Source organism: Muntiacus reevesi, chromosome 1 (genome assembly GCF_963930625.1).
Source record: "Muntiacus reevesi chromosome 1, mMunRee1.1, whole genome shotgun sequence".
Taxonomy (NCBI): Eukaryota; Metazoa; Chordata; class Mammalia; order Artiodactyla; family Cervidae; genus Muntiacus; species Muntiacus reevesi.
This window is the reverse complement of record NC_089249.1, coordinates 158,503,540-158,564,651: the sequence shown is the minus strand read 5'-3', so window position 1 is coordinate 158,564,651 and position 61,112 is coordinate 158,503,540. Positions and strand designations below refer to the sequence as shown.

Sequence of the window (61,112 nt, the reverse complement as noted above, 5' to 3'; positions counted from 1 at the left end):
GCTTCTCAAGAAGGGAGGCATGTGCTTTTTTCCATGTCTGGTTTTCAAAAACTGGTTTGCCACCCATGAGATATTTTCTTCCACACTGTCTTGGATACAAACTTAGGGCATACAAGCTGACTCAATACTCATACTGATGTCCCCAGAGCCAAGTGAAAAATATGTAGCTCTCAGGATCAAAATAAAACATTTCTCTAATAAAATTGCTATTGCTATGGCTCATGTTTAGTCACATTATTTTACTCTATTTTATTTTTTAGCCCTTGCTATACGTCGGGCACTGTTCTAAACACTTTACTAAAGTGAACTCATTTAATTCTCAATAACCAATGAGGTAGTACAATACCTCCATTTTACAGATGAAGAAACTCAGGGGGCAGAATGGTGAAGAAACTTGCCTCCCAGTTTCAAATAAATTTAGGAGGGAGAAAGCATTTTGTGTATATTCGAAGGATGACATGGGTTAAAACAGGTTGAGGAAAACAGATGAAGGGTAAGACATGGTTGGTGTGTTTCTAGGTTAGCGACTAGGAACTTTTGATAACATTTTTGTTTTTGTTTTGACTGCATCGGCTCTTCATTGAGGTTCATAGGTTTTTCTAGTTGTGGCACATGGGCTTAGTTGCCTGTGGCATGTGGGATTTGAGTTCCCTGACCAGGGATTGAACTCTTGTCCCCTGCACTGAAAGGTGGTTTTTTAATCACTGGACCGCCAGGGAAGTCTGATAACAGCTCTAGAGTCTAGGTGTCTATATCCCTGTTTCAGAGGCAGCAGTGAGTCTCAAAGATCCAGTTTTGACTTGCAGTGGGCTCCCACTCACTATGGAGATTGAGCACGTCCCTGGTTGTCTGTGGAGCTCAGTTACTCATCTGGGCGATGGGGATTGGAAGGTAGATTAGTTAGCTATTGCTTTGTAATAAACCAACCCCCAAACTGGCAAGTTAAGCAACTGTTTATGATTCTGAATCTATTGGTTGGCTAGGCTCACTTACGTATCTGCATTCAAGTGGCTGGCTGTTCTCATTGTGGCTGGGACCTGTATAAGGGCCTGAGCAGGAATAACTGGGCTGAGCAACCTCTATGCTACATGGCCTTGTCTTCTGGAAGGCAAGCTTGGGCTGCTTCTCATGGCATTGGTAGGGTTCCAGGAGAGAGAAAGGAAATAGTTCTCTTGCAGCTGCTGGCCTGAAAAATTGCACAGTGTGAGAGTTGTGAGCTAAGTTTTCTTTGGGGCAAAACGAAGATTATAGCCCAGGAAACAGCATCTCAGATAGCTCTGAAAAACTGCTCCAGAGAGGCAGAGGGGGAAGGTCAGTATATATGTGATTTTAGTGAAGGGGGAGTATGTGCAATCAGGTACATATTTTTGCAGAAAGTTTCCGCTAGTCATGGGGAGCAGTCACCATGAAGAATTTTAGTGTTTTTCTACATATGAGAAGAAACTAAAGTGAAGAGGAACTAAAGAGCCTCTTGATGAGGGTGAAAGAGGAGAGTGAAAAAGCTGGCTTGGAACAACATTAAAGAAACTAAGAGGCCCGCCCGCCGCCCTCCCGCCTGCCGAGAGGGGTGCGCAGAAGGAGGCGGGGCGGGAAGGCGAGAGGTGTCTCCACCCGACCGGCGGGAGACCTGAGCAACCTCTGTGACAGCTCGTTGGCCGCCATGTCAGCGAGCGGGGCTGGAAACATTCGGCGCCCGGCGGTAGCCCTCCTTGCGTCTCCTGTTCCCAGACATTGAAGGACTTTAATGAAACTTAAATGGTTCAACAAAAGATGCTCTAATGGATGACAGCGAAACTCCTGCATGTAATCTGCAGATAGAACCACAAGATGGATGTCATCCTGGTGACGGCGTGGAAAGTATAGTAACATGCTTGCCTTCTGCATCAGATGAAAATGAAAATCAACTTGATGGGGATGGGCTTGAGCTTCTGACCAGCAGTGACAGTGCAATGGGCAAACCTGAAGTGTTTCAGCAGGACAGTCTGAACAATAATGAAAGCTGCACACCCAGCTGTGAGGTGGCTGCAAGTGAGAACTCGGAAAACATTTCTTGTGAAAGCCCCAAAGACAGGCAGCCCTTCTTGAGAAAGGACCACAAGATACCTGGAAGCAGAAGCTCAAGAAGCAAAAGAGGCACTGTAAGGAAGATACCACAAGGTATTTGTTTTTAATTATTATTTTTAACTAAGAATAAACAGTCTTCCCATCCCATACTGTGTGTATTGTCCTGCTTCTTGCTTTTCTTCTCTTAATATGTTCCAGAGCTAGTTCTGTGATAGCACATGCAAACCACAGCTGTGTGGCATGCCATGTATGTGACATGTGTCCCTATGGTGTTCACTGTATGGGTGTACCATGAAGTGCTTAACCACTTTATGGCTGTTCCCAGCATTCTACAATAAATGTGTTGAAGTTGGCATTTTTTTGTACATGTCTTCTCAACTAGATGCTTTTTATGTATATATATATAGCCTTTTCCTATATCTGTTAGACCATTTTCTACCAATATCAGCATTAAAAATTTCCTTCCGTTGTCACTTTGGCTTTGATTTCTAACCAGTGAGTTTATACAGATTTTTTTGGATCTTTACATCTTAGTTCATTGATGTATACTAATATACATCATATAACAATGTTGAGTAAGACATGTAGCTTTATATTACTTTGGTTACAGAGTATTTTTCATCTGGCATATAATTTGCCAGTTAAAATTTGGAGCTATGGACCTTTTTTTGCCTGAATGACAAGGCATCCATGGGAAAAGGCAGCCTCTGGTTACTTTTTGATCAGAACCATGTGGGGTCTAGAGAGTTCTGGACACCTTAGTCTGGGGCGTCTTAGTGTAGCACCACTTTACCTACACCTCCAGCCTGTGTGAGGCTCTGGAGGGCAAAATGGACTGTCTCATCTGCTCTCTTCTACTTCTTTGGCTGATTGAGAAATATGGTCAGTCTGTCCATGTCCTGTTTTTTATTTGTATCTGTTTATTTGGAGTAAAATATGAAACATTTCAGTTTCTACAAATCCTTGGTTATCCAGTAGGGCAATTTGACAACTTTTTACTGTAACTCATCATTTGGCTTTCCAATTAACGGATCCCTTTTTCTTTGCTTTTTCTTAGTAAACTTAACACAAAAAAAATTTTGATGAGAGATTTGAAAGCATTTTCTTAAAAGACCTAAGTGTAAACAGATGATATATACAGTGTTATTTGTGTGTAAATTTATTTATTCTGTAAACATAAGTCAAGAGTTATTTGTTCCTCTCTAATGTGACCTTGTGATGCTTTTAAGAACTGAGACCTAGCTGCATATGTGTAACAGTCAGTCATAGCTTCAAGAGTGATGGCTCCTTTTGTTTCTTCCATGATCTTATTCCAGTTATCCTAGGTGTGATTATATAATTTCAAGTTATTTAGTACTTATTATTCAGTGAGTAGACATGTGTAGAATTAGTATCCCTAATGCATTTGAAATATATGATTTATAAAACTTAGGGACACTTTTTATACAGATTATTTTTAAAATTATTTTATATACCTTTAATAAAATGAGTTTAAGAGTATAAAAAAACTGAATTATGAGTTGTAAAACCTAAGTTCAAATTTTATTACTTCTGGTTCTTGGTCACTTGGTCAGTCTTAACCATTCTGTATTTTAGTTTCCACATCTGTGTAATGATGATGTTCATCTACATATATCTATAAAATTCCTTTTTGAACTGTGAATTTCTCAGATTTCTGAATTGAGATGGTACAGTCTAAACTCAATTAAAATTTGGTAATTCCTCTCTAGTGTTAAAAAAAAAAAAAAAAAGAAAGAAAGAAACTAAGATCATGGCATCTGGTCCCATCTCTTCATGGCAAATAGAAGGGGAAAAAGTGGAAGCAGTGACATCTTTTATTTTCTTGGGCTCCAAAATCACTGCAGACAGTGACTGCAGCCATGAAATTAGAAGACACTTGCTCCTTGGAAGGAAAGCTATGAGAAACCTAGACAGCATATCAAAAAGCAGAGACATCACTTTGCCAACAAAGGTCCATATGGTCACAGCTATGGTTTTTCCAGCAGATGTGAAAGTTGGATCATAAAGACAACTGAGCACCAAAGGATTGATACTTTTGAATTGTGGTGATGGAGAAGACTCTTGAGAGTCCCTTGGATAGCAAGGAGATCAAACCAGTCAGTCATAAAGGAAATCATGCCTGAATATTCATTGGAAGGACTGATGCTGAAACTTTAGCTCCAATACTTTGGCCACCTGATGCGAAGAGTCGACTCACTGGAAAAGACTCTGATGCTGGGAAAGATTGAGGGCAGGAGATGAAGGGAGCGACAGAGGCTGAGATGATTGGATGACATCATCGACTCAAGCTTGGCATGCTGTTAATCCATGGGGTCGCAAAGAGTTGGACATGTGAGGAAATACAATAATTGGGCTCATAAAGGTGGCTCCTGAAAATATCTAACTATCTGAAGACCTGTTTTGCCAGTTTTCCCCAGAGCACCTCAGTTCTGCTGTCCACTCTGAATTCCTTTCAAGGGATGTTGAAAGTCTGCAGCTGCAGTGGCTCACTATTTAATCTTTGTAGAGACAGATGCAAGTGCCAAAGGCAAGTGCCAATTTGTAGCTGACATAGCCTAGGCTCAGAACTAGCACAACATCCTGTGCACTGCATTCTGTTTGTTAAAACAAGTCACAAAGTTCAGCTCAGATTTGCTGAGGGTGGGGACATAGCTCCCTTCTGAAGGGATGGAGGAGCTCTTTGCACAGAGCAAAGATATAGAAAGGTGTGGGATTGAAATCATTTACCAGAGAAGACAAAGTCTCTCCTACCTCTGAGGAGAGTATAATAGTATAATAGTACTACCTCTGAGGTGGTGAGGGGCTCAGGCAACTGAGGCCAAGACCTGGCAGTGCTTTAAAAATTATAAAGTGCCCCACAGGTAGTGCTTCTGAGTGTGGTAATCTTATGTCACCTGTGGACTTGTGAGTTCCTGGGAGCAAGGCCGTGCCCTACTTCTGCCAGCCCCTTCTGTATTGAGGAAAGGCTCACAGAGATGAAGGGAAACAAAGCAGAGCAGTTACTGAGAACCAGCCCACACTCCCTCTTCTCACCCTAGAACAAAGACAGGCTTCAAACCCTCTGGAATCTGAGAAGCTTCCTTCCCTTCTGCAAGCTCTCCCCCTCATCCTTTCTGCCCTGCCCCTACCTCCAACTGCACTTGGCAAGATACTCACCTGTCTTCCCACTCAACAGCTGAGGATACAGAAGGATGACTCACTCAAGGTCAACAGTGAGTGGGTGAAAACCCAGATCCTGCTCAGGAAACCCGTCAGGGCCTGCTTGACCGACTGTAAATATGCACACAGTCTGAGTGCAGGGACATGCTGTTTTGGCTCCTGGAATGGTGTGGTGTTGAGGTACAGATGCTTTTCTGATAATACAGGTGGAGCCCTGGAAACCTTTCCCTGCTGGGTTCTCAAGTCTCCCCGCTCTCCCATTCCACATCTCTGCCTCCAGCTTGCCTCTCCCAGTCCTCCATGTTGCCTTTCCAAAACACTTGCATCATGACTCTGCTTAAAATAACAATGAATCAACATTTATTGAGCCCTTACAAAGGACCAGGTACTGTTCTAAGCTCTTCCTTTGAATTAATTCATTTACTCTTCACAATTCTATGGAGTCATTATTATTAGCTCCCATTTTGCAGATAAGGAAACAGGCACAAGAGGTTAGAGTGACTTACTGAAAGTTCCACAGTAAGTGTCAAAGTTAGGATTTGAACTCAGATAGTCTGGTTCCTGAACTTGGGCTTCTCAGGCCAGAAAAACCATCTCTGTAGTTCTGTTTGTTGTTGTTCAGTTGCTAAGTAGTGTCCAACTCTTTGTGGGCCCCATAGACTCCAGCGCGCTGGACTCTATTCTAATAATAAAGAACAACAACAGTAATATAATAATGAATATTCATGGATTGCTTACTATAGGCTAGGCTCTGTTCTGGTCGCCATTTCAAGTATTAGCTCATTTGAGTCTTACAATAGTACTAGAGAATTGGCCAGTGGAGGGAGTATTATTATCCTCATTTTACAGGTAAGGAAACGGGGACAGTCATGCAACAAGGATGGGTTACCAGACACTCTAGCTCCAGAAGCAAACTTTAAACCACTGTGCTATCTGGCTTTTCCAAGGACTATTCAGTCCAAGGGCCCAGCATTTACTGCTCTTCGGATTCATGTCACATGATTTCTGCATTTCCACCAAAGCATGGCTTTTGTTTTTTCTATGCATGTTTTTTCCCTTCTCAACCAGACCTTGAGCTCCATGAGGCCAGACTGAAGATCTGGTACATCCTCAAGTTCCCCAGTTCACAGCCAGGATCTCATAGACTCCTCCTAACAATCTTAGATTATAGGCATTCCTCCTTTTCAAGGAAAAAACATGGATTCAGAGGTAAAGATAGAACTGGATGAACAGCAGTGTTTTGGCAGACAGCGTTTTCCAGTTACAAAGCACTCTTCCCCACATCCCATTCCACCCCACACAGCCTCACTTCCAGGGGCAGTCATGGTAGTACAGCTTGATGGTGAAGAGCAATGGTTTAGGATTAGACCTGAGTTTGAATCTCCACTCAGTCACCTGCATGACCCACAGAGGGGGTCATTTAATCCCTCTTGTCCTCAGTTACCTCACTGGTAAATGAGGATGATAAAAATGCTTTCCTCATCTCTCTGTTGGGAGGACAAATGAAATTAAGCACATAAAGACCTGTGAGAGAGGCCTAGACTGGAGAAGTAGTGTGTGTATATAGATAATCCGCTCCCCTCCCCCCACCTCCCTAAAGACACCGGGTCCCAGGACTGGGGAGGGGAGGGGGCAGCAGGTGGGCTCCCTGAGAGAAACATCCTGTGCCCCTCTCCTGCTGGCACCCCCAAGCCCCACGCAAGGGAGAGGCGAGTGCCCTGCGGTACACAGCCCAACACAAGCTTCTCCAGGAATGATACTGCTAAACTCTTTGCAGGGTTAATCAGGTCCGCGAGCACAGACTGTCGCTGCTCTCCATCCTCTTTCCCGAAGTGGCTCGAGCTGCACAGCATCTTCTGTGAGTTGAGGGTCTTGGGTGCACCGGGCTGAGGCCAGGCCAGACGCGGGTGCCGAACTGCTGCTAGGCTCGAGGTTCCGAGGGCGCCCACCGGAAGCAGGTGCTCCTCCCTCTCGGCACCGCCCAGAGCCTTAGAACTCGGAGAGCCGTCCCAGCGGAACCGCGACGCTTCACCTTGACCGTTGCGCTCCACCTGTCTCCAGCCGGCTGCCAGGCAACAGCGCTTGGCCCGGCGACTCTACAGCCCCTGCCTTCCCTCCTGCGCAGGCGGGCGCTGGATCCCGGGCTGATCCAGGCCGGGTTTTGCGGCGGAGTCCGCGAGCGCAGATTCCTTATCGGTTGCAGCGGTCGGCGGCGGGAGATCATGGTGCTGGAAGAACCATGGGCCGGGCTGTCCGGCGTCTCCGGGGCCGCCCTGGCCTGCTGCTTCGTGGCGGCGGCCTTGGCCCTGCGCTGGTCCAGTCGCCGGACAGCGCGGGCCTCGGCGGTCCGGGCGCGACGGAGGCAGAAAGCGGCCCTGGGCACCATGGACAAGGCGGCGCAGCGCTTCCGGCTCCAGGTGACAGCCGGGGCTGGAATCGGTGTGGAGGCGGAGGGGGAGGGGCAGCAGCGCTCTGAGCCGCCCCGGCGCGCGGAGGGGCGGGCGGCCGGCAGCTCAGGTGTGTGGGCAGCGCAGGTTTGTAACTTTCTGACACCCCTCTCGCCATCATGCATTCCGTACACTTTTCTGAGCCAGATGGGGCCTAGAGGCAGAATGGAAACGAAAGGGACAGGGCAGGTCGTCGAAGGCTGTCGCCTCACTGGGTCAAAGAGGAGCTTTCTGTGTGCCAGATAATCTCAAGATCATGGACTTACTGGACGCTTAAACTGCAAGATGAGAACCAATAGGATGCTTGGGTTTAGGACTTTGGAATCATAAAGTGATGGCCAAGGGGCTTCTGAGAGCTTACAGTTCAAATTCATTGAGGCTGCTCAGAGGGAGCTGGGGAGGGACTTGCTCAAGTCCACAGGGTGTTACCCACTGAGGTGGACTCCTGTCACCTGGCTGTGGAGTCGGATGGGTTATAAGTTCCTTTCATGGATAGGTTTAGTTCCAGCCCTTCCCTGGGTGACCTGTCAACAAGCTTCTTTCCCTCTGGATCAGCTCAGTGTGTGTATGGGGATGAGAGAAGCGGCCTGGAAGAGGAGGCTTTCCTCTAGGTATGACACACTGGACTCAGTTACAAGTCAAAATACCAAACTCAGTTCCTTTGTGCTGTGAGAGAGAAGACTTGCCCCAAGAGGTGTTGGATGGAATTCAGATGTGATAAGGTGGGAAGGCATTCCAGATGATGGGACAGGATGAGGCAGGAGCTAGAACTAGAACCCAGATGATGCCTGGTGGAACCATCCAGCCTCATTCCAGTGGAGAGGAGCAGGGAATAAAGATTAGGAAGGGAGAACTTTGGATGCGGGGCCCTGGGTGTGGCCTTGATTGCTTTGAGGTTTTAGCTGGATGTACTGGTATGAATTTACACCATACCATTCCTGGACCAGGAAAATGTCTTATTTGTTTATTTACTGAAATAAAAACATATCTGGTTTTAGCCCTCACTCACTGACCTGGCACACAATCAGTGAAAGTACACTATCAGTTTGTTTTTAGGGACTCAATCCAAACTGGCCACTTGCCCTATCTACTTGCGCAAAGCTTCATCACTGTCTGATCCTTCTTTTCTGGTTGAGCTCCCTGGTGCTCTGCTTAGGGATCCTTGCAGTGATGCCAGGCCCAGCCTAGAGAACCTTGGTTTCTCCAGAGACTCCAAGTCCTGTGCAACTAGTTAGCTGAGTTCTGCGGGCTCCAAGGAATGTGTGGGGGCAGCTGCAGGAATCTACCCACAGTTCCTGCCCACATGACTCTCCTGGTTGCAAGGAACCCACCAGCTGGCAGGGGTGTGGGGTAGTAGAAGGGTGGGTCTTCCCTCACTTCAGCTCCAAGCATCAGCATCTGGATCCAAGCATCCAGTTTCCTTCTGGAGCAACAGCCTTTCCTTATTTTTAAGAACCAACTCTTCCATGGTAGATTTGTTAAAAGAAATCAACCCTGAATATTCATTGGAAGGACTGATGCTGAAGCTGAAGCTCTGGTACTTTGGTCACCTGATGCAAAGAGCTGACTCACTGGAAAAAACTTTGATGCTGGGAAAGATTGAAGACAAAAGGAGAATGGGGGTGGGGAGCAGAGGATGAGATGGTTAGATGGCATCACGGACTCAACGGATATGAATTTAAGCAAACTCCAGGAGATAGTGAAGGACACAGGAACCTGGCATGCTGCAGTCTATGAGGTTGCGAGGAGCAGAACATGACTTAGTGACTGAACAACAACACAACAATAACTTCCAGGGCAGGTTTTGGCCTTGAAATACCAAAAGTTATTTAAACATCCTCTGTGGGTCAGAGCCTGGCCTCAGAACACCAAAACTTGGCTCTCACAGATAAGTAGGGAAATTCCCTTTTGGTTTTCTAGTGACTGGCAGAAGAAAGGGAGAACTAGTTCAGCAGTCTTGTTCTGAGCAGTCAGCACAGGGGGTGAAGTCTTGAAGACAATAGTTTTGGGATCAGTAGGAGGTGGGCAGTTTGTGTGCTTCGTTGCTTAGTCGTGTCCGACTTTTTTGACCCATGGTCTGTGTACCCACCAGAATCCCCTGTCCTTGGATTCTCCAGGCAAGAACACTGGAGTGGGTTACCATTTCCTCCTCCAGGGCATCTTCCCAACCCAGGGATCGAACCCACACAAACCCACATCTCCTGTGTCTCCTGCACTGCAGGCAGATTCTTAACCCATTGAGCCATTGGAGAAGGTGGGTGGTTTAGCTGAGCTCACACATGACCTTAGGGAGAAGCCCCTCCTCTATCCCATCCCTAAGGCCCTTTCTGCTTGGCTCTGGAGTTGCTGGGCGTTTTGAGGCTGTTTCAGCAGCCTTTCTTCTGGGGCTTTCTCAGCCCAGCCCTATACTGAGAAGGGGGCCTTGAGGTCAGGGGGGCCCTGGGTGAATACAGCAGCCTGTGGTACAGATCCTGCCTGATAGACTGCAGAGAAGTGAGTTGGGACCCAGATACTTCTTGTGTCCCAAAGTGCTGCTGGAGGAGGGGAGGTCCCAAGCGCCTCCTGAACTTCACAAAATTGTTCATCTCTTTCAGAACTCTAGAGCAACTTTAGAGTGAAGCATGCTTTTCATACGCTCTGTTGACCATGAGGCTTAATTTGTAACATGCATTTGCCCATTTGCTTCTACCTTACTCCCTGAATGAATTGTTTTATTTTTGACTGTGCTGGGTTGTTGTTGCTGCACGGGCTTTTCTCTAGTTGTGTGAGCTGGGGCCACTCTCTCCTTTCCGCATGCGGGCTTCTCATTGTTGTGCCTTCTCTTGTTGACAAACATGAGCTCTAGGGTGCATGGACTTCTATAGTTATGGTTCCTGGGCTATAGAGCATAGGCTCAGTAGTTGTGGCACATGGGCTTAGTTGCTCCATGGCATGTGGGATCTTCCCAGACCAGGGATTGAACCCTTTTCTCCTGCACTGGCAGGTGGATTCTTTACCACTGAGCCACCTGGAAAGCCCCCTAAGTAAGTTTTAATATCCTTTCTAGACTGATGTGAGGGACTGCCATTGATAGACCATGATGACTGGGAGAGCCATCCCACTTGCCCACACTTCAGTGCCTCTGCACCTCTGGTTTTAACCTGAACGCCCTTGCCGCACAGACCTTACAAGCCCCTTTGTCAAAATCCCACTGGATTACAAATGTCTCTCCCTTCAACTGGATCTGACCTGTAGTTCCATCTCCTGGCATCTCCAAGACCAACCAGAAGCTGATTTTAAAGCAATTCAGTAAATGAATGGAAGAATAGTATGGTTTTTGTTTCAGTCAATGTCAGTGGTCACATGATCGAATGGAATGTATATCTTGAAATAGAACAGAAGTGATTTAAAAAAATAATAACAATCAACCATGAATAAAATTAAAAAAAAAAACAACAACTCGAAGGACCATCTAGGGTATCTGAAATTAAGACAGTAGGTGGTTCAGGAGAAAAACAGGTTGAGGAGGGGCAGTGATTCAATGATAGCTGTAATATCCTATTCTTGGAAAAAAAGGCATACAGATGGCCACATGCTTGGTGAGATCTTATTTGTATACTTCCCTGCATTCTCCATATGCATTTTAATTTCCTCCATTTTCTTAGATTGGCCTCCTGGACATTCAGACTTACTCTGGTGTCTTGTGAAAGAGAAAATGTCTCAGCTGCCTGATAACTAGTTGAAGACTTAAAAATAGCTGTTAGCAACAGTGTCATCAACTGTCAACACAGAAAAGCAGAGGAAGGAATGAACATTTGTGCTGAGAACTGAGAGGAGCTCACTGACAGCTTCTAGCTGAGATGCACAGGACCTCTGTGGACACCCTGGGTGAGGTTGGAAATGGTGGTGATCAGGCTCCTGGTGATCATTACCCCAGTGTGGTGGGCTCTCTGGTGATTTTTACCTTCTTCCACAAATTGGTAGGCCGTTTTTCGTTTTTTACAATGAGCACATATTTATATAATCGGAAAAAAATCTTGCTATTTTCATTGTGAGGGGAGAAATGCAAGGCATAGGATAGTATGATCCCTCTGTCCAAAAATAGAATATATATAAACAACTATATACATTGTGGGTTTTTCACAAACTTTTCTTCACCTATGAGGTTTCATCAGAAACTGTTAACTATGACTTCCTTTTCAGAAGAGGGACTTGTCAGTGTGGTCCTAGAGGTGGGGGGAGTGTTTCCTTTCCATTTTGCATATCTTAAAAAAAGAAAGTCATCAGGGGTTGTCTGGGCTTCCCTAATGCCTCAGATTGTAAAGAATCTGCCTGCAATGCAGAGACCCAGATTCAGTCCCTGGGTTGGGAAGATCCCCTAGAGAAGAGCATGACTACCCATTTCAGTATTCTTGCCTGAAGAATCTATGGACAGAGGAGCCCTGGCAGGCTACAGTCCATGGGGTCACAAACAGTCAGACTTGACTGAAGCGATTTAGCACGCAGGAGTTATCTAGTATGTTGGGGGTAGATCATGGATCCGTTTTTTCTCCTTGTCTCTCCTTATATCATTAAAAAAGGAAAAAAGAAAAGAAAAAAATCCCAAGTAAGTGTTGTATCTCTAACAAATTTGGGGAAAGGGTAGAATATTCCTGATATTGAGACTGGGTTTCAAAGGCTGTGTGGTGGGTGTGTGTGATGGGTGTTCAGCTTTGGGCGTGAGGTGGGAGTGAGTGGGACTGTGTCACACTGAGGGGGCGCAGGGGGGTCTGACAGGACCTCAGCCTAGAAGCATCTTCTGGACCTTGTGGTGGGAGGCAACCTGAAGGGGACAGGCAAGGCGAGCTCGTTGTTGTGCTGTGTGGTCTGATGACAAAGCTTGGGCACAGAAGCCAGCTAGGTGGCCCCTGTGTGACCCAGTAGAGAAAGGATCGGCAGTGGCAAGGGTCTCAGTAGAGGAGACAGAGAGGTGGCCATTTTCCAGAGCTGCTTAGGGGTGTGGTGACTGGTTAGATGTGGCTGGAAGGAGGCGGAGTTGAGGATAGATGGCAGCGTCCTTCCTTGGTGAAGAGGAGCTGGTGGAAAGGAGATAGGAGGTGAGCTCAGGGGAAGGACACAGGAACAGAGGGGACAAAGGGAATAGCCTAGCGAGCGGGTCTGAGCTCAGTTGGGTCAGGCGAGGGATGATTTGGAGGCTGAAGGACGATCTAGAGGCCGTGTGATAGGTGTAGGGGCCTGGAGCGGAAGCCAAGAGAAGGCATGACTTCTCCCAGCACCAGAGAGGAAAGAGCAGGTGCCCAGAGGAGCCTCCGGGAGCCTTTGCCTCTCCCTGTGTCTGTCTCCTTTCTTGTGCTTCAGGTCGTAGCTGAAACGATGTCTCCGCCTGCCCCGCACATCTGAGTCTGTCCGCTGTTCTTTCTGGCACAGACTCTGTTTACTTCCTTTCTCACACGTATTGTGATCTGTCAAAATCATTTGTTAACTTTCTTTTTTTTTTTAATTTAAAAATGTATTTTATTTTAAAAAACTTTGGGTCTCCATTGAGGCACGCCAGCTTTCTCTTGTTGCGGTGTGTGGGCTTCTCTTGTTGTGGAGCATAGGCTCTAGGGGAGGGGTCCCCAGCCCCTACCAACCAGTAGCAGTCCATGGTGGGTTGGGAACCAGCTGCACAGCAGGAGGTGTGCTCTGGGGTAGGTGACCGAAACTTCATGTGCCACTCCCCATTGCTCGCGTTACTGAGGAACCCCCCCCACCCCCATACCTCCTTCCCACCCCTCCTGCCTGTGGAAAAATTGTCTTCCATGAAACCGGTCCCCGTGCCAAAAAGTTTGGGGACTGCTACTCCAGCGCACGCAGGCTCAGTCGTTGCCCTGCAGCATGTGGGGTCTTAGTTCCCCAACCAGGGATTGAACCTACATCCCCTGCACTGGAAGGCGGATTCTTAACCACTGGACCACTAGGGATGTCCCTTGTGTTATTAAAGTTTCTTTTCTTCTTTTTCAAATTCTTTTCTCAATTAATTTGTTTTCTTGAAGGTAAGCTCTAAAAGCAGGGACTTGTCTGTCTTGGCCATCTCTAAATTCATAGCCCTAACGTAGTGCTCGATACAGAGTAGGTGCTCAGAACATGTGTGTTGACTGGCTGAATGAGTGGATGACAGAAACAGCGTAGAGGAGGGAGGGAATCCCAGGAATGGGGTATGCCTGTGCCCAGGAGGAGTCTGAAGTCAGCCCTGTGAACGCCTCCATGAGACTCAAAGCAGAATGAAGAGTCAAGTGTTTGCTGTATTGGGCAACGAGGAAGTCCCTGGTGACTTTGGCAAGAGCAGAGGAGGGTAGAGATGAGATGTGGTGGCTGAACTCAGATGCTCTCCTGATTAGCCCAAAGCCCTTGAGGGGGAAGCCAGTGGGAGTCTGCAGGCAGGGGCTGATCCCAGAGACTCTGGAGGCCTCCGAGGCCTGGCAGTGGGTGTCTGACCAACGTCCCTCCTTCGGAGAGCTCTTCCCTGACCACCCTCTCTACCTGTGTGCTGCCCACTCAGTACATCCATGTTATTTTCTTTATTTCTGACTATCTAAAATTCTTATTTGTTTACTTATAAATGATCTCTGTGTGTTAGTTGCTCAGTCGTGTCCAACTCTTTGTAACCCTTTGGACTGTATCCCCCCAGGCTCTGTCCATGGGATTCTCCAGACAAGAATACTGTAGTGGGTTCCCATTTTCTTCTCCAGGGGATCTTCCTGACCCAGGGATTGAACCCGGGTCTCCTGCATTGCAGGCAGATTCTTTATCACTGAGCCACCAAATTATTTCCTCACTCCCAACTCTGCACCTTGTTCAAACTCCCCAAAGCCTGGAGGTGACTTTCTTGTTCACTTCTGTATCCCTATGTCTAGCATGGTCCTTGGTACAGAGTAGATGCCTAATATGTATGTATGGGATGAATGGAAAAAAACCTCTCTCTTGGATGTGGCTCTAACTTCAACCCCAGCCACCTAGGACAGGGTTTTCTTCTTTCTGCCCTCCCCTGCCAAAGGGTTGAGTAGTTAGGTGCAGGTGGACAGCCAGTGGGCAGCTTGTGCTGAATGGACAGAGAACTATAGTTTATCTCTAAGTCCTAATCAAGGCACTTCCCCTCTGTGAACCTCAGTTTTTTTAAGCTGTGCAATGGGAATGGTGGTAACATTTAATCCAAACACAGAGCACATCAACAAGGTGTGTGGCCACACTCAGCAACCACTGTGCTAAACTACTTCAGTCATGTCCAACTCTCTGCAACACTATGGACTGTAGCCCGCCAGGCTCCTTTGTCCATGGGATTCCCCAGACAAGAATACTGGAGTGGGTTGCCATACCCTTCTCTAGAGGATCTTCCCCACCCAAGGGCTGAGCCCTTGTCTCATACATCTCCTGCATTGGCAGGCGGGTTCTTTACCACTAGCGCCACCTGGGAAATTTTTTCGTAATGGTCTGATACTCAGCCTGGATGTGGCCTCTCCCTGGGCCCCCCTCGAGTGAGCTTCTGGAAGAGATAGATATGTACTGTCCACAGGTGGCAAGGGCCTGCCCAGGCTGGAGCACATTTGTGATGTCAGCTGCGGGTGGGCATGTCTGTTATGGGCTGGTATGTGACAGTGAGCACGTGCTTGGTAGTTGTTGAGACTTGGGGGCATGGGCCATAGGTGTCTGCTGCAGGCACATGGGGCCTGGGGGGAGTAGGGGATTGATCCAAGGTGTCTCCCCAGAACCCTGACCTGGACTCAGAGGCGCTGCTGGCCCTGCCCCTGCCTCAACTGGTACAGAAGTTACAAAATGGGGACCTGTCTCCCGAGGCTGTGCTCTTCACCTACATGGGAAAGGTAAGGCCAGGGAGTGACCCTGCTCCTTCCTCCTCTCTCTCTGCAAGGCTGTGGGAAAACCTGGCTGGAGGGCCATGGTGGGATCACAGTGCCAAGGGCTGCCAGGGAGAGAGGGAGGGAGCCAGAGCTGTGTGTGTGTATGAGAGAGAAGGCTCAGTGTATGTGCATGTGCTGGGGACACTGAGTATGTTGTCCTAGCTAGAAACCTGGCTTTTAGCCCAGACTTCCCTCCCCATTCCGCCCCCACCCCATCAGTCACTGAGTCTGGTCTGTTCCCTGTTAGAGCTCCCTCTAGACCATCCCCTTGTCTCCCCCACTACCCTGGTCTTCCACCAGTCTCCCTCCAGGACCAAGCACCAGCCTCCTGGCCGGCTGCCAGCTCAGCATTCCAGCGTCCTCTCTGGTCAAGGATTCCGGGCCTTGGGGCATCGACAGCTCAGCTGCTGGAGTTACCTGGCCCCAGAGCCTGCTGTGCTCTGGGTTCCCTTTTCCTGCAAGGCTCTTCTCCCTGCTCTTGCCCTGCACAGTGCAACAGGCTCCCCTGATGAGTCTTCAGAGAGAAGTCACGTCTTCCAGGAAGCTTCCCATAACCCTCCTCCCCTCCCAGTCTGGGTTAGGGTTTCCTCTTCAGCGTTCACTTACTAATAGCACATTACTCATCACATTGTAGGGCTTGCCTTGTCTTTCTCTTTCCCAAGGCACATGTGTGGGCTTTTGGTGGACAGAGTCTTATTTGTCTTTGTACCTTAGGGCCTAACACTATGTCTTTTATATGTTGATAGTAAGTGCTCGAGAAATGTGTTTGAAACGAAAAGAAGGAAGAAATTGTGCTTTGTGAGAATGACTTGTATGTGATATGATCTCTTAGAAGAGAGTACGTGGCAGTGACTCTGACCCCTAAGCAGGTGGACATGAGTGCCAGGGATGTGAGAGTGGTGTGAGGGGGACAGAGAGGGACTGTGGAGAAAGGACTGGACACCCCTGGGCTAGGTGCATTGAAAGGACACATTCTCAACAGATGGGGCTGCTTGTTTTGAATCCATGTCTCTGAAAAAGCTCCAGCTCTTCAGAGGGAGCATCCACAGAGAGCATTCTGGCTACAGATTGGCCTCCTCTTTTCCTGCCCTGGACAGCAGACAGATTTCACATACCTGAGTTGGCAGTAGGGCCACACTCATGATCTTATCAGCTGGTAATAGCCAGCCATTCCTCAGATTCAGGTCTTCTTGGGGAGGGGTGGAGGTTTCACCTGGGCAGGTGTGGACCAGGCCTGGGGCAGAGGAGAGTGCTGGGTGCCAGGAAGCAGAAGCCTGGGTCTAGCCCTGCTCTGCATTGACTCCTGGTGCGACTCAACACGGGGATCTAGCCTCACTGGGCACCGGTGTAGCTTGAAGGAGGAGGTGGGTGGGGTGGTCAGAGACAGCCTGGATAAAGCTGGGCCTCGTGTCCCCAGTGGGGCCAGTACTGGGCCTACTTAACCCTCTGTGCTCCTGGCTCTGGGTCATGTTAATGGTTACCCTGTCACTGGTGGTAGATTTGAAAAGGCCAATCTTACGCTATGTTGATTATACCACAGTTGAAAAAACAAAAGAAGCCAGCCTCGTATGTCCTTTTCTCCCTCCCCCAGGCCTGGGAAGTCAACAAAGGGACTAACTGTGTGACCAGCTACCTGGCAGACTGTGAGACTCAGCTGTGCAAGGCCCCAAGACAGGGCCTGCTCTATGGTGTCCCCGTGAGCCTCAAGGAATGCTTCAGCTACAAGGTGTGCCCTGCCCCAGTCCCTGCCAGCCAGCTCTGGGTCCTGGGTCACCCTCAGAGGAAGTCCTAGGTCCAAAGGCCTTGAGAGGGCACCACAGGTGTGTCCTGGCTTGGCCTGTGGAGTGGTAGTGGGAGCAGACCCTGTGTGTTGAAACCCCCCTGGCTCATCAACCATGTCCCTCTCACCCATCCTTCCTTCTAGGGCCAGGACTCGACACTGGGCTTGAGCCTGAACCAGGGGGTGCCAGCGGAGGGTGACTGTGTGGTGGTGCAGGTGCTGAAGTTGCAGGGTGCCTTGCCCTTCGTGCACACCAATGTCCCCCAGTCCATGCTCAGGTTGGGTCCCAGGGGTGCAGCGTGGGGGGCAGGGGCACTGGTACCAACATGACAGGGGCTGACCCCTTCCCGCTTCCTCCAGCTTTGACTGCAGTAACCCCCTCTTTGGCCCGACCGTGAACCCATGGAATTCTTCCAAGAGCCCAGGTGGCTCCTCAGGAGGCGAGGGGGCCCTCATTGCTGCTGGGGGCTCCCCACTGGGCTTAGGCACCGACATTGGAGGCAGCATCCGCTTTCCCTCAGCCTTCTGTGGCATCTGCGGCCTCAAACCCACAGGGAACCGCCTCAGGTAGGATGTAGGTGGCAAGTGGAGGGAGCCTCTGAGTCCTGCTGTGTGACCTTGGCTTAGCTTTCCACCTCTCCGGGCTCCAGGCAGGGATTCCCTGACTGGGGTTTTGCTAAGAGGTAGTGTTACAGCACCACCAGCCCCTGGTTCCTAGTTGCCAAAGTGGTGAGAGAGTTGAGGGCTGCTGACTGGATGTGGGGTCGGGCAGGGGGTGGCCATTTCCCATTTCCAACCTCTTGTGTTTCTTATCCAGCAAGAGTGGCCTGAAGGGCAGTGTCTATGGACAGGTAGCAGGTGAGGTCTGTGGTTCCCTCTGCGCCCTGGAGGAGGGGGGTCTGCACCTCTGCCCCTGCCTCTCCTTGGGGGAAGTGTTGGGCCCCCAGGTCACTCTAGGTCTGCATTCCTACCTCCTGTCTGCTCACACTCCAGGGCCCTGGCCCACCGCTTGCTTGGACCCAGCCCCGGAACCCCTCGGGGCTGGGTGATCTCTCTCTCTTCCCCTCCCTGCCCCACAGTACAGCTCGCGGTCGGCCCCATGGCCCGGGATGTGGAGAGCCTGGCACTGTGCCTGCGAGCGCTGCTGTGTGAGGACATGTTCCGCTTGGACCCCACTGTGCCCCCCTTGCCCTTCAGGGAAGAGGTGAGCAGGGGTGGGGGTGGGCATGGGGTTGGATTCAGGGCTCACTGGTGCTTCTGAGCCCTTGCAGGCAGGCCTGGGAGGCCCTGTCTCCTGAAAACCAGCCCCCGGGGGTCTAAGGCCAGCACTAGCACCTCTGCTGGTGGCACCGGGGTAAAGAATCCGCCTGCCAATGCAGGAGATGCAGGAGGCGTGGGGTCAGTCCCTGGGTCGGGAAGATTCCCTGGAGAAGGAAATGGCAACCCACTCCAGTATCCTTGCCAGGATAATCCTATGGACAGAGGAGTCTAGTGGGCTACAGTCCATGGGATTGCAGAGTCCAACACGACCTAGTGACTGAGCGCAGTAGCACCTCTGCAAACAGCCACCAGATGGTGCCCTTTCCTGCGTTTGGCAATCCCGAGCCTTTCAAATTGGCTGGCTGAGAGCTAGAGCCTTGGGGCTGTCGCTGTGGAACAGGAGGGACCTTGAGGCTAAGAACAGCTTGAGGGAGAACTCCCGAACCTCTTCCACGTTTGACAAGACAGTGAACAGGAGCCTTTCTTACAGCATTCATTTCTCTATCTCCAGCCTCCAGCAGAATGCTTGGCAAGGAGGCTGAGTGAATTAAGAACAGTTAAAAGCGGAGCGATCTCTCTCCCAGAGAAAACTGGGATCTGTGGGCAGGGATCTGTCAGATACTGGCTCACCCAAAATTTCACCAAACAGCCTGTAGATCAGATAAGACTGAGTGTATTACTGTCTGTGGTGAGGGAGGGCGCTGCCCACACAGAGCCTTAGTGGCATGGGGGAGGAGCACAAAGTTAGAATATTGATGTTGGTTTGTCTGCGGATATGTCAATGATAGCTCAGTTGGTAAAGAATCCGCCTGCAATGGAGGAGACCACGGTTCGATTCCTGGGTTAGGAAGATCTGCTGGAGAAGGCATAGGCTACCCACTCCAGTGTTCTTGGGTTTTCCTTGTGGCTCAGCTGGTAAAGAATCCGCTCGCAATACGGGAGATTGGGTTCGATCCCTGTGTTGGGAAGATCCCCTGGAGAAGGGAAAGGCTACCCACTCCAGTATTCTGGCCTGGAGAATTCCATGGACTGTATAGTGTATGGGGTCACAAAGAGTCGGACACGACTGAGTCACTTTCACTTTCATGTCAGTGTAGGGGGTTGGTTAGGATTGGGTCATAATGTAATTGGTTAGGACTGGTGGGTGCAGCGAAGTGAGGATTCTGAGGAGAGCAGTTCAAGGAGTCTTGGAGGATAAACTGTCGTTTGGTGATCCTATTGAAGAGCTGACGGGTCTTTTAAGAATGACTAATAAAGTTATCTGTACTTTACGGGCAACAGATTTCAGGAGTAGTCAAGTTAGAGATGTGAGCAGTGGTAGAGTGTGTGCTTAGTCACTCAATCGTGTCCGACTCTGCAGCCCCATGGACTGTAGCTCTTGGTGGCTCCTCCGTCCATGGGGATTCTCCAGGCAAGAATACTGGAGTGGGTTGCCATGCCCTCCTCCAGGAGTGGTGTAGTAAAACCATGTTAATGTAGATTGTGTAAGCTGTGTGATGTAAGTGCCGTTTCTCAGCGGTCTGGTGTTACTCGCTACAGACCTCTTGCCTGGGAAATGATGAAGACCCCTGGGCAGCAGGAGATCTGGGCTGGGGCGAGGGAGGGCAAGCTCCCATTCCTCAACTGAGGAGATGTTCTAACTCTACCCAAGGGCCCCTTCCCGAGAGGGAGGAGAGGCAATGAGGCCCCTGTCCCAAGGTCTGGAGCAATCTATTATGGGAGCCAGGACTTGCATTCTCAAAACAGGCTGTGGACGCCTGGGTTTCTGCCCTGATGTTGCCACTCTGCCCTGACGAGTGGGAGGGCATTTCTCCCTCCTAGGAGATAGGCCTATCTCCCTGTCTAGACCTGAAGCCTGTGGAATCTTCCTTCTTGCTCTGTCCACCTGCGGAGTCACTGGGAAGGTGTTTTGTGAAGGGGTCAGACACAACAGGGGCTGGCCTCCCTGGCGGTCAGTTTTCGGGGGATCTAGGCAGCAGCCTCAAAGCTGTGTCTGGGGCTGAGTAGTGGCTCTGAACTCTGGGAGCCCTGCTTTGGGCCACCCTCTCCTGACCTAACTCTGACTCATGCGTGCTGCCCCCAGATCTACAGGAGCTCTCAGCCCCTGCGTATAGGGTATTATGAGACCGACAACTATACCATGCCCACGCCGGCCATGAAGCGGGCCCTGCTGGAGACCAAGCAGAGACTCGAGGTTGCTGGCCACACGGTATGCTAGGGGAGGGGGAAACCCACAGGTCCTGGCATTGCCTCTCCTTCAGGGAAGCCTTCTAGGTATCCATGGCTGCCACCCATCCCTGGCACCCTTGCTCCCTGATTGTTCTGAGAGTGGAGTCGCAAATTCGACCCCTGGGGGACCGGTTAAAAGGGGCTGATCAGAAGTATTGGGGTACATGCTTGATGGTGACCTCACCTCTGAGCTGGGATGTGGGAGCTGCATGGAGTGGTCCTTCCTCGTCAACGACAAAGAGTGGTGCACAGCTTACCAGGAGTTCTCAAGGCACTGAGATGGCAGGCTTGGGGCCACTCACCTGAGACAGCTTATATGTGGTTCCAGACTCCTCTCAGGATACACATCTTACGGGGAGTTATCATGGGCCAACAAGGGTGCCTTTGTGGCTCCAGTGAGGGCACCGTGAGGGTTGAGGGCTGCCTGGACAGTGTGTTTTGGGGGATGGGACCCAAGGGTTTCTAGGTCTGGAACCTTACATGCCTCCATCTCTGCAGCTGGTTCCCTTCCTGCCGAGCAACATACCCCAAGCTCTGGAGATCCTAGGCATTGGTGGGCTGTTCAGTGATGGTGGCACGACCTTCCTACAGAACTTGTGAGTGACTGGGTTTGGGGGTGGGTGGTGGGATCAGGACATGGGGAGATACAGGGAGAGCATCTGAGTGCTGTGTTCCTCCCTGGGACAGGCCACTGGGGAAGATGGAGGACAGGCCTCGGCAGAACCTGAAGATGGCCTGGAGCTTTCTGGGCAGGGACCTTACCACCCCTCCCGCTTCAAGCTGAGCCTAGAACTGCCTTGTCAGGGAGACTTTGGAAAGGTGCCAGTGTGCGGAGAGGCAGTATTGAGCAGCCCTGGCCTGGCCCTGGGCTGAGTTGTGCAGGAAGTCGCCTATCTATTGGGGAAGGATTGAGAAACAAGGGTGGAGTCAAGCAGGAGGGCAGAGGCATAGACCTGCCATTATTCCACACTCCTCGGATTCGTGCCACATCTTCCGCCTTTCAGCAGGATCTGTTTTCTTGTCTGAAAAGTCAGAAGATTGGACCACACCTGCTTTATGGGGCTTTGTAGAGCTCATATTTGAGAAGCTGGTCCCACGGGGATGTTTTCAGTTCTAAAGGCTGTTGGGGGCAGGGCAGGTCTTTGAAGTTGCCTCCTGGGGACATGCCCAAATTGAATGGACTTCTGCCAGTAGCCAAGTATGGTCTGGGAGGCTGCCCATACTCCTGCCTGCAATGCAGGAGACTCCGGTTCAATTTCTGGGTCAGGAAGATCCACTGTAGAAGGGATACCTCCTTCAGTATTCTTGGGCTTCTCTGGTGGCTCAACTGGTAAAGAATCCACCTGCAATGCTGGAGACCTGGGTTTGATCCCTGGGTTGAGAAGATCCCTTGGAGAACGGAACGGCTACCCACTCCAGTATTCTGGCTTGGAGAGTTCCATGGACTATTCCATGGGGTTACAAAGAGTTGGACATGACTGAGCAACTTTCACTTCAGTGGAAAGGGCCACCCCTCAGTTTGGCCCTAGGGGTGAGGCTCCAGGATCAGTTGCCTGAGACCTTTCCCTGAGATCGAGAGCAGAGATAGCTTCAGAGGCAAGGATTACTGCACCTACTCGGGATTACTGCACCTACTCGGGATTACACCACTCGTGCCTCCAGACTGGCATCAGCATCTGTGGGGAGATGCCCTAGGCAGTATCTTTTGGCCAGGGAGATGCTGCCCACAGTTCTTATTGCTTCAAGCTGAGTTTGCAATGGAAGGAGACAGGGAGCCCTGCCTTGGGGAGCTCCAGTGGATATGGGTGGAGCTCAAGCATCTCAAAGGGTCTGCAGACACATGTCACCTATTGGAAAGGAGAGGCTGGGATGAAGGGGCTGGAGGCTGCGGTTACTGGAGTCTGGTGAGGAGGGAGGTAGAGTTACTGAGTGGAGACTGGGGGATGCCGCAGGTGGGGGTGAGCCAGGAGGGACGCTTTGGGTGGATGCACCTGGACCGGACCCTTTGTCTCCCAGCAAAGGTGATTTCGTGGATCCCTGCTTGGGGGACTTGATCTCAATTCTGAGGCTGCCCGGATGGCTTAAAGGACTGCTGGCTTTCATGATGAAGCCTCTGGTGAGGACACAAGGAGTGGAAGGGTGGGCGCCAACTGGGCTCTTTCCCACTTCCCTTAGCCTCCTCTTCTTCTCAGCCCCCACCCTATCTCTTTTCCTCCCCTCATGCTCTTCCATCTTCAGCCAACCTGCGTGCTGAGAGGAGTGCTGACCTGGGGCCTGCGGGGAAGGACAGAGGGAGGAGGCCTAGGTAGCCTGAAGATTATTGCCACACCCGGCCTAAACAGTCACTGACACTGTCTGTTCTTTTGCAGCTCCCAAGGTTATCAGCCTCTCTCAACAGTATGAAGTCTCGGTAAGAGTTTTTCCCATGCCCAGATGCCTACATGCCTGTTCCCCTGACCTGGGTCCAAGTGCTCTCTAATGGGAAATGATGAGAGAAGTAGCTTCTGAGGCTGGAAGTGGTCTAGGCAGGGTGGCAACCTCAGTGGCCTTGGTTGGGGTGGGGGGCAATCTTGAAAATGTCTTAGGAAGATACAGGAGAGGCTGGAGAGTAAGGACCTGAGGGAGAGCAGGGTTGGGAGAGGATGAAGAGGAGGAGATTGCCCTGCCTGGATATGGGTGGAAAGGCACAGAAAGGAGCTAGTGGGTGGCAAGGAGCGGGGGATACTGGGGACCCATGAGAAGTGCTGGTCGTAGAGACCGAACTGCACTGTGCCTGCTCCTGCCTGCCCCTCGGGGCCTCAAGGCAGAAAAGATGGGAGTAAATTGCCTGATTCTCAGGCCCTTACAACTTGTGGACTTCCCTTCTTTTTTATGTGTGTGTGCTAAGTCGCTTCAATTGTGTCCAGCTCTTTGTGACTCAATGGACACTGGAGCCCGCCAGGCTCCTCTGTCCAAGGGATTCTCCAGGCAAGAATACTGGAGTGGGTTGCCATACCCTCCTCCAGGGGATCTTCCCCACCCAGCGACTGAACCTGTGTCTCCTGTGGCTCATGCATTGCAGGTGGCTTCTTTGCCGCTGAGCCACGGGGGAAGCCCATTCCTTTTCTCATCACCAGGCATTGAGGACCTCAGGCGGCTCTGTGTCCTAAGAGTAGCTGGGGGTCTGGCCTAAGTCCCTCTTGGGGACTCCATGGGATATGAATTTTAGGGTTTAGAACTTCTGCCCTGCACTGCTTTCCTCTCAGAGTGCCCTGGAATTGAGAAGGGTCTGAGGAGGAAGGAGATCTGGGAGGTTTTGAGAGTAGGGGCCTGATGTTGCTAATCCTCATGGCTGTGATCGTCATGGTCGGTGACTCCACTCCCTCTGTCCAGGTCAGCTGGAAAGCTCTGGGAACTGCATCATGAGATTGAGGTGAGGCCAGAGCCCCGGTCTAGAGTAGGGCGGGTGGGGGTGGGGTCAGACAGGGCATATGCCTTGGGGTCTCTTGGGCACTGGTCCCTCTGCTCCTCTGGAGTGGCCCATCATCCCCCGCTCCTACTCCCTGGATTGGGCCGTTTGGGGCCTGCTCTGTGACCCTCACTTGCCTGGAGGCCCGTACTAAGGGCCTGGGTCGGCCTGGGTGGGACTCCTGCCCTGAACACCTCTTCCCCACTCTGGTGCTGCCTGTAACCAGCACTCTGTGGCCCTGGCCTGGCAGGAAGAGCGGTCTCTGTGGTTCCGTGGAGCATTTGATGCCCCCTGAAAGCATCCCTGTCTGAATATCCTGAGGTCCTCCATCCTATCGTGGTTCAGTTGGATTTGGGGCAGGCATGGGGCCAGTCACCCCGCCTCAGTGCCTGTGCTGCAGAGTCCATGTAATGGGCTGGGTCTGAGGGCTTCGCTGGGTGTTCGGGTGTCCTCTGCAGGTATACCGGCACTCCGTGATGGCCCAGTGGAGAGCCCTGGAACTGGATGTGCTGCTCACCCCCATGGTGGGCCCTGCTCTAGACCTGAACAGCCCAGGCAAGGCCAAAGGTGAGGCTGGCAGCCCCATCACATCCCTCTCACCTGTCTCTTCTCTTCTGAGTTCCGCCCTGTGCCTGGTGGGGTTGCTGGAAAGTAGAAGGGGAGGAGCCCTGGGAGAGGACTCCACCCCCGATAGGCTCGCAGTCTGGTTGGCTGGAGAGATGGGAGTCAGGTGGTATGCCTTGGGAGGGAATGAGCTCCTCGTCCTCAGCGATATTCAAGTTGGAGGTCTTGTTACAGAGTCTATGGTTTTTGCGAGGTGGTGTTTGAAGTCCAGGTGGGATTTAGATAAACCAAGAAAACAGCAATGAAGCTGCAGGGGTAGAGGCATAGGGCGAGCATCAGCGGGCTCTCCAGCCTGCCCTGAATCCAGGTTCCTGGGCTTTGTCACTCAACTCAAGTCTCAGTCCTAGGAGAGAACCCCTCCCTGCTGGTGGAGGCCAGTGCTCTCTCTCAGGGTGGAAGATGGGGGCTCGGAGTGGACAGTCGTCACAGAAGGTTGGCTGACCTGCTTCAGCCCCTTGTGCTGTGTCTCAGGGGCCCTCAGCTATACTCTGCTCTACAACTGCCTGGACTTCCCTGCGGGGGTGATACCCGTCACCACGGTGACTGCCGAGGACGAGGCCCAGATGCAGCTTTACAAGGGCTACTTTGGCGATATCTGGGACAAGATACTGCAGAAGGTGAGTCCCTTCCCCTTGTCTCCCCACCGGGACCCCTTCCTCTAGTGGAGAGGACAGTATAAACAGGGGCAGGCCTTGTCGGCCTTTCTTAATGCAGGACCCCTAGAGACTGCGGGCGGTCCCTGCTGTGCTGCCCCTCCTTCCCAGCTGGGGTGCTTCCCGGGCCCAGGTGGGGCCCTGCCTGGACACCTCGGGTCCTAACCCCTGTGTCCCCTGCAGGCTATGAGGAAGAGCGTGGGGCTGCCCGTGGCTGTGCAGTGCGTGGCTCTGCCCTGGCAGGAAGAGCTATGTCTGCGGTTCATGCGGGAGGTGGAGCAACTGATGAACCCAGACAAGCAGCTATCCTGACTGCGGCCTACCCAGCCCTGGAGGACCTGAGACCTGCCTGGAGCTGCATCCAGCCTAGTCAGGGCACAGCTGCCGCCCCGCGAGGAATGTTCAGCCTGGGCTGAGGCTTCTGAGTCCCTCCCCTGTCGCCCTCTACAAGAAGCCCAGACCTACTGAATTTGGACCTCACTTCCTTCCCAGGTCTGCTCTCTGTCCTGACCACCCTCCTCACTGTGGCAGCCAGTGGGCATGACATGATGACTAACAGTCAAGAACTGGTGTCTGGCGTGTGTGCTTTCTGGCGGTCACTGTTAGGGCCCCCGGGGTTGGACACCCGCCCTTCTAGAACCTGACTTTAGCCACGTCTGTCTCCTGCTCCCAAACCTCCTCTAGTTCCCATCACTCACAGCATGGACACAGGTTTTTCGGGGTGGCTCTTGCAGCGCCAGCTCTTCACCCTCACCAACTGCCTCCCGTCTCCGCCTCCCAACCCTCAGACCAAGCCCTACTTCATTAGACATTGTCTTCTCTCTTCTCCCTCTGCTGAGGAGGCCCTTTCTGCTCCTCTACCATTAAATCCTTTGAGGCCCAGCTCAGATCCCTCTTTCTCCCTCTGAGCCCTGGAACAGGGGGGCTGTTTCTGTCCAGTCAGCCCTGGGTGGTGGGCATCTGCAGGTGGGTCGCCTCAGCACACGGGCTCTCCTTGATGAAGGGGCGCTGTTTCTACATCTTCGTCCTCAGCGGCCGGCACAGGGCTGGGCACAGGGCAGCAGGGAGTCTGGGATGCTGTGTGGGGAGCGAAGCCCACAGGCCTGGGGAGGCAAGCCTGAGGCAAGCCCAAGACAAGGCGATCTGGCAGAGAGTGCTTGCAGGACCAGTCAAGGACTGGATGTTCTGGGAAGGCTTCCCGAAGGAGGAGAACCTGTGTTGTGTAGAGACGGTTCCCAGAGGCTGAGGGAGGGGATGAGGACATCCCAGGGAGAGGGAAAAATATGCCTGAAAACTAGGACGAGTTTGGTATATGGAAGCATTGTGTGGGCCCAGGAGGAGCAGCAGAGAGGTGTAGGTGGGGGTCAGATGAAGGGAGTTTGGGGGATCAGTTCAGGAACTTGAATCCAGTCTCTAGGGCAATGAGGTGCTCTTGAAAGATCACCCAGGTGTGCTGAGGAGAGTAGACTGGAGTGGCAGAGCCTGGAGGGGGTAACCAGGCTGTTCCATGATCCTAGTGTGAGGAAGGGCCTGGGGCCTGAGCTAGGGTGGCGTTTTGGGGTGGAAGTGAGCTGTTTGGGCCTGTGTTGCTTGGTGGGCAGCAGGTAGCTCATCTGGGCCACTCTGGGGGCTGCTTGGGCCCACAAGCAGAGCTTCCTCGTGCCTCCCTGGCTCCAGCCCTAACTTGCCTTCTTGCTGTCAAAGATGTGTCTGGCCTGAGCCCTCGGGCAGGGTGGGCCCCTGGCTCCCACCTGACCCACATCAGATTCTTTCCAGGACAACTGCTTTCCCAAGGCTTCCTTCTCTGCCCAGATTTTCCTGCTTCTCCAGAGGTGTCTTCCCCTCCACATCATGTGCCCGGTGGCACCTGTCCTTTCTGTCAGTAGTAACCCGGCCTCGGTGGGGCAAGTCTCAGGGCAGACATGAGCCTCCCTGGGAGCTGACTAGAGGGCCTAATCCACAGAGACACCTAGGTTGGGATGACCAAGAAGCTGCTGCACTTTGCTCTGATTTCTCATAACTGCTATTGTCATTTTGGCTCATATGTTTCCATGGAATCACTCAGCATCTGCCTCAGCTTCCTGCCCCATTTCACTCTTTGGTTAAGATAGCCTTGTGCTTTCAGATCTCACTTCCATTCTTTCTAATCAATAATTCCAGTCAATAACTGGGTTAAGGATTCCCCGCTTTAATCCCAGCATGGCCATGCCCAGACCTGTTCTTAGTGGTGCTGAAGCTCCTCCAAGCCTGTCTGTCATCTCTGAGAGGCTCTGGGGTCTGTGTGGGTGGCAGATTTTGGCACAAGCATGTTGGCTCGATCATGATCAGGGATGAGGGAAAGGTTAGACGATGGGGCCAAGTGCTGCCAAGGGCAGGGGAGGTGGTCAGTGAGGAAACAAGTGCCCACTGCATTCCACTCCCACAGCTACACTCTGGTCCAAGCCTCCTGCCCCTCACCTGGACACCAATAACCAAACTGGGGTCCCTGCTTCCTTCCCCACCTGTCCAACCAGTCCGTTTTCCATACAGCAGCCAGAGTGATCACATAAAAGTGTATATCAGATTGAGTCACCTCTCTCCCTAAGACCTTGCAATGGCTTCCCAATCAAACGAGACAAAAATCTGGCCTCCTCAAATCCTTTGAGGTCCCACATGACATGGCCCTTGCCCACCTCCCTTGCCTCATCTTGGATGTCTCTTCCTCTCATTCCCTGTGCTCTAGTCACATGAGCACCTTATGGTCTCTCGATCATCTCAAGCTGGTCCCCACTCCAGAGCCTTTGTGTTAGCTGTCACTGCTTGGAACACTTGACATCAATATCACCCTCCCTGATCACCTACTTGGAAAACAGCTTTTTCTGACATCTCCTAACATGCCACCCCTTAGACTTAATACCATTGTCACTAGGATCATTTGGGGTTTTTTTTGTGTGTGTGTGTCTCCACTCAAATAAACTTCCTGAGAACTGTACTTTGTCATGCTCATCACAGTACTCAGCGTGTGGAATGGTGCCTATAAGGTGTTTAGTTAATTCAGTTAACACCAAGTGAGCATCTACTAGGGACCAGGAGCTGTATTGGATGCTGGGACTGCAGTGATAAATGCAGCAGACTAGGATTTTTTCTTCTCAGAGCTGCATTCTGGAGCATATTTGTTGAATGAAAGGAGGCAGGCAGGTGTGCTATTAAAGACCTACATCTTTAGTGTGCATGCTCAGTCTCTTCAGTCATATCTGACTCTTTGCGACCCTATGGACTGTAGCCTGCTAGACTCCTCTGTCCATTGGGATTCTCCAGGCAAGAATTCTGGAGTGGGTTGCTGTACTCTCCTCCACATCAGTTCAGTTCAGTTCAGTTGCTCAGACCCCATGAATCACAGCACACCAGGCCTCCCTGTCCATCACCAACTCCCGGAGTTTACTCAAACTCATGTCCATCAAGTCAGTGATGCCATCCAACCATCTCATCCTCTGTTGTCCCCTTCTCCTCCTGCCCCCAATCCCTCCCAGCATCAGGGTCTTTTCCAATGAGTCAACACTTCGCATGAGGTGGCCAAAGTATTGGAGTTTCAGTTTCAGCATCAGTCCTTCCAATGAACACCCTAGACTGATCTCCTTTAGGATGGACTGGTTGGATCTCCTTGCAGTCCAAGGGACTCTCAAGAGTCTTCTCCAACTTAATACTTGGAGCGATAAGATGATTTTAATCAGGGCAAGTGAGAAGAACATTCTGAATATGAGTCAACTAATATCTAGGCCCTTCATAGTCATCATGTCATTTTATCCTACTAACCTTGTTGTGTGTATTTGTGTTCTCACTGCAGAAAGGCCCCACAGCTAGAAGCACATAGTTTCTGTATGTAGGAAACCTGGAACGACCCACCAACGCTGGTTGGGACATTCAGGACTTGATGAGACTTGATTATGTGGCCATCTCTCATGCCCAGGTTTTCTGGTCAGGACAACCCCAGGGCTCTTTCCTTGGCTCTGATTTGACTAAGTACCTACTGGTGACTTGGATCAGGCCACATAATACAAGTCTCATCAAGCCCTGAACACCCCAACCTGCCTTTGTGGGTCCACCCAGTTTTCTACATATAGAAATGAGGTGGGGAATTAGAATCAATATTTGATTTGTTCTATACCTGATGTCCCAAGATGCGGAGGCCCAGAGGAGTGACAGCATAATCCAATCACGGCCTCTTCCTGTCTGACCACCAGTCTTGTGGCCTCAAGGCTCTCTAAGTCACGTGACTACTGCCTGGTCTCAGCCTTTCCTCTACTCCCTAGTCCACTGCAAGAGCTTCTTGCCTGGCCTCTCCACTCCAGACTGGTCATCTCCAACTCTCTCCAACTGGCATTTGAGTTGTTGTTATTGTTGTTCAGTTGGTCAGTCGTATCTGACTCTGTGACCCCATGGACTGTAGCACGTCAGACTGTCTTTCATTATCTCCCGGAGTTTGCTCAAACTCATGTCCATTGAGTTGATGATGCCATCCAACCATCTCCTCTTCTGTTGCTCCCTTCTCTTGCCCTCAATCCTTACCCATGTCAGAGTCTTTTCCAATGAGTTGGCTCTTCCCATCAGGTGACCAAAGGATTATAGCTTCAGCTTCAGCATCAGTCCTTTCAATGAGTATTCAGGGTTGATTTCCTTTAAGATTGACTGATTTGACCTCCTTGCTGTACAAGGGACCCTCAAGAGTCTTTGGCAACACCACACTTCTAAAGCATCAGTTCTTCAATGCACAACCTTCTTCTTCTTTTTTTTAATTTATTTTTTAATTTTTTTATTTTTCAGTGGGTTTTGTCATACATTAATATGAATCAGCCATAGAGTTACACGTATTCCCCATCCCGGTCCCCCATCCCACCTCCCTCTCCACCTGATTTCTCTGGGTCTTCCCAGACCACCAGGCCCGAGCACTTGACTCATGCCTCCCACCTGGGCTGGTGGTCTGTTTCACCATAGAAAATATACATGCTGTTCTTTCAAAACATCCCACCCTCACCTTCTCCCACAGAGTTCAAAAGTCTGTTCTGTACTTCTGCATCTCTTCTTCTGCCCTGCATATAGGGCCATCATTACTATCTTTCTAAATTCCGTATATATGTGTTAGTATACTGTAATGTTCTTTATCTTTCTGGCTTACTTCACTCTGTATAATGGGCTCCAGTTTCATCCATCTCATTAGAACTGATTCAAATGAATTCTTTTTAATGGCTGAGTAATATTCCATGGTGTATATGTACCACAGCTTCCTTATCCATTCATCTGCTGATGGGCATCTAGGTTGCTTCCATGTCCTGGCTATTATAAACAGTGCTGCGATGAACATTGGGGTGCACGTGTCTCTTTCAGATCTGGATTCCTCAGTGTGTATGCCCAGAAGTGGGATTGCTGGGTCATATGGCAGTTCTATTTCCAGTTTTTTAAGAAATCTCCACACTGTTCTCCATAGTGGCTGTACTAGTTTGCATTCCCACCAACAGTGTAAGAGGGTTCCCTTTTCTCCACACCCTCTCCAGCATTTATTGCTTGTAGACTTTTGGATAGCAGCCATCCTGACTGGCGTGTAATGGTACCTCATTGTGGTTTTGATTTGCATTTCTCTGATAATGAGTGATGAATGCTCAACCTTCTTTATAGTCCAATTCTCACATCCATATATGACTACTGGAAAAACCATAGCTTTGACTATATGGACCTTTGTTGGCAAAGTGATGTTTCTGCTTTTTAATATGCTGTCTAGGTTTGTCATAGCTTTTCTTTCAAGGAGCAAATGTCTTTTAATATCATGGCTGAAGTCACTGTCCAGTCATTTTGGAGCCCAAGAAAATAAAGTCTCTTACTGTTTCCATTTTTTGCCTATCTATTTACCGTGAAGTGATGGGACCAGATGCAATGATCTTAATTTTTTGAATGTTGAGTTTCAAGCCAGATTTTTCACTCTCCTCTTTCACTTTCATCAAGAGGTTCTTCAGTTCCTCTTCACTTTCTGCCATAAGGGTGGTGTCATCTGCCTGTCTGAGGTTGTTGATATTTTCCTCAACAATCCTGATTCCAGCTTGGGATTCATCCAGCCCAGCATTTTGTATGATGTACTCTGCATATAAGTTAAATAAGCAAGGTGACAATATAAAGCCTTGACATACTTCTTTCCCAATTTTGAACCAGTAAGTTGTTTCATGTCTGGTTCTAACTGTTGCTTATTGACCTGAATACAGGTTTCTCAGAGTGCAGGTAAGGTGGTCTTACCTATTCTCTTTAAGAATTTTCCACAGTTTGTTGTGATCCACACAGTCAAAGGCCTTAGTGTAGTCAATGAAGCAGAAGTAGATGTTTTTTTGGGAATTCTCTTGCTTTTTCTACGATCCATTGGATGTTGGCAATTTGATCTCTGGTTCCTCTTCCTTTTCTAAATCCAGCTTGTACATCTGGAAGTCCTTGGTTCACATACTGTTGAAGTCTAACTTGAAATATTTTGAACATTACCTTGCTAGCATGTGAAATGAGTGCAATTGTGTGGTAGTTTGACTCTTCTTTGGATTTGCCCTTCTTTGGGATTGGAATGAAAACTGACCTTTTCCAGTCCTCTAGCCAGGACTCGAATGGCAGTTGAGTGACCTTTCTAAAAGCAAATCTTATCATGCCTAAGAGCTTGTACTCAGTCCAGACTCCTGACTCTGACCCACAAGGCCATGCTTCACCTGACCGTGCAGCTGACCAATCTGGATTCCTCCCCTTCCTTGGGACCCTCAGGCAGTTCTTGGGATACTGTATACCTCCCATTTCCAAGCCCTTTGCTCACTGTACTTGCTCTGCCTGGAATTCATTTTTCTACCTAAGGAGCTCCTTGCCCCACCAATTCAAGGTAAGGGTGGCCATCCTCTTACAACTTTCAGGTTGTATTGAAAGGGCTTCCTGGTGCTTCTGTTCATGCCTAAAAGCATGAAAACAGGGTTCTGCATCTTAATAATAGAATTCAGCATCAATTAGGCTGTGGAGTTGATAATCCATTATCTCATCGGAAAAAATGGACACTATTGCTTCCATCTTGTAGATAAGAAAACTGCAATTCAGAAAGGGTTACTGACAGGGACTTCACTGACGACCCAATGGTTAAGATACAGTGCTTCCAAGGCAGGCTGCATGAGTTCAATCCTTGGTCAGAGCTAAGATCCCACACACTGGGTAGATCAGCCAGTTTGCTAAAGGTCAGAGACTTGAGCAGAGAAAACTTGAATCTACATACCCAACTCTAAACTTAGTGTACATGCTTTGTTTGCACAATCACCCCAAGAACATACAGTAAACCCTCTCTGAGAGCCAAGTTCTGTGCTAAGTGACCACAACCCTGGAGACAGAAGCCATGTCCGGGCACTGTGCTCCTCTGCTGGTATCTGGTAACAGGTGTTTACAGAAGGGTTTCAGTATTGTACCTCCCACTTGTCCCTAAGAGGCACCATCTTGTAGGGTTATCCCAGAACCCCAGCTCACTGAGAGCCTTTGGGATCCTGGCTCTGTTGTTCACACTTTCTGTTCAGCCTCCCAGCTTTGTCTATCCACAAATCTGAACACTGAACTTCTCCAACCTCATTCAAGTTACCAATAAATAATCAATCAGATTAGAGCCAAAGAAAGAACCTTTGTACCCCAGATAACCTGGGCATAAAAGACAGCCACATAATCAAGTCTCATCATGTCCTGAACGTCCTGTCCAGCCTTGGCGGGTCTTCCCAGTTTCCCCACATGTAGATTGGGAGTGGTGGTACTGTCTGTATGTGGCATCTGATGGCACAGGTGGCATCTGTTCCTGTGTATGGCAGCAGATGAGATGACCTGGGGTCAGGATTGTGTGGGGTTTGCCCTTGTAGGTCCAGCACCCAGCATGGTGCCTGGTACTCAGTGGGTACCCCAAAAAGGCTTGTTGAATGGAGGAGTGAATGACTTATTAGTGAACCCATCTGACACCTCCTGTTCCTTTTCTCATCCTAAACAGGAGTGTCCTGGTCAGCCCTGGCCGTCGGTCCTTTTCACATTTATCCTACTACAGCTGTGACCTTGATTTGTGCCCATAAGGACAAATAGCTCCCAGTCTATATTCACTCTGTGACTTTCTGCTAGTCTGCAAGTCCTCATCCATCCACTTCCCCATCTCTACGATACCCCCTTCATAACCATCCATCCAATAAATATATTGAACTCCTCCCCCAGGTATCACCTCTGGGTAACCAATCAGAAATTGTCCCTGCTGAAGGAAGCTTTTCCCACTTTTCTAGCAAACAGACCCCAAATGCACAATCACATAAAGACACTTGTTAGAAGTGCCATAAAGCTGAAGCACTATTTTGTTTTATGAAAGTAAATTAAATGGTACCTGATTTATCCTGGGGTGTGTGTGTGTGTGTCAGGGAACACTTCCTGAAGGAAGTGACATTTAAGCCAAGAGCTGCATAGTCACAAAAGCCAGGAAATGAATGTATTTTAAGAAGGGTGGAGGGATTTCCCTGGAGGTCCAGTGGTTGAGACTCCACCTTCCAAAGCATGAGAGCACAGTTTCAATCCCTTGTCAAGGAACTATGATCTCACATGCCGCATGGTGTAGCCAATAAGCAAATACAATTTAAAAAAAGAAAAAAGAGAAGGATGGAGTGATAACCCTGGTGTTCCGGTGGTTAAGAATCTGCCTGCCAATGCAGGGTACACTAGTTTGATCCTTGGTCTGGAAGGCCCCCACATGCTGCAGAGCAACTCAGTCTGTACACCACAACTAGTGAGCCCATGCTCTGCAACAAGAGAAGCCACTGGAGTAAGCCCATGCATCACAAGGAAGAGTAGCCCCACTCACTGCAACTAGAGAAAGCCCACATGTAGCAATGAAGACCCAGAGCAACCATAAATTAATTAAGGAAGAAGGTGGAGGCAAAGACTTCAAATACTGCTGAATTAACTTTGGGAAGGTTATCGGAATGACTTGGCATAAATCAGACTGGATTGGGTGGAGGAGTGAATGACAGGTGAGCAAATAAAGGCAGCAAGTGTAGATAACTGGAGAAGCTTGGCTGGGAGTAGAAGAAACATGTCAACGTGGTAGCTATGTAGGATATAGATCTAAGAAGGTCTTCAAGAATTTGTTTTTATTATTATTTTTTTAAGAATTGAGAGACATAAGGTGTTAAATGCTGCTAGAAAGGAGCCATAAAGGTAATAGAGGAGATCCATAGAGGTAAAGGCAAAAATAAAGGGCTCGACCCATTTGTTATTCCTCCATTTTAAGAAGAATCATTGAGCAACTGCCACGTGCCAGGCACTTGGCAAAAGATTGATGAGGTACTTGCTTTTAAGAAGCTTATTTTTCAGGGAGGGAGGCAAGAAATAAGTAACAATGATTTCAGTGAATGGTAAGTGTGATGCGGAGATGAAATGAGGTGATGAAATGGAGGAGTGCAGTTCTGGAAAGGGTGATGTAACAAGGCCCCGGTTGCAGCAGGGGTGTTTCTGCTAATCGATGCCTGGGGGACCTGAGCTGTCAGGGTAAGTCAGGGTTCAGTGACAGCACATGGGGGTGGGGAAAGGAACCGTGGGAGAACAGGAGGAAGTCACAGGGAGTTTGCAAATGTCAAGGAAGGCTAATTCCAGAGGCCTCTTGGAGATGGTGAAGAGTGGTAGAAGGTAGATGACCTCGGGGTTACCCTTTAGGACATGATCAGTAGGTCAACTGCTGACTCCAATCCAGCTCTGTGTGCTCAGACGCAACATTACGAACCACAGACCCATCTCTTTCCCACCAAATCTGCTTCTGACTTCCCAGGCTTGAGGGTAGAGCCACTATTTTCCAGGTTGCCAGTGACTAGCAGCCTCAGATGTTTCCAACTGCTCCCTTCTCCCTCTCTGATACAGAGGATCAGGCCCAAACAGATGGGCGCAGAAAGACGCCCAAATCAAGTCCTTCCTGCTCTGCCGCTGCACATCCTCTTGGTCTTTCCTGCAGGAAGTCACATCCACCTCCTCACCCTCCCCACCCCACCCCACTTCACCCTGAAGATGCCTGCTCTCTTTGGTGGTAGGAAGTCCCTAGTCCAGTGATAAAATGAGAGATGGGTCTGGAAGGGTGAAGCAGTAGACTAGGGAGGCTTCAGTCCCAGGGGCAGCAGTGGCCTTGCTTGGGGAATCAGGAACAAAAGTTCAGCTTGGCTGGCAGAGGAAGGAGCGAGGACTATGCCTGCCTGCCTTGGTTCTCACTTCCTGACATCATGTCTCCTGGGATGGATGCCTTCTGAACCTTGCCTGCATCCCCAGGTGTCCCTTCCTTTCTTCTCTGCCTGGGCCTCAGACACCCCCAGAGTGAGTTGCTGATTCTGGGCAGATGGGCTGTTCAGTCTACCTCCCTGTGGCCTGAGAGCCACGTTAAGGGGTTTGGTGATTATCCTGCAAACCACAGGAAACCATAGGAGCAGCCCCCTGAGAATTGGTGAGGGTCAGGTTGGGGTGCTGGTGGGGTGTCTGACGGGTGGGATGAGGGAGGAGAATGTGAAGGAAGTGAGATCAGAGCCTAGTCACCTGCCCACCTGGTGTCTTGGGCTCCTCTTCAGGCTAGTTTCTGCCACAGCCTCTTCATCTGCCTGGCCTGAGGAACAGAGGACTTTATTTGCATAAGGAAATGTCCAAATGGCTGTAAGAACTAGTTGGGATGAAGATAGGTTCTGTCAACACCTGGGGTCCTGCCCCTTTGTGAAACAGGTGTGGGAGGGTGGAGCTGGCAAATAAAAAGGCAGCCTTCCTGAGGAAGCAGTTGGTGCATCTACAAGGGTGCCACAATGCCTGGGATGATTTGGCTATCTCACCCGCTAGTGGTGTTACTCCTGGTGGCCCTGCTAGGGGCTGTCTCGCTGGGGGCCACTGTGCTCTTCTGGCGGCAGGCTCCAGCACGAAGCAAGATCCCCAGGGCGCAGAAGCGTAGGGAGGAGGCTCTGAGGCGGATGGCAGCCCTGGCAGAACGTCTCCGGCAGCAGGTGAGTGAACATTGACCCTCAATCCCAATAGTGGGTCCCACCTCAGGACAGAGCTCCTCCCATGACCTCATCTCCTTCAGAAGACAGGGAGCGGCCCCCTGCCAGCTCCCTAAGCTGGCTTCTTGTGTCCCTATCAGTTTCTCCTTCATCTGTGTCCTTTGAGCCCCTTGAGGTCAGGGGCAGTGTGTTTTCTTTTTCTTCCAGTGCCTGTCACAGGGATCGGCTGCATGGTGGGTATTTACCTGGGCTATTTGTTGAACTAAAACTGATGGAGGCAACTGGAGGTAGGAGGCCAGTCTTCTTTCAGCCCCTGAGCACCCTTACACCCCACCGGGACAGGACCCTGGTCTTCAAATTCTGCCTCCCGTCCCCTTCATACCCCACGTAGGGATTCTGCAAATGTTTGCTGAGCACATCACAAATGCAAAACACTGGGGATCACTGAAGGTGGGGTCTTCACAGGAAGCTATGTTTCTTTCCTTTAATTGTTAAGAGCACAGGCTCTGAAGTGAATCTGAGTTAATTAATTTTTTTGTCCTTTAAACTTCTAATTTTCTATTGGGGTATAGCTATGGTAGTTTCAGGTGGACTTCAGAGTGACTCAGCCATGTATATGCATGTCTCCGGGTATCCATTCTCTGCTAAACTCCCCTTCCATACAGGATGCTGTATAACATTGAACTGAGTTCCCTGCGCTATACAGTAGATCCTTGTTGGTTACCCGTTTAAAACACAGCAGTGTGTACATGTTGATCCCAAACTCCCTAACTATCCTTTCCCTGCATCCTTCCCCCTGGCAACCTTAAGTTCGTTTTCTAAATCTGTGAGTCTGCCAATTTGACTGGCAATGGTGGAAGACAACGAGGCACTCACTGTGGCTAGCAGTTGCGATGTGGGTCTGTCTGTCCAGAGCGGAGCCTGTCCATAGTGGCAGAGAGTGGGGAGGGAGAGGCATAGAGACAACTGTATATTACTACTGTGGTTTGTTGGGTAGCCTGCACGATGTGACCATCCTTTTTCTGGGCCTTGGATTCCCCATCTGCCCAAGGAGAGGTGGTTTGGTGATTGTGCTAGATTCCCTCTGGGAGTGGGGGTTGGGGTAGTGCCTGAGGTGCTGTCCCCATGCTCCAGAGTTCCTGAGTATCCTTTGCCATCTCCCTGGATGGTGATTGATGGCCCCGGTGGACAGTTCCTCTGCCCTAGCTGCTGCAGTTTCTGAGACTGTGTATTAATATTAATTGGGGCTAATTAGTTGGATAAATCAATCTGCCCCCAGAGAGCAGCTGCCCCTCCCTGGTTGGAGGAGGAAATCTGGGCTAATGGGGTTGCTGCAGCAATTCCGTGTGATAGAGAGGATTCCTGTGTGTGCGGGGAGGCCCCATCTGTGCAAAGTGGTGGGTTTAGGTTCCTACACTGCAAACACCAGGGTCTGCTACTGTGTCCCTCTTGTGTGCTGGCTGGGTGTGTGTCTGCTGTGAGCTGTTTGTGTTTGGTTATGTGCCTTCGTGTAGGCCTGGCTGAGTGTATATGTGTTATTCATTGGGGTATATTCATCTGGATATGTGTGGCTGGTTTGGGTCTGTATGTTTGGTTGAGTATGTACCCATGTGATTCTGCCTGGTGTGTGAGGATGTCTGGTTTTGGGTGTGTCTAGGCATCTGGTTGGTGTACATGTGGATATCTGGCATAGGTAGCTATTAGTCTGTACCTGGAAAGGGGTGTCTGGTTGGCTGGAAGACTGTAAAGGGTCTGGAGTGAGATCACCCATGGTGCCTCCAGCCTTCCCTCAAAGTCTCTTGGCTCTCAGGACATTATTCTCTTCCCAACAAAATTATACAGGTCTGTCCTGAGCACCTTTCCAATCAGATCACTCCTCTGCCAGGGTTACCCTCAAGGTCAGGTGAGCAGCTTTCTGACCTAGGCAGATGCGAGGCTGAAACATAGGTCAAACCCTCACAGGGTTCAAACAAATCCAATTCATCTCCACTTAGGAACATTTCACAAAAGATTCTCCCGGGTCTTGCCTCTGCTGGACCCTGAGGACAGATGCATTATTCAGATAATCTGACATTTGATGTCTGACCCAAGCTTGCCTTAAAGAGGCTCCCAGTCTGGGTGGGGTGTGATGGAGGCAGAGCTGCAAGAACCATGAAGGGAGGCAGGCAGTTCAGCTGGGGGTGGCAAAGGTCAGATGCCCTCAAAGCTGTGGGACTTGGCCGGAGAGGTGATCTGCTACCTGGAGAGGGTTGTGTGGAGAAGGCTTCACAGAGAAGTGGTTTTGGAACTAAGCCTTGAAAGATATGTAGGAGTTTTTTCAAAAGGAGGAGGGAACAAGAAAGGCAGTACCAGAGAGAGTACCTGAAGTAAGACACTGTTTCTATAAAATGGTGGGGAGGCGGGGGAGTGTCCCCAACCCCTGGAACCTCACAGCAGGAGGTGAGTGGCAGGTGAGTGAGCAAAGCCTCATCTGTATTTACAGCTTCTCCCCATTGCTTGCAACCCCCCCAACCATGAGAAAATTGTCTTCTATGAAACCAGTCCTTGGTGCCAAAAAGATTGGGGACTGCTGCTATAGAGCACTTAGAAAATAATATTTGTAGGGTCTACTGACTGACAGCTGTTGGCTAGGAGGCTCTGGTCACTTCAGGTAGAAACTGCCACCCTGAAGGTTGAGGGATTTTTTGATATTAAACATATGTAATGACCACTTTGGAAATATTAATAACCAATTTACTAAAACTTTGAAGTGCATTTTCTTTGATTTTCAAACCACACATGGAGGCAGCACTAGCTGAGTGTGCAAAAGGCCAGATGTCCTGGGAGCTGTGGGGCTTGGCTGGAGGGGGTGATTTGTTCTAAACTATATACTAAAATGGCTTAAAAGTGATATAAGTTGAAGTTCAATTCTTTCATCAAATTATTGTAATAATTTCCAAATAATTTGTTGAGTTTTTTTTGAAAATTTGTGGGGCTCTTCTGATATGGCTGTCATCTTTTGAAGATGTCCCTGTCTTTCAAGCTTTATTAAGAGCTTTATTAAGCTCTCTCAATAAGCTGAAACATTAGGTGACCTGCAGTCTCATTAAGTAGAGACTTTCAACACTAATGCATCATTCCTTAGGCTGAGTCTCGCTCAGTTTCTGCTGAACCAGTAGCAGTGACACTCGGAATTCCTGGCTCTTCTGATACCTTTTGAGATTTTATATAGTCTTCAGGGATCTCTGTTGTTAACAATAAACATTGTTATTAGAATGTCATATAAATTTCATTGAACCTAATCTTACAAGACTTTGGAAAAGTTTTGTAACACGCTGGTTAAGAGTGTGGTAGTTAAGACAGTGCTGGACTGCCTGTGTTCGAATCCTGACTCTAACGTTTACATTTTAAATAATTCTTCTGTGCCTTAACCTACTCACTTCTATGATGGAGTGACCATTATAATTATTGTCCACAAGTTAATAATTTTGACAGTGGTGCCTCGATATACAGCAAGCATTTTCCAAGTGATATTCTCATTTCAGCAATAATGTTGTCCTTGCTGAGTGGGATTCTAGTGAGTTTCAGTGAATTTGTTCTAGTAGACTTGTTCCATTCATCAGGGTTGGTAAAACGCTTTCTCGGACCCTTGAAAGCCCCCCACCCTAGGTCACTGGAGCACTAGCAGGGGGCAGTCCCAGCAGAGGCCTGCAGGGCCACCATTCACACCTCCCTGGCCTTCTCTCCCCATCTCTCCCCAGTTCCTACCAGGCTGTCATTTTCACCAGTGGCCACACAAGGACAGCTGCCAGGGAGCAATGGCTTCCAGGGTCAATATGGATGATGGGCACTTGTCCACATCGTGCCACCAGGGGAGCCCTCAGAATAAAGTTGCAACAACATTCTCTTTCTACAAGGGTCACCATAAACATCTAATGTGCTCACGTATAGATACACCAATATTCTCAGTTACCCGGTACTTACTGCACTAAGAACATGTCATGGGTTTTAAATAAGTAGTTACGCCTCAGGCGGTAAAGAACTTGCCTGCAATGCAAGAGACACAGTTTCGATCTCTGGGTCAGGAAGATCTCCTGGACAAAGAAATCGCTACCCACACCAGTATTCTTGAGCTTTCCCAATAGGTCAGCAGATAAAGAATCTGCCTGCCAAAGCAGGAGACACAAGAAATTCAAGTTCCACCCCTGGGTCGGGACAATCCCTGGAGGAGGAAATGGCAACTAACTCCAGTATTCTTGCCTGGAAAATTTCATGAATGGAAGAGCCTGGCGGGCTACAATCCAAAGGGTCACAAAGAGTCAGACATGACCGAGGGACTGAGGACAAGAACTACACATATTACTCTGGCCGTAGTAAAGAGGCTGAGTTGGAAGGGTAAAGACTAGAGGCAGGGAGGCCAGTGAGGAGGCTAGAAGAAAACTGAGAGACAGAGAAGGTTCTAGGCAGGAAGGAGTCTGAGAAGTCAGAAGTGGGAGATTTGAAAAAGGCAGAACCACCTGTCAGCACTGAGTGTGGATAAGAGAATGGTGGCTGGGACTGCACTTCCCAGTGAATCTAGATCCTTGGGTAAACAGCTTTCTGTGCCTCAGCATCTTCTTCTGCTGTAAACTGAGAAAATCACACAGCTTACCTCCTAGAGTTGTTGCAAGGAGTAATATAAACTATTATATGTAAAATTCTTGGAAGGTGGCCTGGTATATATTTAAGTGTTGTAACACATTTTATGTGTGATTGTGTTGGTATTTATCTAGCCATGATCAGAACTTGGGGTGAGGACCCAGGGGATGTGAGATTCACTGTGTTGATGACACAAGTGTCATCGGTTGGGAATCTCATGAAGAGGAACAGGTTTGACAGAAAAATGATGAGTCCTGGATGTCTGTGGGCCCATGGGTCTGTAAATGGGCCTGAGGCCTGACAGGAAGTGGGTCTGGACTGGAGAAATGGGGAGAAGTAGCCACTGAGTTCTCCAGAGAAGGTAGACAGGTAGGGAGAGAGATAGCCAACATTTACTAGAGGAAGAGGGTCAGAGGAGACTGCACAGGAATTGCTGGAAGGGAGAGGGAAGTCAGGGGAGTTGAGGGCATGGAGAGCTTCCAGAAGGAAAGTTTCTAACAGTCAGATGCTACGGAGGAGAATAAGATGAGGACTGGAAGAGTCCAAGAAGCCTCAAAGCCCTAACCTTTCAGGGAAAATCCCTCTGTCTCCCTACCTCCCCTCCAGAACCAAGAAAGGCCCACCCAACCCACATTCCAACTTGAAGGCATGGGGGGCTCAGCTGGGACCATGGAGGACAAAGATAGGCAACTTCATCTTCTTGAATGCCCACTGTGTGCTGGGTCCTTGATTAGGAGTCCTCAGGGTGGTTCAGGCTTTGCCTTACACCCCAGGGGCTGGGCTCAGGGCAGCTGGGGGGCTTGTCTATGCTCCGCTGCACGGCTGACTCATGACTGTATTCTGATACTTTCCTCTCTGAGGAAAGTCACAGGAGGGGAAGGGGTTCACCTGAGTTACCCCACTGACCAGGGCTGTGGTCAAGGCTGGCTCCCAACTCTCCTGCCACCCTGACCTTTCTCCAAGGTCAGATCAGCAGATATGGGAGGACCAGAGAAGAAGGAAAGGTGGGATGCTGGGGGGGGTGACTCCTGAAGGCAAACCTCACAGAACTGAGCCTCACTTTTCATAAGCCCTGCATCCCAAGATGTTCATGTAGAGTCCCTCCTATTCCTCGGGTGACCCTGCTGGATAGCTGCATGAGGAAGGGCCTGGCCTTCTCTGCACTGGGCCCTGGGGTTGGACTCTGGGGAGGCCGACACAGAGGAGGACATTTGTGCCTCTGGAGGGCTCTTATGCCAACCTGGAGACTGATTGGGAGATGTCTTTAAAGCTAAGGATGGGCCCAGGAACATGTGATGAGTACTCTGTGTCCATCTGGGCATGATGTTGATGGTGGGGGGGCCCTGAGTGGAGCAGTGTGATATCTGTCTGCCCCCCTGTCTCTGCAGGAACCAGAACTGGACCCCAAGCCCATTCTGGAGCTGCCGTTGGAGAAGCTGGTTCAGAAGCTGCTTGCTGATGAACTGAGTTTGGAGAGTGTCCTCTGCAGCTACCTAGAGGAGGTACAGTCCCAGTCAGAGCCCAGTCCTGGGGCTCTGGGTGGAATAGTTGGGGGACAGGTGTAACCCTGTGGCACTGCAGCCAGCTTGGGAGGGAGCTTGTGCCACAATCATTCATCACTTCTGCTCTGAGTCAGGATGGGCAGAGGGGCTGAGGTGACTCAGTGTCCTGCGCCTGGTCACGCCCTGAGCCCCTCTCTGGTTTCCCTCAATGATGCTCAGGCACTGAAGGTACACCAGGAGGTGAATTGCCTGACGGATTTCCTAGATGAATGTGAGGATCAATTGCATGCATTGAAGAAACTCAAGAAGAGTGAGCGAGGACTCCTCTATGGGGTCCCCATCAGTCTCAAGGACACCTATGACTGCATGGTAAGCCTTGGGAATACGCATGTATGTGTACATGTGAGCATCTGAGTGTGTGACATTGGGCAAGTTACTTGCCCAGTCTAGGCCCCATGGTTAGAAAGTGGCCAGCTGGAAACCAAACCAGCAGTCAGGCTCCCAAACCCAATCTCTTCACCATTGATCTCTCCTGTCATGAATCCTAAGGGTGTAGCGCCTGCATCTCAGCAGGTGAGAGAATGCCTGTGAGCAGGAGTGGTGCACAAGAGAGAGTCTGTTCGGTGGCTGGTTCCACTCTGACCCCCAGGGGCTGGAGCTTGTGTCACTTCCCTGCAGGGTCATGACTCTTCGTGTGGCCTGGCCCAGTTCCTGGAGAAGCCGGCAGCCAAGGACGGAGTCATTGTGAAAGTGTTAAAGGCTCAGGGAGCTATTCCCTTTGTTAAGACCAACATCTCCCAGACGCTGCACAGGTCTCTGCAACAGGCAGGCCAACCCGGGCTGGGGCAGGGGCCAGAGCCGGGACCGGGGCTGGGACCAAGGATGGGCCCAGGATGAAGCTGCCACTGAAGGGCTGAGGGTGAGGTGGGGCTGGTCATGTAGACCTTGGCACGGAGGTTCTTGGGCAAGTCTTTTCTGCCCTCTGAGCCTCAGTGTCCTCATCTGACAACACTTGGGTGGACTCCATGGTCTTTAAGGGCCCTCAGGCCCAGAGGTACTGAGAAGTTACATCTCTGTTTCTACTCCAGCTCTCTAATTGTTCTCATTCTCTATTCTCCTCCCACCCCACTCAGCCGTTAGTGCATCTATTTCTGTTTCTGTAACTTGTTCCCCACTATCCAGCAGAGCCGTGGGCTCCTTGATTCTCATTTTAGGAGTCCCGATTGGTCTCTCCTGTAGCAGCAGCCTCTCGCCTCAACTGAAGGGACACCAGGAAGTTCCTGGCCCACGAGGGGAGCTCACCGGTCCTGGGGCTGACTCCAAGGGAGGTTGGCCTCTCTTTGGGCAGAGCAGTCTTCTCCAGTTATATCTTCCCCTCCCAGCCCCATTTCTTCTGCTTCCCTCAGCATTGATTGCAGCAACCCCATCTATGGACAGACTCTGAACCCTCAGAACTTAAAGAAGACACCTGGGGGCTCCTCAGGGGGTGAAGGAGCTCTCCTGGCAGATGGGGGTTCCATCTTGGGCATGGGTACCGACACTGGAGGCAGTATCCGTGTTCCAGCCAGCTTTTGTGGTGTCTGTAGTATCCGGGTCACAGGATACCGTCTCAGGTACTTGGTGGTGGGGGGTCTGGGTAGGCTCAGCCCAGCCTGGAGGAACTAGGGGTCTTGTCCATATAACGATTCTCATTAGCCCAGTACTAGGGGAAATGGACAAGGTAGGAGGGCTTCCAGTAACTCCTGCCTCAGCCCTGCAGCTAAACACACCGTTTGGTACAGGAGGGAGTGGGTAGACTGTCCACTCATTCATTATTTCATTAATTCATTCATCCGTCCATCTGTTCATCTACTCCTCCCACTTTTCCTTCCTCATACATCAATCCATCCATTTATCCATCAATTTCAATTTCTCATCCATTCATGCATCCTTGCAGTCGCCGTCCCAGTTTCTATCCATCAAACAATTTCACCATTCATCTGCCATTTAATTTATTTGACAAACGTTTATTGAGTGTTTACTCTGTGCCAGACACTGAACTAGGTACTTGGGATGCATCAGTGAACAAAATGGACAATTACCCAAGCCTTTGAAGAATTTACACACATCCTTCCTTCCATTCATTTATTTGTTCATTCGGACATTTATCTCTCAATCCTCTACTCAACTAGCCATCCATTAATCCACGTTTGCCTCCATTCATCCATCCACCCACCAATTCATCCATATTTCCATTAACTTTTCCATCTGTTTTGCACTCACTCATATATCTATCCACCCATTCACCCATATTTCAACCCCACTCTGACTACCTACACTGTGTAGCCCTAAATAGGGACACAGAACACTCTCAGACCGAGCCCTCAGCCCTGTTGTGTTCTTTAACATCCAACTGGCTTATACCTGCTGCAAAGAGCTGACTCATTTGAAAAGACCCTGATGCTGGGCAAGATTGAAGGCAGGAGGAGAAAGGGATGACACAGGATGAGACGGTTGTATGGCATCACCAATTCAATGGACATGAGTTTGGGTAGACTCTGGGAGTTGGTGATAGACAGGGAGGCCTGGCATGCTGCGGTCCATGGGGTCACAAAGAGTCGGACACGACTGAGCAACTGAACTGAACTAAATCCAGGCTTAAGAGAGGGTCAAAGAGAGGGATGAAGTTGACATTTTCTTCAAAAGAATTTATTAAAGGCCAAGTTTTACAAGCAGGTCAAGGGCAGGGAAAGCTTCCTGGAGGAGGCAGCATTTGAGCTTGGTTTTGAAGGATGAACATGCTGAGTTGGAGAAGCATCTTCAGTTCAGTTCAGTTCAGTCACTCAGCTGTGTCCGACTCTTTGCAACCCCATGGACTGCAGCATGCTTGGCTTCCCTGTTCATCACCAACTCCTGGAGCTTGCTCAAACTCATGTCCACCTAGTAGCATCTAGAAGGCTGTAATTCTATAAGCAGCCTGTTTTGCCTGGAGCAATGTGTGAGTATGTGTGGAAGGGCTAGAAAAGGAAGTTATGGAAAGAGTTGATAATTTAGAGCCCTGAAGGGCAGTAAAAGGGCTGAGATTTATGCCGTGGACAGTAAAGAGTCACGGGAGGGTTGAGGCAGCTCTTATTCTTGTGTGCTGGGCCCTGGGGGAATGCACTGGCTGGGTGTTCAAGCCTCTTTGGCACCTCAGTCCTTCCTTTCAGGTGCTGAGCTGGGCTCTGGGTGGGTGGGTTTTGCAGCTACTCTGGAATTGCCTCTGCTGTCAAGGGAAGGAAAGAAGGTAAGCTCTTGTCTGTGTTGGCCACATCCATTCAAAGGCAACGTGCTTGCCTTTCTCCCAAGGACATTTCACTGTATCTGAGACAGACCAGCACCACCAGCGGCCAGGGAGTATGGGGGAAGGTTCTGCTTGGCTTTCTAGTCCAGTGACCCTTGCCCCTTGGAGAGGTGCTTCCTGTTCTTTAGCTTTCACCTCGCTTGCTGGTCTCCTAGTTCTCCTAGTGTTCTGCCCCAGAGGAGACTCTCCCTTAAGGCCAGAAGTTTGTTTGAGCTAGTCTGCCAACTCTACTCATTCTCAATCCCTGACCCAAGATGGCCCCAGGTCCTCTTCTCTTTGCCCTGATCATGGCCTTGGGTCCCACCCTCTGAGGCCAGGCAGTGTGGGTCCCCAGAGCAGAAGGGATGCGCATGTCTGCCTCTTTCCACTCCCTCTGTTCAGGGATCACAGTGGCTGGCCCCTTGGCCAGGGATGTGGAGAGCCTGGCACTGTGCCTGCGAGCGCTGCTGAGTGAACACATGCACCAACTGGATCCCACCACACCCTTCCTGCCCTTCAGGGAGCAGGTGAGCTGGGTAGGGAGCAGGCCTGGAGGGCTCCCTCTCCTCTCCCTTCAGTCCTCAACAACTAGCTACTAGGACCATTCCCTGGGAAACCTTCCTTTCCCAGCCCAAGGTACAGCGAGTGGGAAGCCCACATGCTCAGTCAGTTCATTCCCCAACCTGACCAGATGCCAGCTGCTTTGGCTTCTGTGCCACCTGGAGCCATAGATGATATTACTCCAGAGAGGAACTCCATCATCATTTACCCAACACACAGGGGCAGTAAACTCAGCAAGTGTGGTGTAGAAAGCCTGGTATCAAGGGAAGCTGGGTTGTTACGCCTCTACGTGACCCTGGCCAAGTCAAATCTCTTCTCTAGGCCTCAGCCTCCACATTGATACAATGAAGATGTTGAACCAGAACTTTTCTCCAGACCCTTCTAGCTCTGACTCTTCATTTTTGCATGAACTCACTCAGGAACACTTATTGGTACCTACTATGTGGTGGCTCTCTGTAGTTCGTTCTAACACTCACTCTATAGAATGGGTGTCACTCCTCCCACTGACAAGTGAGGAAACTGAAGGGAAGTGAAATGACTTTCTGATGATCACATAGTGACTTGGAACCCAGCCCTCTCTGACTCCAGGATCTGCTGCGTAGGGAGAGTCTTTGTCTACCATTCAGCCAGTGTCTATTCATCTGATTCCCTACACATATTGTAGTACAATCAGCCTGTGGTCAGTCTGTTATCTATTATTCGCCTCTATTGGTCTCTTCATCCTTTTCCTCTCCTGACCCTTCTTTGGCTTTAAGGTATTTGTGTCTATTCATGTACTTACTTGCCTGCCTGCCCACTCACCTCCATCCATTCATTTATCCACCCACCCATTTATCTGTTTAACCCTTGCCCACTCACCCATTTACCATCTCATATACCCACCCATTCATTCATGAATCTGTTTAACTATCCACTCCAGCTATCCAATCAGTCATGTCCCCATCCATTTCTTCCTCTTCTGGAGGGTTCTTCAGAGGACCTAAACCCTGGAGAGTATATAGGGAGGCTTCAAGGGGCCCTTGAAATGAGGCCACCTTGTCTTCTGGCCAATCTCCCCTCAGAGCCCTACCCAGCCCCTCTTTCCCCAAGGTGTACTCCAGTAACCGTCCCCTTCGAATTGGCTACTATGAATCAGATGGCTTCACCCAGCCATCACCTAGCATGGCAAGGGCTGTGAAGCTCACATCCAGGCTGCTCCAGGATGCAGGACACCAGGTAGGTTTACTTAGCCTTTGGGAGGGAGGCCAGATCAGTGAGGATGCTGGGCTGGCCCATTCTTGGAGAGAAAGGTTACTTCTGAGTTTGTGCTAGGGAGATCATTGTGTTTCCCCTAGGCTTCCTGGAGACTGACGGAGTGGAGGTGGGGGCAGAATGGGTCCCACCCCTGAGGAAGGCATCCCCCTTCAGTAGCGGGAACTCTGAGACTCAGTCCTGTAATTCCTAGAGCCTGGGTTTCTGTTGTCTCCATCAAATGACTGTAAGGAGCCTCTTGTCCTCAGAGTGCCCCCCTTCTTCCCCTACTTCCCATGCCCCAGGGGCTTGTCCCTGCCCCACCACCCCTTTGAGAATTGCTGAGCCAGTCTCTTCATCTCTATGAGCCTCAGGTTGCTACCGCACTGGGTGGCTATGATGATTGAATGAGCTCCCAATAAAGCACTTGGCAAGGGGCTGTATCACTGTTAAGCAAGCAGCTCAAATTCTGCCTCATCTCTGTGTGGGGGTAAGGGAGTGGGCAGAGCACAAATGCTACCCAAGCTTGCTGAGGAGCTGATGTGGTATTCTCTCTTTAATTCCTGAGGGATGCAGAGAGAACATGGGGCAGAGCAGGAGGAGCTCCAGGCCCTGACTCGGCCTCTCTCTCCCCAGGTCATCCCCTTCTCTGTCCCCCGAACAGAGTACGCCTTCTTTCACCTGTACCTAGGGAATCTGTTTGCTGATGGAGGGGCCACCCTTCTGGAGAAACTGTATGTCTGCTGGGACTCAGATGTGGGGTGTGGTGGAAATGGGGTTGAGGAAGGGGCTGGTGGCAGCAGAGCCCTAGGTGGGGAGCTGCAGGCCTGGGCTGCTTTGGTGCCTCTGGCTCATTGTGTGACCAACCCTAAGCAGCAAGTCACCCAACGAAGCTCTGCCTTTAGGATGCACATGTTCTGGGGTGGTGCTGCTGGGAACAGAGTATTTCTTTGGGTCAAACCTCTCTCTGCAGCTTATCTACAGCGGGGAAGCTGATGGCTGGGTGATGGCCAGCTGAAAGCCATAACTGACCAGCTGTGTGTCTGTGGTTCCTCAGTCAGGGGGACATTGTGGACCCCTCCATGAAGGGCATAGTCAACTTTCTCAGGTTGCCAGACTCACTCAAATGTTTCTTGGCCTGGATCTGGAAGTATATCGTGAGTGTGGGGTTTTTTTTTGGGGGGGGGGAAGGGGCCCAGAGAGGACAAGGGGCTCAGAAAGGGGAAGGGGCTCCCTTGGAGGTGAGGAGTGGGGTGGGGGTGGGGGTCAGGTCAGAGAGGAAGATGAGGCCCAGAGAATGTGGTGGTTCAGAGAAAGACTCAATGGGAGAGGAACTGAAAGAAGGGAGACGGGGGTCAAAAGAGAGCAGTGCTGTCTGAGAGGGGAGGGGGCTTCAGAGAAGCTCAGAGAGATGGGGCTTCAGCGAGAGGGAAGGGGATTTAGAGAGGAGGATCAGGGTTTGGTGCTGTGGTCAGGGGCTTGGGGGGGAGCGGGGCAGAGTTTCCCTTCCTAGACCCCTGTCCCGGGCTGGTGACATCGCCCTATGGTTTCTGAAAGTGCCCTCCCCCTCTCTCCCCACCTCCAGGAGCCCCGGGTTAGCCAGACTTTTGAAACGTTTTGTGGAGTAGGGTAAGTGATCAAGGCTCCTCAGGTCCAGTTCACAAGGGGTTTCCTTGGGAACTAGGTGAGGGTCATGTGGCTGGAGGCCTTGTCCACTGTGAGCAGGGCTGTTTAAGGCTTTGGGATCTAATAAGGGCTTTAGAATCATGCCCGGCATGGGGTTAAATTTAGACTTTTGGGTAGGACTGGGGTTTACTTTGGAGTTGAACTCTGAGTACACACTAGAATTGACTTAGGTTGGAACAAAAGTCGGGCCTGAGTTGAAGTTAGGTTTGGGTCAGAGTTGGGGTTAAGATTGGAGTTGGGGTGGGGATGTGGTTGGGAGAGGATTCTGGTTTGGGTTTGCTGTTGGGCTTGGCCTGGTGGGCTTGGAATTGAGGTGCTAGTTGGAACTGGGGCTGGAGCAGCCTGAGGGTTGACCTGGGGCCTCATAGTTTAGGGGAAGGGACCTGGGGTTTCAAGGGACCCTGTAGGTTCCTGTCACAGGTGGTGGGGCTTTGACCAGGGGATGGGTCCCCTTGGGAACATTGGAGAGGTAATGGGTCTTGGCCAGGGGACAAGATACAGGGTGATTCCCAGCCCATCAGCTGATTTGCAGCCTGCATAGAGTCCAGAACTTGCCTCCTGGGTGTCATGCCTCATTTGTATAAAAAGCAGTCCTCCCATGCTGACCTTTGGACTTCTTCTTCCTCATTCCCCAGGACACCCAAGAAACTGTGGGAGCTGCACAAAGCAGTGGAGGTAATACCTGCCTGTGGAGACCTCGAGAGATGGCCAGAACTGGGGCAGCAGACCCCTGGGTGGTGACAGAAGTAGCCCAGCAGATGGTAGATCTCTGCCTTGGCTCTCAGGGGAAGCTCAGCTGCACCCGGATGATGAGCAGGAAGTTAATGTAGTCTGTCTCCCTGGGGCCAGGATGATACATTGTCTCCAGATTACTGTAGCTTGAGACTATCCTTCCCATCCTTCCTCCTTGACCCCTGGGAAGACCCTGACTTCCCCCCGCCCCACCCCCATCTCAGTCTGCACCTCACAGCCTGGGAATTCTTCCTGGTGTTTAACCTGACTCAGTCTGGCGGCATTTGATTTTGTTCTGCAAACAGTGACCTCTGCCAGTCTCACCTTTCCTGCCTGCCACTATTCCTGCAGGAATATCAGCAAGAGTTCATAGCCAAGTGGAGGTCCCTGGACCTGGATGTGCTGCTGTGTCCAGCTCTGGACCCCGCCTTCTATATTGGCTATCCTGCCAAGTCAAACAGTGAGAGAATATTGGGTCCTTGGCAGGGGGTGGGGTTGGGGTGGGGGTGTGGTGTCCAGGACTTCTGAGTCCTCCCACAGCCTCTGGCCTTTACCTCTGATGTTAGTTACTATTTTAAAAAATTTTCTTAAATGGAGATAAAATTCAGATAACATAAATTCACCATTTAAAGCCTACAACTCAGTGGTTTTGAGTATATTCAGAATGTCATGCAACCACCACCACTATCTGGTTCCAGAACATTTTAATTATCCTGAAAAGAAACCTCGTACCCGTTATCAGTCCCTACCAATTTTCATTCCCTTTGTTTGTTTGTTCGTTTGTTTTGGCTTTATTGTGAAGTTTCTGGGATCTTAGTTCCCTGACCAGGGATCGCACCTGTGGCCCCCTACAATGGAAGCACGGAGTCCTAAGCACGGGACGACCAGGGGATTTCCTCCATTCACTTAAAATTTTTTTTTAATTTATTTCACTGCAGTGGATCTTAGTCGCATCAGGCAGGATCTAGTTTCCTGACCAGGGATTGAACCTGGGCCTCTTACCCTGGAATCATAGAGTCTTAGCCACTGGACCACCAGGGAAGTCCCTCCATTCACTTTTTAAATGAACTTTATTTAAGTATAATTTACATGAGATAAAATTCACCAGTTTTAAGAAACGTGGTGAATTTTAACATATGTATGTATACATGTATCAGTTCAGTTCAGTTGCTCAATCATGTCCAACTCTGCAACCCCATGGACTGCAGCACGCCAGGCTTCCCTGTCCATCATCAACTCCCAGAGTTTGTTCAAACTCATGTCCATTAAGTTGGTGATGCCATCCAACAGTCTCATCGTCTGTCTTCCTCTTCTCCTCCACCACCTAATCACAATAGAGACTATTTCCATCATTAGCTAAATTTCCTTCATGTTCTGTTGCGTTTCATACCACCACTGGTCTGCTTTCTATCACTATAGTTTTGCCTCATCTAGGATTTCATATAAGTGAAATCAAAAGGTATGAGGTGCAGGGTTCTGACTTCTTTCTCTTAGCATACCCATTCACTCTTAACATGCTTTCTGCAGCCTCACTTCCAGAGGTGGCCTTAGCCCAGCAGCCCACCTGCAGATGCAAGCAAGCCTCAACATAGAGCAGCCACCCATGTGTAGCGCAGGTGCAGGTCTCAGATGCAATGCCATGCAGAATGCAAATCCCCTTCAAGCCTGGGCTCCTTTCCTCTGGGTCCCCCTACAGTGGTTGCCCAGGGCATATCCCACACATGGCTCTGCTCTAGTGTCTTCTGTCCACCTCCCTGACACTCTGATGCTTACTCCCTGCACACAGGTGGCTCCTGGGAGGAGCTACATTTTCAACTCAGGATTGCACTCCAGCCCTCTTGGAGCCCTGAGTACTGGAGGGCATAGCTGCATCCTCTGCCAGCCACTACTTGTGTATCTGTCTGCCTTCTTGGTTTCCCATTTGTATACAGGGAATAGTAATCCTCATCTCACAGAGGAGGGGAGGAGTCAAGGACTCAGCAGTGTAGAGAGGGGAGTGCAGTGCCTGGCACTGAATAAGGCTTTGCAGTGTGGATTCTTTTTATATATAAACAAAATTATTGGCATATAGTGATTTACAATGTTGTCTTAGTTCCAGGTGTATAGTAAAGTGAATTAGTTACACACACACACACACACACACACACATACCCCATGAGCCACAACTGATACAGTCAAATTAAAAAAAAAAACAACAATGTAATGAGGCCAGGGTGGCTTCCCTGGTGGCACAGATGGTAAAGAATCTGCCTTCGATGCAAGAGACCCAGGTTTGATCCCTGGAGAAGAGTGGCAACCCACTCCAGTATACTTGCCTGGAGAATCCCATGGACAGAGGAGCCTTGCAGGCTACAGTCCATGGGGTTGCAAAGATATGGACACATCCGAGCAACTAACACACATGCATATACCCACTATTTTTTTTTTTAGATCCTTTTCCCACATAGGCCATTACAGAGTACTGAGTAGAGTTTCCCTGTGCTATGCAGCTGGTTCTTATTAGTTATATATTTTATATATAGTAGTGTGTATCAGTTAAGTCGTGTCTGACTCTTTGTGACCCCATGGACTGCAGCATGCCAGGCTTCCCTGTCCATCATCAACTCCTGGAGCTTGCTCAAACTCATGTCCATAGAGTCGGTGACGCCATCCAACCTTCTTGTCTTCTGTCATCCCCTTCTCCTCCTGCCTTCAATCTTTCTTAGCATCAGGGTCTTTTCCAGTGAGCCAGTTCTTTGCATCAGGTGGCCAAAGTATTGGAACTTCAGCTTCAGCATCAGTCCTTCTCATGAATATTCAGGCCTGATTTCCTTTACAATTGACTGGCTTGATCTTCTTGCAGTCCAAGGGACTCTCAAAAGTTTTCTCCAATACCACAGTTCAAAAGCATCAATTCTTTGGCACTCAGCTTTCTTTATAGTCCAACTCTCACATCCATACATGACTATTGGAAAAACCATAGCTTTGACTAGATGGACCTTTGTTGGCAAAGTAAAGCCTCTGCTTTTTAATATGCTGTCTAGGTTTGTCATAGCTTTTCCTCTAAGGAGCAAGCATCTTTTAATTCATGACTGCAGTCACCATCTGCAGTGATTTTGGAGCCCAAGAAAATAAAGTCCATCACTGTTTCTATTGTTTCCCCATCTATTTGCCTTAAAGTGATGGGACCAGATGCCATGACCTTAGTTTTTTGAATGTTGAGCTTTAAGCCAGCTTTTTCACTCTCCTCTTTCACGTTCATCAAGAAGCTCTTTAGTTCCTCTTCACTCTCTGCCATAAAGGTGGTGTCATCTGCATATCTGAGGTTATTGATATTTCTTCCGGCAGTCTTGATTCCAGCTTGTGCTTCATCCGGCCCAGTATTTCACATGATGTACTCTGTATATAAGTTAATAAGCAGGGTGACAATATACAGCCTTGATGTACTCCTTTCCCAATTTGTAATCATATATTTGTTCCATGACTGGTTCTAACTGTTGCTTTTTGACCTGCATAGATGTCTCAGGAGGCAGGTAAGGTGGTCTGGTATTCCCATCTCTTTAAGAATTTTCCACAGTCAAAGGCTTTGGTGTAGTCAATGAAGCAGACTTTTTTTGGAATTCTCTTGCTTTTTCTGTGATCCAATGGATATTGGCAATTTGATCTCTGGCTTTTCTGCCTTTTCTAAATTCAGCTTGAACATCTGGAGCTTCTCAGTTCACATACTACTGAAGCCTTGCTTGGAGAATTTTGAGCATTACTTTGCTAGCATGTGAGATGAGTGTAATTTTGTGGTACTTTGAGCATTTTTTGGCATTGCCTTTCTTTGGGATTGGGATGAAAACTGACCTTTTCCAGTTCTTGGCCACTGATGAATTTTCCAAATTTGCTGGCATATTGAGTGCAACACTTTAACAGCATCATCTTTCAAGATTTGAACTCAGCTGGAATTCCATCACCTCCACTAACTTTGTTCGTAGTGATGCTTTCTAAGGCCCACTTAACTTCATACTCCAAGATGTCTGACTCTAGATGAGTGATCACACCATCGTGGTTATCTGGATCATTAAGATCTTTTTTGTATAGTTCTTCTGTGTATTCTTGCTACCTCTTCTTAAAATCTTCTGCTTCTGTTAGGTCCATATCACTTCTTTCCTTTATTTTGCGCATCTTTGCATGAAATGTTCCCTTGGTATCTCTAATTTTCTTGAAGAAATCTCTAGTCTTTCCCATTCTATTGTTTTCTTCTATTTCTTTGAATTGATACCTGAGGAAGGTTTTCTTATCTCTCCTTGCTATTCTTGGGAAATATGCATTCACATGGATCTATCTTTCCTTTTCTCCTTTTCCTTTCGCTTCTCTTCTTTTCTCAGCTATTTGTAAGGCCTCCTCAGACAACCATTTTGCCTTTTTGCATTTCTTTTTCTTGGGGATGGCTTGATCACTGCCTCAGATCTAATCCCGTGAATCTATGTGTCACTTCCACTGTATATGTCAATCCAAATCTGCCAATTTATCCCTCCGCCACCCTTCTGATGACCATAAGTTTGTTTCCTATATTCATGACTCCATTTCTGTTTCATAAGTAAGTTCTTTTGTATTATTTGCTTTAGAATCCACATAAACAGTATCATATGGTGTTTGTCCTTCTGTGTCTGACTTACTTCACTCAGTATGATGATCTCTAGGTCCATCCGTGTAGCAAATGACATAATTTTGTTCTTTTTATGGCTAAGTAATATTCCATTGTGTGTACATACCACATCTTTAGCCATTCCTCCGTCAATAGGCATTTAGACTTCATCCATATCTTGGCTACTATAAACAGTGCTGTGATGAACACTGAGGTGCATGTATCTTTTTGAATTATGGATTTCTCTGCATATATGCCCAGGAGTGGGATTGCTAGATCATAGAATAGCTCTATTTTAACTTTTTTTTTAACAGTAAGGAACCTTCACACTGGTCTCCATACTGGTTGCACTGATTTACATTCTTGTGAATGTAAGTGTAGATAGGAGGGTCCCTTTATCTCCACATCCTCTCCAGCATTTATTTTTTGTAGAGTTTTTGATGATGGCCATTCTGACCTGTGTGTGGTGATACCTCATTGTAGTTTTGACTTGCCTTTCCGTAGTAATTAGTGATGTTGAGCATCTTTTCATGTGCTTTTTGGCCATCTGCACAGAGCAGATTGCGACTCTCTCCTTCCCTCCACTGTGGGGAGCAGTAGGCAGCTGTCTGACTCCCTGCACTGAAACGGCTATTGCAAGCAGAAGGCTGCAGTTCCAGGAAAGATCCCAAGGGGGCACCCACCCACACTCTGTCCCACCTGTCTTTTTCTTTTTTAAAAAATTAATCTCTTATTTATTTGGCTGCCTCCAGTCTTGATTGCAGCACTTGGAGTTCTCATTGTGTCATGCGGGATCTTTTGTTGCAGCATGCAGACTCTCTAGTTGTGCTGCTTGGGCTTAGTTGCTCCAAGGGATGGGGGCTCTTAGTTCTCTGACCAGGGATCGAACCCACACCCCCTGCATTGCAAGGAGGATTCTTAACTACTGGGCCATTAGGGAAGTCCCCTGAGTTTTCTGAGCTGATCATTTTCCTGAGCTAACCTGGATCTTCCTACAGCAAGCAGCTCCTACTTGACCCTTTACAACCTCCTGAACTTCCCTGCTGGCGTGGTGCCCGTCACCACTGTGACGCCACAGGATGAGAAGGAACTGGCCTTCTATAAAGGCTACTACAGAGATAGCTACGACAAAAATTTCCCGGAGGTCAGTTTCCCTCTCTGCCTCTTCTGCTGTTGGGGTGGGGTGGGGCCAGTCCCTCTTAGTGTTTGCTCTTTACCACCTCAGCTACAGTTTCACCCCATCACTGAAGACACACTATTTTGACCTCCAAGTCAGCCTTTGCCCTTGTCAGGGGAGACTACTGTGCAAAAGCAGTGGTTTCCTTGACACTTCTGTGGGGAAGGTCGGTCCCAGAGACAGGGCTGGTGAAGCAAGGTGAAGGCTAGGAGGTTACTGTGAAGATTACAAGGCGAAGGGACTGGTTAGCAGGTCACTATGTAACTGAACTGGACACAGTTTTTTCTCTAGTAAGACAGGATTTGGGCTTCTCTTGTGGCTCAGTTTGTAAAGAATCCACCTGCAATGCAGGAGACCTGGGTTCAATCCCTGGGTTGGGAAGATCCCCTGGAGAAGGGAAAGGCTACCCACTCCAGTATTCTGGCCTGGAGAATTCCATGGACTCTATATACAGTCCATGGGGTCGCAAAGAGTCTGACACGACTGAGCGATTTTCACTTTCACTTTTTGTTCTACTTTCACTTTGTGGGGTTGTGCTAAAGGTTAAATCGAAAAAGACTGAAGCAATTAGCTTAATGCCCAGTATGTAGGAACTGTTGAAAAAATGCTATTATTAATTCAGAGAGGGCTTCACAAAGGAAATATTTCTATGGACCTATTGAATTCATGGTTTAAAATAACAGCTCTGACTTGGGTGAGACAGAGGAAGAGAGAGAGGGAAAGAGAAACTGGCTCTGAAAAGTATGCATGTGTCTGAGTCAGACATTAAGTAACTTATTTTTCCTGGAAATTGATTTTAGTGCTAGAGTTACCCAGTGGAACTGCTGACCTGAATTCTGTGAAAATAACAATAATGATACTATCTAATGTGTCTTGAGCACTTACTCTGTTCCAAGAGCTGTTTAAAAGTGCTGTATATATATTAAATCATTAAATCCCATAACTGTCCCATGAGGTTTTGCAAACGAGGAAATGAAAGAACAGGCAGGTTAAGGGACTTGACGAAAGCCACATAGCCAGTTGAAGTGAAGGAGCCAGGACTCGAAGCCATGGGACCTGGCTCCAGAGGCAAAAGCAAGTAAGGGCTTATATGGTATCTTAAAGCAATGAAAACATGTTTGAATGCCTACAAGTATGTTTGATATTCATGGCAGGGACTCAGGCTCAACCCCCATGTTCCTTGAGCTGTGTTTGGGGGTCAAGACACCCCTTTCCTTGCAGAAGTGTAATCAGGCCCTGGGTCAGGGATTTGCACATTCTCTTTTCCTTTGCTGAGAACATGGGGTAGATACTCAGTTTTATATTTCATCCTTAAAGTCAGCTGTCTACACAGGGAGCAAGTTTTCCATCCTAACTCCGGAGAATTGTAGCCAAAGCAGAACAGTTTTTCCAGGTTTTGCTGAGAGCTGAGGAAGCTTGGAACTCTGAGATCCAGGGCATGTCTACTTTAATAAAGACTGGGGGTGAGATATTTGGATTAATACACACCTATGGGTGGTGAGGATGGCTGGGCAAGTGGCCTGTGAGCAGGACGCAGGCTCTGAGTCCATAGACCCTCTCTCCCTGCAGGCGGTGAGAGGATCTGTGGGGCTTTCGGTGTCTGTGCAGTGTATCGCTTTGCCATGGGAAGAGGAACTGTGTCTCCGGTTTATGAAGGAGGTGGAGACCTTGGTCAAGAACCAGATGGAACCCAAGTGACAAGACACTCCTTCTCCTGGGGGTCTTTCTACATCCTCATCCAAGTCTGCTCTCAATGTTCCTTCCTTCTCAAGAATACCAGATCCGCCTCATTTCTCCTCCTCCTGGAAGCCCACCAGAAGTTTTCTTTGTTGTCCCTCTGTGTGGCTGCTCAGTACACAGACTTCCCAGCTGATCCCAGCATGGGGAGCAGGGTGAAGGGTTCAATAAACATTTTGACTGGCTGGCTTCATGATCTCTGGTCTAGATGGGGAGGCAGGGCTGTAGACTTCCTGTGGCCTTCTACTTCCAACTGCTCTCCTCCAGTTCAGCTTCTGAGATGCTATCCCAGACTGCAGTAGAGGGGAGAAGGCCCCAAGCTGAGAGTTTGGAGACCTGATCCAAATCTTGGCTCTGCCACTGGCTTGGTGTGTGATGCTAGGCAAGTTACTTCCCCTCTCTGGACCTCAGTCTTACCATCTACAAATTGAGGGGGTTAGATTTGATATAGTCTGTGCTACCTGCCAGTACTTGACTATTATGGGAGAGGTGATTCCTAGGCACTTTTCTAATCAAGAACTTGCCATGGCTCCCATTTTCTAGGGAAAGTTCCATAGAGCAAGGCCATGGGATTGAAATCAAGTCAGAACACAGCCTGTGTTGGGAGTTAGTCCCCCACTCACAGTCCAGAGCTTTGCCCACGAGCTGCTAAATTTTCTGGCCTGACACCCAGCACCTCCTGAGGACCTCTACAGCCTCTTCTGGCATGGCTCCACCACAGCGTAACCTCCCTCCTTTCTCTCAAACTGGAGCCCTCTTGCCAGCACAAGGTATGCCTGTGCCTCTGTCCATACTGTTCTCTTTAACTAAACATCATCACTGTCTTCACTGCCCTTCAAGTCATGTGTCAAATGTCAGTTCCTCCAGGAAGCCTTCTTTGAGCCCTCAATCTCCTCTATGATTTTCCGTTCACCTGAACTCTCTTGAGGTTCTCCCCCCAAAAAACTTCCCCTTCCTCTATCCCATTCCTCTTTGTAGCCCTACTTCCAATCAACTAGGCAAACTTATGAACTCATTCCTCCCTGTGCTTGATAGCCCAGAACTCCTGGAGATAATATCCCAGTGCAAATAAATGGAATTCACCCATCCATTCATTTATTCTACATTTGTTGAGTACCTTCTCAGGAACAAAAATGATGGAATTTTAGGCAGAAAAAGGCCCGAGTTGAACTAAGATGGAGACCCCAGGAATCATACCAAAAAGGCAGTTCTGACTCCACTTACAATAGAAACAGCCATCTGGGGTGTCCAGGTGCAGACTGGACAGGACTACTGCTGACCTCACCTTGACCTCCACCTCTCTTTAGGCTCTAGCACAGAGTCTGAGATCTCTGCAGGAGAAGGATCCTCATGGTATCTTCTCAGTCAGGGTTAGTATGGCTCCTTCAGGCCTTCCCGGATGGCTCAGCAGGTAAAGAACCTGCCTGCAAAGCAGGAGACTTGGTTCGATGTTTGGGTCAGGAAAATCCCCTGGAGAAGGAAATGGCAACCCACTCCAGTATTCTTGCCTGGGAAATCCCGTGGACAGAGAAGCCTGGCAGGCTACAGTTCATGGGGTCGTAAAAGAGCACCACACGACTGAGCACCGACACACACACTTTGTCAAGAGGCTCAGAGAAGTGGAGGAGCAGAGAGGCTTTCTATCTCAAATGCCTCCTGCCTCCTTTCCCTACATCCTGCTGGCCGCACAAGTCTGGGCACCAGGTGGCAGCATTGAGCTTCACATAGTCCAGACATTACCTGGCCTTCTCCCTTGTCATCAGGACTTTCCCAGTCTTAGCTCCATTGCCAAGAAAACTGGGTGGAGATGTAGTGAGATAGGAGCACCAGGAATAAACCAGGTGCATTTGCAGATTTTAGGAGATGGGGGAAGAGTCCTATTTTTGGCTAAAATTAGCTTGGGGAAAGGGAGTGGCAGATACCAGCTCAAGGAGCATAGTTAAATGGGAACCCTTGCCCTGAGCCAGACTTCCCTACAGGCTGGGCTGCCCTCATTTCTCCTGAGCTGAAGTTTGGGGTCAACAATTACCTTCCTCTCCAGTTCCAGTGCTGACCTCTAACCTCTCACTTCCTGCCAGCACCGTCTTCAGCAGAAGCCTCTCCCCCAACCCTTACCTCCCCGCCCCCACCCCCACCCCCATCCCCACCCCAGTCTGCCTGACTGTAGGCAGGTCACTGGCTTTCTCAGAGCCTTTCTTCCTAGGTGCTTCTTCGAGGTGCCTGGGTGTATATGGAACCTCCAGAGACAGGTCATTGCCGGGTCCACCTTTTCCCACTTCTATTACTTCCCGTCGTGGGGAGCTTCATCTGGGTGCCTACAGGTCCAGGTTTTGGCTCTGCTTCCTCCAAGGCCTTGGGCAAGTCTCCCAGCTTCTTCAAGCCTCAGTTTCTTCTCTAAGACGGAAATACGGATGGCATCTGAGGCCCAGTCACCGCCTCGGGATAAGACCTCCACAGAAGGTGAAGGCCAGGTGGGAGAGGACGAGGGCTGCCCCTCCTCGGCCTGGGGGTCACCAAGGGGCGAGAAGTCGGTTCAGGTCTCCGAGTCTGTGTCTAGAATCCCCAGCTCCTCCTGAGGGGCCACTCTGAGAGCTTTAGTGTGGTTCGCTCCTGGAGAGGGGTTGAGCTCAGAGACAGGAAATCTCCCCAGGGGCGTGGTTGGTTCTACGGGGGCTGGGACTGAGGCCCCAGCCTAGGACCCTTTAGCAAGCGGGACCTGAGGTTCCGGCCCTGTTTCTGCGCTGTGGTATGCAGATAAGACCTATCTCCTTTCTGGGCCTCAGTTTCCCTTTCGGCTACAAGGGGAAGGGGTGTCCGTCTCCCCCCCATCCATCTCGAAGGTTCTGACGGTCCGCCTCGCTTCGCTGCCCCGGGCGCTGTCCGGGCCTCTGCGCCCCACTCCCCGCACTCAGATTTCATCCCCCCGCACCGGTCTCGCGTGGGCCAGACAGACGGACCCGGCGGAGGCGGCCTTCCCCGCCCTCACATGGCGGGACAGACGGCCGGACGCCACGCGCCCGAGTCCGGCCGGCTCCCGGCCGCTCCGCCGCTCGCAGCTCCGCGCACTTGCCGCCCCGCCCGCCGCCCTCCCCGGGCGCCCGCATTAAAGCGCATATGCAAGCCATGAATTATCAACTGAAAGGAGTCAATTACCGGCTCTAAAAACGAGTGTCTGCGCCCGGAGCGCCCGGGGCCATCCGCCTATTTACGGAGCGATTCCCCCCGCCCGGCCTCGGGAGGCAGAAGCGGGAGAGACGGCGTCGGAGACCGGGAGGGAGAGAGCGACGACGGGGAAGAGAGGCTGGAAGGAAGAGAGCCAGAGACCCGCAGAGACAGGGGGTCAAGACCAAGAGACAGAGATCTGGAGAAACGCGCCGAGAAGCGGA

General features: G+C 49.8%; 2 protein-coding genes across 2 annotated transcripts; both read left to right on the top strand.

Annotated features, from left to right (window-relative positions):
* Positions 1–7,274: 7,274 nt before the first annotated feature.
* On the top strand, positions 7,275–28,520 carry LOC136152471 (fatty-acid amide hydrolase 1). The gene is made up of 15 exons (XM_065913780.1): positions 7,275–7,661; positions 15,416–15,529; positions 17,157–17,291; positions 17,490–17,623; positions 17,706–17,912; positions 18,163–18,203; positions 18,425–18,549; positions 20,689–20,814; positions 21,333–21,430; positions 22,851–22,950; positions 23,204–23,244; positions 24,207–24,246; positions 24,741–24,849; positions 25,378–25,523; positions 25,743–28,520. The coding sequence occupies exons 1-15, from the start codon at positions 7,467–7,469 to the stop codon at positions 25,869–25,871; spliced, it is 1,740 nt and encodes a 579-aa protein (XP_065769852.1). The 5' UTR covers positions 7,275–7,466; the 3' UTR covers positions 25,872–28,520.
* A 7,859-nt stretch (positions 28,521–36,379) lies between these two features.
* Positions 36,380–57,687, top strand: LOC136150320 (vitamin D3 hydroxylase-associated protein-like). The gene is made up of 15 exons (XM_065911216.1): positions 36,380–36,574; positions 42,577–42,690; positions 42,910–43,059; positions 43,369–43,502; positions 44,097–44,303; positions 45,915–45,955; positions 46,394–46,518; positions 47,642–47,767; positions 48,419–48,516; positions 48,840–48,939; positions 49,368–49,411; positions 50,104–50,143; positions 50,552–50,660; positions 55,811–55,956; positions 57,559–57,687. Exons 1-15 carry the CDS (start codon positions 36,380–36,382, stop codon positions 57,685–57,687), a joined length of 1,758 nt encoding a protein of 585 aa, XP_065767288.1.
* The last annotated feature ends 3,425 nt before the right edge of the window (positions 57,688–61,112 follow it).

Bases quoted from the DNA above. Each gene is read 5' to 3' on its own strand.
- LOC136150320 (XM_065911216.1), top strand. From the start codon at position 36,380: ATGCCTGGGATGATTTGGCTATCTCACCCGCTAGTGGTGTTACTCCTG. The intron at 45,956-46,393 runs GTAAGCTCTTGT...CCCTCTGTTCAG, and splicing joins TGTCAAGGGAAGGAAAGAAG to GGATCACAGTGGCTGGCCCC. The intron at 47,768-48,418 runs GTAGGTTTACTT...CTCTCTCCCCAG, and splicing joins TCCAGGATGCAGGACACCAG to GTCATCCCCTTCTCTGTCCC.
- LOC136152471 (XM_065913780.1), top strand. From the start codon at position 7,467: ATGGTGCTGGAAGAACCATGGGCCGGGCTGTCCGGCGTCTCCGGGGCC. The intron at 17,292-17,489 runs GTGTGCCCTGCC...CCTTCCTTCTAG, and splicing joins AGGAATGCTTCAGCTACAAG to GGCCAGGACTCGACACTGGG. The intron at 24,850-25,377 runs GTGAGGCTGGCA...GCTGTGTCTCAG, and splicing joins CAGCCCAGGCAAGGCCAAAG to GGGCCCTCAGCTATACTCTG.